We start from the raw sequence: 72,089 nt of genomic DNA on the forward strand, positions 1-72,089 counted from the left end.
TAGATAGGTGCTAAAAGTCCAAAAGATAAATAGATATTATTTTATTACAGCATTTAATATAGTATAGTTATTACATGTAAAACATTGAGATATATATGTGTGTGTGTGTGTGTGTGTGTGTGAACCCGTTACACATACACAAACACACACACATGTTAATGTTTGATAGACTGACCTAAACGAACAGAAATGCCCTCTAATGGAGGATGTAGGCTTACCATGTCTGGACTAAGTCTGGGCTGTTTCCATAGGGCACTCTTCAGTGCTGAGGTTTGACTTAGGAGGATGCAGTTTAGGGGTGGCAGGTGAGGATGGGTATGACAAAGGCAGAAGGAAGCAGTTTTTTAAGGAACCATTTACATTGTTTCTCTGTTAACTGTATCCCCAAATCACACTTACATTTTGTAAATTTTTCTAACTTCTGAATACTTTGTTTTCACTTTTTGGAGATAGAAAATAATGAGAAATTTCAAACTGAATTGGAAGAATGTGAACCTTTGACCAAAAGTTTCCATCAGTGCGTGAAAGTTTGCATATTTCTGTTTCTGCTACTTATAAATTATTTAGGCATAGAGAACATTAACTTCTTCACAGGAAAGTCAGATCATTTACTTCCTGTTTGGATCACTCATTCATTCATTCGTTCAGTGTTTAGAAAGCAAAAGAATTGCAGTCAGCACAGTTAATCAGTTTCCTTGTCAATCTATACTTGTGAGGAAAGTCAGTCAGTACGTTATTTTTCATCTTTTCTTAGTTTTGACTTTGTTTATTCAAAAAATCTTTCCAGAGCGCCTACTATTTGTTGCTTGGATAGAGAACAGAAAGAGGAATAAGCTAAACTCTTTGTATATAAGAGTTCATTATCTGTGAATGCAACTTCCTGGCTCACTTTGTATCATAATACTAGAAGAACACTATATGTTTCTTATAAATTTGGAAATCATCACTGTTTTTAATCGTTTACAATGTTACATGAGCAAAGCTGTGATATGTTGGTGAAAATCTGTATTAACATACATGCTGCTGCTGCTGCTGCTGCTAAGTCACTTCAGTCGACTTAGTGTTCGACTGAAGTGCGACCCCATAGACGGCAGCCCACCAGGCTCCCCTGTCCCTTGTTAAAACACAGATTGTCTACACCCAGAGTTTCTGCTTCAGTGTTCTGGGGTGAGATCTAAGACTGTGGTTCAAACAAGTTCCCAGATGCTGCTGGTGCTGCTGGTACCAGAAACACACTTTGATTTAAATCAGGGCCTCATAAACTAAAGGCATAAGCTAAATCTAGTCACCACTTGAGTTTATTTTTATAAATAAAGCTTTATTGAAACACAGCCACAACTACAGCAATTCTTGTGCTCCTCTGTCAGCGTTACATAACTGTGAGAGATTTGTGACCTGCGAAGTCCAAAATATTTACTATCTGACCTTTTACAGGAAAAAAACTGAAAATGCCGAACTCTGATTTAAAGGATCACTGTATTATTGTCTGGGATCCTAATTTGACACTATTCCTGTGATTTTTAGTTGAACGTTATCTTAATAAGCACAAATCCAAAGCAAGAATTATTTGCTTAAAGATTTTTTATGGTTCATCCTACAAACAGGTTCCAGAAAGTGTGGACTGAAGAGTAAAGTAGAAATTCCTTTCCACTCGCCTAGAGTGTGACTATGCCAGTAAGAAAAAGAGAAAAAACTGCAGTTAAAAGAGCAAATTAGTTTGGAGACTAGACCTAATTTTTATTCTAATTTTGGTTCCCATAGTGAATATGTGCATTTTATTTACTAACAAAATTTATTTTATTGTAAATTATGAAAGGAATATCATTTTAAATATAATTTTAAATGTCACTTTTTCCTTATTTTTTCAGAAAAATCAGTTTTTCAGTAGATCCTCCACTGGAACATAAATACAAATGTGAAAGCAATAAAATAACAAAAGATAAAAATGGCATTAATAGAATTGATCACTAAAAATTGAAAGAGATGTCAGACTGTCTCTCCAGTTCTCCCCAATGAACCTGATAGTAAATAGTATCAGAACTGTAAATAAGCCCAATATACGCATGCCTATTTGAAGTATGCCTGCATGCTTAGTCGCTTCAGTCATGCCTGATTCTTTGCGACCCTACAGACTGTAGACTGCCAGGGTCCTCAGTCCATTAGATTCTCTAGGCAAGAATACTGAAGTGGGTTGCCATTTCCTTCTCCAGGGGATCTTCACGACCCAGGGATCGAACCCATGTCTCTTATGTCTTGAAGCATAACTCTTATTATTTGAGATGAAAATAAGACTAGACCTTATTGCCCTGTTATGGGCTGAATGGTGTCACCTCAAAATTTATATGTTGCAGCCTTAACCTCAAATATAATTGCACTTAGATACAGGGTTTTTAAAGAGATTGAGGTTAAATTAGATCATAAAAGTAGGCTCCTAATCTGACACAGCTGGTGTCTTTACAAAAAGAGGAAGAGACACCAAAGATCTCTTTTTTTCTTTGAGCTGATGGACATAGAAGAGGCCATGTGAGGACACAGCGAGAAGACAGTTATCTATAAGCCAGTACGAAGGGTCTCACCAAAAACCAAGCTTGATGTACCTTAATCTTGGACTTCTCACCTTTAGAATTGTGTAAGAACAAATGTCTGTTCAAACCATCAGTCTGTAGTATTCTGTTATGTCATACTGAACAGACTAATACATGCCCCATCTCAAAAAGACCTCAGCAATAATTAAACATCATTGTTTTTATAAATATATTTGAACCATACATCTTGCAAAGGTATTTGAAAAGAAATTGCAAATATTGTCAAGGAAAGGTACTAGAATTTCTATATAAAAATTGAGAAAAACATAGATGAGAAACTTTAGGAGGAGTAGAAGAAATAAGAAACTAAGAAAATGACAAAGATATCCTTCTTTCCTTAAGTGATGGGAATTAACTAGAGGAGACAAGTATAAAGAATTAATTGTAATACAGTATATTAATATTCTGTTGTTGCCATAACAAGTTACAACAAACTTAGCAGCTTAAAACAAAATTTATTATCTCACAGTTTGAAAGGTCAGAAGTCCAGTGTGGAATTCACTAGACTAAAATCAAGACATTGGGAAGCTGCATTCCTTACTGGAGACTCTGGGAAAGAATTTGCTTCCAAACTGATTACAGTTGTTGAGAATATTCAGTTCTACATGGCCAGAGGACTGAAATTCTTTTCCTTGTTGACTAGCAATGGGGGCCATTCTCAGCTTCTAGAGACCGTATGAATGCCCTGTCTCACAGGGCATTCTTTACCGTGAATGCCCTTCACTGTAAAAGCCAGGTCAGCTCTTCTCACACTTCGATTCTCTCTGACCTTTCTGTTTCATCTCTCCTGGTTCTTCTTTTCCATTTTTTTTTTTCCTTTGGCTTTTAAAATCTCAGAAGTGATTATCTTTGGGCTCACTCTGTCTTAAAGTCAGCTGATTAGTAACCTTAATTGCATCTGCAGCATTGCTTCACAGCAGAACCTAGAATAGTGAATGAATAACCTGATGAGGGGAGTCTTGGGAGGGGACATCCTTAGAGACAGTGTCTGTGATCATGTCACCTGTAAGGCACACTTAGAGCTCTTAATACCAGTTTTTTTCTTTTGCCACCACTGCAACAATTAACTTCGGCACCATTACTCCTGTCATAGGAAGGTATTTAGAGAAAGCTCGTTTTTGCATCTCTCTTTCCTTTGCAGCCTCCTTGTCCTAGGACACAGGCAGAAGTCTTTGGGCATTTGGCCAGAGAGCAATCTAATATAAAAAATACTATGCAGAACCTTTCTTTCTGCTGACAGATTTTAAGCCTTGAAACAGTTTCACACACACCTACCTTTTCTCCCCTAAGAATGAATTCTTCTCCAGAAAGATACTTGGATTCTCATCGAAATAAACTCCTGTTCTTCCTACCTGTTAGGACCTATAGGTTTGCCCAGATATGCCCAAGTCTTAGGGTAAAGATAGATTAGGTTAAAACTGAAATTCTTGCTAGATCATGCTGCAAAAATGTACAGTGGAACCTCCATTTTCCTTAGGTTTGGGGTATAATTTGATCAGACTCCCCAGGTTCATGGTCTATGAGAATTCAAACCCTTCCCCATGGTTTTCACACACTCCCCTCCAGCATACTTCCTCATGATCCTGTTTCCTCTTTCTGTGCGTGTGTGCATGTGTGCGTGTGCATGTGTGTGTGTGTGTGTGTGTGCGTGTGTGTGTGTGCGTGTGCATGTGTGTGCGTGCGCGTGTGCATGGGTGTGTGTGCGTGTGCGTGCTCAGCCACATCTGACTCTTTGTGACCCCATGGACTATAGCCTGCCAGGCTCCTCTGTCCATGGGATTTTCCAGGCGAGAAAAGTGGGTTGCCATTTCCTACTCCAGGGCATCTTCCCAACTCAGGGATCCAACAGGCTACTCTTGATCCTCCTACATTGGCAGGCAGATTCTTTACCACTGCACCACCTGGGGAGCCGCCTTTTTCTATGTTTGCATAACTGTCAGTTAGGATTTGCTTTTAGCAGCAGTGTAACAGGAATGCAACAACAATGGCTTAATAGGTGGTTATTTTTCTCAGTCTGGCTTTACAGTGTTCTCATTGCCCTGGGCTCTTTCCGTCTTTCTGTTCCTCCATGCTCAGTGCAGGGCTGGACTCTTACCCTCCTGGTTGCAAGATGGCTGTTTTACCATCATTTCTCTGAACACACTTCAAGCAGGAAAAAGGAAAATGAGGAGTCAGAGAGTCACCTTCATAAGGAGACCCAAATTCCCAGCTGTCATCCAGCTACATTTCAGTGGTGAGAATTGTGTACCTGGACACATTCATCTGACAAAGAAAGAAAGAAAAAGAAGCTCTGTTAATTAATTAAGAAAAACGAGGGTAGGAGTTATTGGACAGGTATTAGCAGTGGCTGCCACAATGAGTGTGTCCTGTGTGCTAAGTTGCTTCAGTTGTATCCGACTCTGTGCGAACCCATGGAATGTAGCCCGCCAGGCTCCTCTGTATATGGGAATTCTCCAGGCAAGAATACCAGAGTGGGTTGCTATGCCCCCCTCTTGGGGATCTTCCTAGATTAGGGGTTTCTAGATTGTAAATGAGCAACACTACTCATCTAGTGTCACATGTAGGATCTTCAATCCTGACCCAGGGATCGAACTTGTATCTCTTATATCTCCTGCACTGACAGGCAGGTTTTTGTTTTGTTTTGTTTTGTTTTTACCACTAGTACCACTTGGGAAGCCCTTCTAAAGCAAACAGTCCTGCTACTCATCAATTCCTACCAAGGATCACTCCACAGCAAGTCTTTTCAGGAGTTTAAGGACTTTCCTGAAGAGCTGAGACTCTGGGAATGGTGCAGTTTCTCAAGTGTCTCGCAGGCTCCACCTGTTACTGCTTTTCGTTCCTCATTTCATATGAACTGGTCTGGCCATCAGTGCAGAGTTCCTAAGACACATATCTATGCCAGCCATTAATACAGTAATTTCCCACTCTGCTGCATACATGATGCTTTGATGGAAAAATACATATTGTAACAAGAAGAAAACTTTCATGCTCTACATTTATATTGTCAAAATAATTCTGTTTTCACCTTCACACAATTGCAATCTCCAGGAAGTCAATATCACAGCCCAGGTGGAGAGAAACTGCTGGGAGAAACCAGTGTTTCTAAACTGTTCTTCTGAACTTAAATAAATTGTTAAAATTCAGTAGGGTTGTAGCAGCATGATTGTACAGAGTCTGAAGCTATTTTATTAGGAGTTGGGAGACTGAGTCCTGCTTCTTTGCTGTGACTCTAAGAATGACTGCTGTAAGAGGCTGTAAGAGTCTTTTTTTTTTTTTTTGATCCCCGTGTTCCCATCTGTAAAATGGAGCTGGTCAGAATGATCTTTAAGGTCCCAAAGTATTCTGAATTGTCGGGGGAGCAAAAAGCTTGTAATCAGCCATTGTTTTAACAGAAAGGAGGAATATAAGAAAAGGAAGGTGGGAATGAAAGGAGAAAGTCACAGAGAAGAGGCAGGGAAGGGAGGAGAGCAAGGAGGGTGTGGAGAATGTCTAACCTGGTCAGGCAGACAGTCACAACCTAAGAGAAGGTAGAACCCAGGGAACACGTAATTACCGTGCTCCACTTTGGGCTGTGGCAAAGCGGTTAGTTCTGTCTTGTTTTGTAAAGCAGCGGTGAAAGGTCAGTTCCCTTGGGAGACTGGGAGACACTGGCTTTCATTCCTGCGACATGCTATGTGATGTTCCCTCAGCAGGAAGACACTAGTTTGTATCAAAGCACTCCTTTTTCCATCACCATGCCTGGCTTATTTCCAGCCACCCTTTCAAAGTTAACATAGGAAATATCTTTGCTTTTGACCTTTTTGCCCATTGCCCAAATTTAAACATATCTTGACTGATGTGTTGTTTCTATGCGCTCTTATACTTCCTGTGTGTTCTTCTATCGGATGTGTGTTTATATACAGGTGTAATTATTCATTTTTAAATTTTTTTAAAGAAAATCTTTAATTGGTAGTTTTTTAGAAAGGTTTTCATCTAGTACAAACATTTGCGGTCAGACAGAGCACTGAGAAAACCTAGGCAATACAAGTTGTTTTTCAAATTAACACGTAGTTGTTGTTATTTAACCACTAAGTCATATCTGACTCTTTGCAACCTCATGGACTGTAGCCCACCAGACTCCTCTGTCCGTGGGATTTCCCAGGCAAGAATTATTTATGCATTTTTGTAGAGCACTAAGTCAACAGGATTTATTGAGTAGATACTATGAAAGAAAGCACTATAATAGGTAATAGGGTCAAAGATGAGTAAGATAGTGATGCTTTCAAGGACTGAATAAGGGTATCAGGGGAAATCTCTTAAAAGGGAAAGATAAATGTTATAAAATACACACACAAATCCATGGGAGCAGAGAGGAGAGGTATCTAAATAAAACTGAAGGAATTGGAGATGGCTTTCCCGGAAAGACTCCTGCATTCAGACCTGAAGATGAAGAATTATCTAGCAAGAAAGAATGTACAAGCATATATGCCAAGCAGAGGGCACGGTGTAGGCAAAGGAAGAGAGAGTGGGGCTGTGAGAGATCAGTGTGGCTGCAGGAGAGGGCTGTCCTGGAGATGGTGAGCAAAGGATGTTCAGGACTGTCCTGGGTACCGAGTTCAAGTCCAAGCCTATGAAAGCCATGGAGAGGTTTGAAATAGGGGTTTTACATGATTATTCACACATGCCATTTTATCCATTTATACCCTCTGCTTGGCATGTGTGCTTGTACATCTGTTTTTGCTAGGTAATTCTTCGTCTTTAGGTCTGAACTTAGGAGTCTTACCTGGAAAGCCATTTCCCATTTCCTTCAGCTTTATTTATATACGTCTCCTCTCTGCTCCCGTGGATTTGTGTGCATACTTTATAACATTTATCGTTCCCTTTTAAGTGATTTCCCCTGGTACCCTTATTCAGTCCTTGAAAGCATCACTGTCTTACTCATCTTTGACCCTATTACCTATCACAGTGCTTTCTTCTGAACTGTTAATTAAAAAAAAATACTGAATTTTGAATGGTAACCAAGTATTTCTTCGGTTTTGCCTAGTAGACTATGGATTTTTTTGAGGGCAGGGGTGGTGTTTCATTGGCATCTCATCACTTAGCAAAGCTTTCACATAGTAGATAGGCATTTAATAGATATCTATTGGATGATGAATAAGTGAATGAAAAAAGTGAACAGGGGAAGTTGTACTGAAAGAAAAGTGAACTTGTTAAATGCATCCTGAGATGCTGTTAAATCACAAACTGAATAGAAAAGACTTCAGTCTCTCTAAAAGCTAGGCTAATGCCTCCTGACCCCGAGGCTGCAGTAACTTGAGACCCAGAGTTATTTTTCAGTGTCTTAAATTTTGAAAATAAAAATACCTTTACGTATGATAAGTTGATATTGTTAACAGATTTAGAGACAGATATGAATTGCTAAAAGGTATTTACTTCCTCATGCCAGTATAATATGTAAATAGTAAGTAAGTAGTATTTAACAGTAAGCTGTAATGTTAATGACCTGATTTTTAATGAAGAAAAAAAATCCTTGGCTAGGTCACACACATGTTTTGATATAAATTTTATGCCTACCTTTAATTTTACATTTAGATTTCTAGATTGTAAACCAGCAACACTACTCATCCAGTGCCACTTGTAGGATGGTGTCTAGGACTAAGTATTAATAGTAACCAGCTTTGATATTTATAGTTTCAACCATATTTCAGGAAGAGTAAACGCATACAAAATAGTAAGTGGAAAATTACCGTTGTCTTTCTTAAATAACCACATCAATGAGAAGCCTAGTTATTCAAGACCATGAATCTATAAGATCAAACCACATATTTGGTGTCATAGAATCTTAAAGTATAGCTAATTCTTCGAAAATAAATTTTTTCAAGGTAACTGGTCTTGCAAACTCACACCTATAAAATACAACAATTTTATATACGGGTTTAATCTTTATTGCAAGGACCTTCAAATGCTTTATGGACAGATTAATCCTCATAACCTCTGTTTGGGAGATAGCAAGTACTGTCTTCATCTTATAGAGTGAAAAATTGAGTTATCTAAAGTTCTTGGCTTGTATCCAGTAAGCAAACTGGAACGTAGAGGGGAAGAAAAAAAGCACCTTAAGTCGGCTGCCTCTTGGTTTAGAGCTTCAGTCACTGGAGGTTGGCAGCCATGGAGATGGTAAATTACTAAATTTATTTCCTAGTGAAATTCATTTTTGGCAGATGTTTCCTCATTGATAGACTTCAAAATGTATACTGCCTATGGAAGAAGCACATTTTCTCCTAAGATTTGCCCTAGTAGACTTTGAAAACGCTGTTGGTGAAAGAACAACTTTGTTGTTTTTTTAAGTTAAATAAGTCTATTATTTAACAAAGCTTATATTTTAAAAACCCACTTTTGCTGTTAAAAACTAATGTTTTTTAAGTTAAAAATTAACTACATTTGTTGAAATGTCCAATAAATTTATCATTCATTCATGTAAAACTACATGTATGATATATGTGTGATGTAAAGATAAATGTATGACATAACAAAATAATAAAACTAACGCCAGTGTACCCACAACCCAGTTTAAGGAACACACTACCAATATTTTTGAAGCTCTCTTTCTTCATCACTAGGAGTAACCACTGAACGATGTATTTGTCATTTCTTTGACTTCATTTATAGCCTTACCAGATATGAATATATTCTTTATACAAAAACAAAATATTGTTGAGTTCTGTTTTTAAGCTCTATATAAATGGAATTATATCATATATTCTTTTGTGACTTATTTCTTATATCATTTTAACTCTAGTATTCAATTCCATTCTGAATGTACCACAATTTATTATTCCATTCATGTGTCATTTGACTTTTCTGATTTATACACACACACACACACACACACACATATATATAAAACACTTTTTTTTTGCCCTTTCAGATTATGCTGCTGTGGAGATTCCTAGTGGCAATTCTTAGCTTGAGATCCTCTGAGAGCAGAACTTAATCTACAGTATACAGATTGTTTATTTGAAAAGTTATCTTAAGAAGCAAGAATAGAGATAAGTTTGTGAAGGATGATCATTAATTCTTACTTAAAGATTTGGTAGAGTGGGTGAATTGTGAACAGATCTCATTTGGAAGTCTCTGTCTTTTCACAATTCAGTTGTGATTGTGGATAGTAAGTGTGGGTCTTGGAGTTTATCCTCCTGTGCATTTGTTGAGATTCTTATAAATAATGTACTTATTTACAAGTATATTTTCTCCACCAAAGTGTGAGCTCTTAAGAGAAGGGATGTGGCCGTATCACTTATCTCTAGCATTTGCTGTCTAGAACATAGTAAGTATTTTGTTACATTTGAATCAATTAATATGAAGAAGGTTCATATCCCAATACTGTGTAGCCACAGCTAGACAGAGTAGATCCTCTAGGAGATTTTTATGCCATTTAAAGAAATGGATACTTTTTGTTATATGGAATTAATTTTAGAATAAACAAAAATATCATGAATTTCTTGATTTATTCTACAATAAATCTTATCCTGTAAGACAGCCTAGTGCGGTGGTCAGAGCACCAGCTTCTGAATGAGCCAGCCTGAGTTCAGATTGTTGCTCTGCCTCTTGTTACTTGTGTAGCTTTGGACCAGTGGTCACCTATAGGCTTATATTTCATCTTCTGTAAAATTAGAAGGGGTTGCTATGAGTATGAAATGACATACAAGTGGATAGAAAACAATTGGCATAGTCAATATAGCAAACACTCAATAAATTATATCATTAATAAAATGATTAGGATTCCACTATAGGAAAAACCAGGCTTTCCAGGTGGCCCAGATGGTTAAGAGTCCGCCTGCAATGCTAGAGACCTGGGTTCAATCCCTGGGTTCAATCCCTGGGTTGGGAAGATCCCCTGGAGGAGGGCATGGCAACCCACTCCAGTATTCTTGCTGGAGAATCCCTATGGACAGAGGGCCTGGTGGGTTACAGTCCATGGGGTCTCAAAAAGTTGGACACAATTGAGTGACTAAGCATAGCACAGCACATAGAGAAAACCATAGATGAATCTCATCAATATACATAGACATGAGATATTTTAAATAAAATGCCACTTCATATGATTTAGTAAGTAAAAATATTTTCTTATGACCAAATAAAATGTTCCCAGAACTAGAGAATGCCTCAACATATGGGATTCTAATAATAGAACAATTTTTTTTGCTTCTGATCTTTCCTCTATATTTGATACGCTGTTGGTAGAACTACCAGATTACTTCTCCTAAAACATAGTACTTATTTGTTTCATTAATCTGTAAGGATTTTTTTCCCAGTGGATTTGCATTATCTATAGAATGAAATGCTTAACTTGTATTCAAGCCCTAAATCTATCTAAAGTCTGGTCCTCATCATTTAAGTTTTTCTTCTGATATATCCCCTTGCTAACATTAGGCTAGAAATAAAGTGAGTCACCCTTCTCTTTCCAAATGTCTCATGCTTTTCTGTCTCTTTGCTTTTGTCCATGTCATACTGTGCGTGTGTGCATCTTAAGTCACTTCAGCCGTGTCTGACTCTTTGTGACCCTATGGACTGTAGCTCACCAGGCTCCTCTGTCCATGGAATTCTCCAGGCAAGAATACTGAAATGGCTTGTCTTGCCGTCCTTGGGGGGATCTTCCTGACACAGGAATCAAACCAGAAATTCCTGCGTTGGTGCCACCAGTTAAGTCCCTCATGCCATTAATACCATCCACCCCCAAAACTGTAACTCACACTCTTTCCCTTGGATCATTCTTCTGGATCTGTGAACAGTCCTATAACAATCATATATTTTGTGTGAATATTTCTTACTTTTGTAGTCATGAGTTGAATGCTATTGTTAAAGGACCTTAAATTTTTTTTTTTAAACTAGACTTCAGTCTTCTATAGGAGAAGAGTCTAGTTACTTTTGTGTAGACTCTATGTGTGATGCTTTTGGTTACTAAGGAAATATGTGTTGACTTTAAAACCTTCTTTCCAAATCACACTTTGTAAAAGTTCAGTCTTAGCTTGTAATCTTTTCCAATTATGGAGAAACCACTTCAAGTTGCTTTTCAGGAAACTTGATGTACTCCGATCAAATGCATCTGTTTGATGTTCTAACATCAATTTAAAAATTTAAACTGCACTTTGGTTCACAAGGTGAGTTTATCAGGGAACAGATATGTCTGTTTCACAGTGTGATGGTTGCCGTAGAAACAAATGAAAGGGGCTAAATTATTAATTTGGTGATTTTTAAGGTGAAAGAATGAAGACCTTTAGAGTGAGAATATTCTATATAATGTAAATATAGACCAGCACATCCACAAGGGAAAATTTGATTGGAGGAGAACAATTGTTGAGATTCATGATCTTTATCTTCTGACCCGTGGAGGCAGGCTGGAGAGAGGGGCCTGCAGATGAGGTTCTGTTTTTGGTATCAACTAACCGTTCTCCATGAGGAACTGTTTTTGCTTGTATTATGCAGGAGTGGGAAAGAAAAAGGAAATGGGAAAACATTGGCTATTGCTTTTGAGAAGGAAAAAACAAAACAACAAAACACCAGCACTTCTTTTGTAGCCAGAGTTCTCTATGTAACCTGATAACAGAGAGAGAATAGAAAAAACGGTCCTGTCCTTAGCAAGGGTAAAACAAGAATTCAGTAAAGCATCAATAATAGTCGAGGCTAAGTATAACGGATGGCTAGTGTTACCTCCTGTTTCTTTTAAAATTACTTCTTTAAAATATACTTCGCTCAGTAATGGCTACATTTCTCTGACATTATAAAGAATTATTGAACGTAGACATATATCACTTTCATCCTCTCTCAGTTACCTTATGTTTCAGAAATATGGATATTAGATCTTGAAGATTTTAGAAGCTACCCCTTATCTCATGGCATTATATTTGAAACAGAGGCAAAGTAGCTAAAAAGAAATAAACAGCTTCTTGAATATTGAATTCATGTGTCCATATTTATTAAGTCATAATGTCGATGCTGAGCAACCATGTCAGGAAATCTATCTTATATTTAACCAGAAGCCTTATATTTCAACTTTCATTTCTCAGTCTGTCTGTAAAGAATGTATCCTTTGTTGCAGTGGGATTTACCATGAAACTAGTCAAGTTTAGCTTCATGGTTTCTTACTTGCAGAGATCCCTTCTGAAGTCCTGGAAGGGATTCTAGCATCGTGTCACATGATTATATGTATTTTTTGTGAAATTTGAAAAAAGATATTTTAATTGTACTTAAACTGCTCTCACTTTATATTCATATGTACTCCCTGTCCTGCTTCCCTTTGGTGATAAATGGTGGTAGAATGGCCAGGGGCATTTTGGGGATTCAACTGAAGGGAGGTTGAGTGTTGGATACATTATTTTGAATGTAGGGAACATATTTTCTTCGTGGTTCATAGTCATGTCTAAATGTAGTTCAGTTGTTGCTCGTTACCCTTAAGAATTGTTTCTAAGACTATTCTTGCATGTTTCCCAGATGCCTTAACTAGTGCTGAGAAATAAAGATTTAGGACCAGATATTGTAAAATAATATGAGCCTTTTCCCTGGACCTACATGAGAGCTGAGGAAAATTAAGAATTGAAGTGTATGGAGCCAAATCTAATTTGTGGGAAATGCATCTATTTTTCAGGCATGTAAAATTATAAGCAAGGAATTGGTTCTCACCATCTAATCAAAATGGAAATTCTCCTCTATCAGGGATACTTGATAATGTTGCATATAAAATTATCCAACGTTGGAAAGACAGTCTCTTCAACAAAGTGCTGGTGCTGGGAAAACTGGACAGCTACATGTAAGAAAATGAAATTAGGCAATTCTTAAACACCATACACAAAAATAAGCTCAAAATGAGTTAAAAACCTAAACGTGAGACCAGACCCTATAAAACTTCTAGAGGAAAACATAGGCAGAACACTGTCAGACATAAATCGCAGCAATATCTGTTTAGACCCATCTCCCAGAATAATGGAAATAACAAAAATAAACAAATGGAACCGAGTTAAACTCAAAAGGTTTTGCACAGCAAAGGGAACAATAAATAAAACAAAAAGACAACCCACAGGTTGGGAGAAAATATTTGAAAATGATGTGACCCACAAGGGATTTGTCTCCAAAATTTACAAACAGCTCATGATGCTTAACGGCATCAAAACAAACAACCCAATCAACAAATGTTTAGAAGATCAAATAGACATTTCTCCAAAGAAAACATACAGAGGGCCAAGAGGCACATGAAAAGATGTTCAACATTGCTAATTAGTAGAGAAAGGCAAATCAAAACTACAATGAGATATCACTTCGCACCAGCCAGAGTGGCTTTCATAAAAAAATCCACAAATAATAAAAGGGTGTGGAGAGAAGGGACCCCTCCTACACTGTTAGTGGGAATTTAAATTGGTACAGCTACTATGGAGAACAATATGGAGGTTCCTTAAAAAGCAGACTCTGCAATCCCACTTCTGGGCATATATCCAGAGAAAACCATGCTCCGAAAGGATATATGCACCTCAATATTCATTGCAGCACTGTTTACAATAGCCAAGACATGGAAGCAGCAACCTAAGTGTCCATTGACAGAGGAATGGATAAAGAAGATGTGGTACATATATGCAATTGGGATTGAAAAGAATGAAATAATGCTATTTGCAGCAACATCGATGGACATAGAGATTGTTATACTGAGCGAAGTAAGTCAGACAGAAGGAGAAACAGTATATGACATCCCTTATATGTGGAATCTAAAAAGAAAGGATACAAATGAACTTACAAAACAGAAAGAGACTCACAGACTTAAAAAAATGAACTTATGGTTTCTGCAATAGGATGGGGGGAACGGGATACTTAGGGAGTTTGGACATGTGCACACTGCTATATTTATAATGGATAACAAACCAGGTCCTAATGTATAGCACAGGGAACTCTGCTCAATGTTATGTGGCAGCCTGGATGGGAGGGGAGTATGGATAGAATGGATACATGTATATGTATGGCTGAATCCTTTTGCTGTTCACCTTAAATTATCAAAATATTGTTAATTGGCTATATTCCAATACAAAATAAAAAGTAAAAAAAATAGAATTATCAATTTATCACCTATAATTTTCCTTTCTATTGGGAATTACATGGTGGAGAATTTATAGACTATCTATTTGTAGGGCACAAACTTGCAAGTACTAAAGGAAAAAGTGTGTGTCTGTGTGAAGTCACATGTTTTTATGCACCCTAACTTCAATGATAAAAAATTTTAACTGACAATTAACCACACTATAATTGTCCCTCTATTCTCTCTCTATAAAATGTTATCAGAATATTGTCATATGAAGAAACAAAATCTAGGGGATATAAAGATTTGCTGGACAGTCACTAAAAATGCTAGTTTTGAATTTCTATTGTTTGTCAGCTTTTTAAAATTATAATTTGTTGTGATTTCTTTTATCTTTCTGTAAAAATGTTCTAAGTACCTATTTTAAAAAAAATGCCCCAAATTAAATATGGTTAAAATCCATAAAATCTAGTTTTATTATGTAATGATAGTTAGAACTCCTAATCAATTTAGTTTAAAAAAGCTGACTCACTCAAATTTATTAAATGTTTAGAAACAGCAGAAAAATTCTTCGTGTGGTGCAAGTCACTCATTCCTTGTTTTTCTGAGAGCAAAAATCTGAGTTACTTTCATCTTTCTTTATGTATTGTATTTTGTACACTGTCCCTGGCCAATAGAATTTTCTGTGATGCTAGAAACACTCTATGCTGAATACTATTGCAACCACTAGCCATATGTGGTAATTAAGCATTTGAAATGTGTGGTTGGTGAGACCGAGCAATTGAAGTATTTATTCTATTTTAATTAACTTATATTCACATTGACATGGCCACACGTCTGGTAGCCCTCATATTGGACAACTCACCTGTCACTCTTAATCAACTTTGGGATTAACTCTATGTCTCATATGCATTTCTATCTAGTCACTGAGTATAGATTTTCAGGTCATTATGCAGTACAGTCCTAAGTCCTGACTAACGTAATATATTATTCAGAAAGTTGTGTTTCATTTTTGAGCAATTTCTCAAATATCCTCACATTCTGATGATGCTGTGGGCATTTTTATAGGCAGGTCCTTATTTATGATTATGTTTATTGCTGGCAGATGCTAGAAAGCATAAAACTTTTGTGGATATCCTCCTTTCAAACACACTTCTCAATATGGTGAAACAATCAATCAAAGAGTGTTTTATTTGGAGGAAAAGATGCATAGACTCCTATCAATAAAGCATTCTGCTCTTCTAAAAGTAATGATCATTAGAATGAGCCTGACAAGGGTTTGACATATTCAGCAACTGGAGATGTCCTACTCTATAGAATGAATTTAACAGCGATAGCCAGATTATGCTCTACAGTTGAGAGTGATACCCAAGGCCTGTCCCTGGAAGATGATTGTTTACGCCCAAGAGCAATTCCTGGAATGTAACAGGAAGCTGTGCATGACCACAGAGCTGAGCTGGATGTTTCTCCAGGCTTCCTGTTGGAGGGATGACTGTTTTTCATTCCCCTTCAGGAACACATGAAAATCACTCTGAAAACCATACAGAAGAAAATGCTTGTTTAAAACAAGTATGACTTTCTGCAGATATATGATTCTGTATAGAATAATCTATAAGATAACTATTCTGTAAGATAACTATTACAGCAAAAGAAGGTGGAAACCTAAATAAAACTTCAGAAAAATCAAGAGCAGTCTAGATATTAAGGGACAGGATACTGCAAAGTTACACTGAAGTTCAATATTAGTATTGAAATGATTTCTCAATCTTTAGGCCCACAAAAATTTACAAAGCCTACAAATTTGATTAAACATATTTTTCATTCTTATTTTCTTTGTATTTGATGATATCCTTATGTTTTTGTCCACCCTTTCCTTGTCACTGGATTAAAAGAAAACAGTGAATTTTCTATTGAGTATAGTACTCAGTGTGGATATAGTGCTTGATATAGGATTAAAACTAATATAAACCATGATCAGGATATTTTTTTATTTAGTTTATTGTGTCCTTAAGGCAAATGGATGATGGCATTTTTTTGTTTTGTTTTCTTTAGTTTTTATTTAGAATGAATCAGTGCTGGATGTACACAAATTCAGTTTGTTTAAAAACAAGAAGCCAGAAAAACACAAAATAGTAACAGCTTTTTTGGAGGCCTAGTTTTATTTATTCTTATATTTTTATTCTTAGACTCTTGAGGTATATACATTTGCTAATTTCTGTGGCAGAATTAGGGGTTTATGTAGAAATATAATCACTTTCATTAAACTGATATATCTAGGGGACTTCCCTGGTGGTCCAGTGGTTAAGGCACTTGTGTTTCCAGTGCAGGGGATACAGGTTCAATCCCTGGTCAGAGAACTAAGATCCTACATGCCACACGCACACTCAAAAAAAAAAAAATTGGTAAATCTATATGTGAAATCCTGGAGATGACAACAGTGTCCATCAACGGGTGAGTATATGAACAATCATGGTGTGTCCATACAATGAAACACCACACAAACTAAAGGAATACATAGCACAGTATGGACAAATCTCAGAATACTTCAGCCGAGTGAAAGAAACCAGGAAAAAAACACATGGACTATTTATATAAATCCATAAATGTATTTATTTGTAAATATAAATATACAAAGATTAGATACATTTCTTCAAATTACATTCTAGTGTATAGTGACAGAAAGCAGGTAGTTGCTGCCTGGGTCTGGAGTAGGGAGGTCTGTGGGAAGGGGTGTGTGAAGGAGGGATTACAAAAAGCCAACAGGAAACTTTGAGTGGTTGTGTATATGTTAATTATTTTGCTTGTAGTGATGGTTCACAAGTATACATACGTCAAAGCTTAACATCTTGTATGCTTGAAAAAACATCATTTATGTCAATTTTATCTCAATAGAGCTGTTTAAAATTCTTTTTAATTAAAATGGAGTGCTCTGATTTTTAACTAGGCTTCCCAGGTGGCTCAGTGGTAAAGAATCCGGCTGCCCATGCAAGAGACACAGGTTTGATGCCTGGTCTGGGAAAAATCCCCTGGAGAAGGAAATGGCAACCACTTCAATATTCTTGCCTGGAAAATCCCATGGGAAAAGGAGTCTGGTTGGCTCGCAAAAGGATCGGACATGACTTAGTGACTAAACAACAACAATTTTTGACTACTCAAAAATAAAGCCATATACCCAAATAATTTTCACAGTCCAGTAAAGGAGAGTAGGTGGGGTCCTAGTAAGTCCTGAATAAAATATGAGATACCTCAAAGAAGCAAGCAATCCATTCCCCAGTGAGTGATAATAGAAATTAAGGGAAAAAAGCAAATCAGAAAGTATCACTTCCGGTCTCTGTGAATAGACACATATGTTTGCTAAAACAAGATCCCTGTGAGTCTACTGGATGGACTGTCTCCACCGCTCTTTCATCCAGTGAGCTACAATTTCTTTTCTATGCTATACTAGATGTATTCTAAGTGCGTGTTATTTCTGTCTTGTTTTCTCTGGCCCACCTTCCACGATTCAATCAGATCCTCATTATTTCCTGTCTGCAAGTATTTTCTAGTAATCTCCCCACTTCCCATCTCCTTCCCTTCCAACCCATCTTCCATGCAACAACAGGGAGCTGTTACCTGTAGGGGCCAGGGAAAGAATCATCTCCCAAAAGCAGGAGAAAGAGATTGCTAGTGGTAGGAAGTCAGATCACAAGAGCTATGGCCTTTGGTAGAGAAACATGAAATGTCAGTGGTAAAGAATCCGCCTACCAATGCAGGAGACACGGGTTCAGTCCCTGGGTAGGTAAGATCCCCTGGTGAAGCACTGAACAGCAGCAGCTGAGAAATACAGTTGTTGCTGATCCACAGCCTGACGGGAAACAGATACTGACTTCATACCCTCTTCCCTTCAGTGCCTTGCCAATGATTTTTACTGGTCAAACTGAAAGTCAGGGAGCCCAGTGGATGTAGTCCATAATGGTTGGCCTATCAGGACACAGAGCAGTGTGAAGAAGGGGAAGAATAGATCTGGAAACACCAACAGCAACTATATTAGCACATCCTTCTAAAACATGAGATGGATCACACTGTTTCCTTAAGAAAATAGCATTGTCAGGGGCTATCTGTGTTTGGGGGTTGGAAGACCTTTGCCTCTACCTTCAAAATTGAAAAGTAATATTTTGCTCATGTATTTGCTGAATAAAAGATATTGTAATTTATTACATGTGATTGGCACGTCCCTAAGTACTTGACATATATTATCTCATTTGCATGCGTGTGTGCTAAGTCACTTCAGTCATGTCCGACTTCTTTGTGACCCTGTGAACCAGGCTTCTCTGTCCATGGGATTCTCCAGGCAAGAATACTGAGGTGGGTAGCCATTCCCTGCCCCAGGGAGTCTTCCCAACCCAGAGGTCAGAACCCACATCTGAGGCTCCTGCATTGCAGATAGATTCATTACCCCTGAGCCACTGGGAAAGCCTGTAATCTCATTTACTTCCCTCATTATCTCTGAGAAAGAGATGTTTCATTGTCTTAATAATATTGAAGCATATCAGTATTTACAATGCCATCACATTATATACGCATACTAAAAAATCTCATGTGAATTCCCTAATACTTGTAGGGAAGAAGATAGGAAGCAAAATGACAATTTAAATAATATGGATGAACCCACCTGCTCGGCCAGTTAACGTTAGTGAGAGTCTGGAGTTTACTTGGAGAAGGAAATGGCAACCCACTCAAGTACTCTTGCCTGGAAAATCCCATGGATGAGGGAGCCTGGTAGGCTATGGTCCATGGGGTCACGAAGAGTCGGACACGACTGAGGGACTTCACTTTTCACTTTCATGCATTGGGGAAGGAAATACTAACCCACTCCAGTGTTCTTGCCTGGAGGATCCCAGGGACGGGGGAGCCTGGTGGGCTGCCGTCTATGGGGTCGCACAGAGTTGGACACAACTGAAGCGACTTAGCAGCAGCAGCAGCAGAGTTTACTTATTTTGTAAACATACACATACACCAGCTTAAACATACACCAGCTCATTTATTGGGTACTTAATGAAAGAATTTGGGGAATACTCAATGCAAAGATATAGAGGAAAACAATAGAGTGGGAAAGACTAGAGTTCTGTTCGAGAAACTTAGAGATACCAAGGGAACATTTCATTGGACACAATAAAGGACAGAAACAGTATGGACCTAACAGAAGCAGAAGATATTAAGAAGAGGTGGCAAGAATACACAGAAGAACTATACAAAAAAAATTTTAATGACCTATATAACCACGATGGTGTGATCACTTACCTAGACCAGACATCCTGGACTGTGAAGTCAAGTGGTCCTGACCTTAGGAAGCAGCACTACAAACAAAGCTAGTGGAGGTGATGGAATTACAGCTGAGTTATTTCAAGTCCTAAAAGATGATGCTGTTAAAGTACTGCATTCAGTATGCCAGCAGATTTGGAAAACTCAGCAGTGGCCACAGAACTGGAAAAGGTCAGTTTTCATTCCAATCCCAAAGAAAGGCAATGCCAAAAAATGTTAAAAATATCCCACAATTGCACTCATCTCGCATGTTAGCAAAGTAATGCTCAAAATTCTCCAAGCTAGGCTTCAACAGTACATGAACCGTGAACTTTCAGATGTTCAGGCTAGATTTAGAAGAGGCACAGGAACCAGAGATCAAATTGCAAACATCTGCTGGATCATAGAAAAAGCAAGAGAGTTCCAGAAAAACATTTATTTCTGCTGTATTGACTATGCCAAAGACTTTGACTGTGTGAATCACAATAAACTGTGGAAAATTCTTAAAGATATCCTTTACCTGCGGCCTGAGAAATCTGTGTGCAGGTCAAGAAGCAACAGTTAGAACTGGCCATGGAACAACAGACTGGTTCCAAATTGAGAAAGGAGTATGTCAAGGCTGTATATTGTCACCCTGCTAATTTAACGTATAAGCAGAGCATGTCATGCAAAATGCTGGCCTGGATGAAGAACAAGCTGGAATCAAGATTGCCGGGAGAAATATCATAACCTCAGATATGCAGATGACACCACCTTTATGGCAGAAAGTGAAGAGGAACTAAAGAACCTCTTGATGAAAGTGAAAGAGGAGAGTGAAAAAGCTGGCTTAAAACTCAATATTCAAAAAACAAAGATTGTGGCATCTGATCCCATCACTTCATGGCAAATAGATGGGGAAACAATGGAAACAGTGACAGACTTTATTTTCTTGGGCTCTAAAATCACTGCAGATGGTGACTGCTGCCATGAAATTAAAAGATGCTTGCTCCTTGGAAAAAAAGCTATGACCAACCTAAGCAGCATATTAAAAAGCAGAGACATTACTTTATCAACAAAGGTTCGTCTAATCAAAGCTATGGTTTTCCCAGTAGTCATGTATGGATGTGAGAGTTGGATCATAAAGAAAGCTGAGTGCCAAAGTACTGATGCTTTTGAACTGTGGTGTTGGAGAAGACTCTTGAGAGTTCCTTGGATTGCAAGGAGATCAAACCAATCAATCCTAAAGGAAATCGGTCCTGAATATCCATTGGAAGGACTGATGCTGAAGCTGAAGCTCCAATACTTTGGCTACCTGATGCGAATAACTGACTCTTTAGAAAAGACCCTGATGCTGGGCAAGATTGAAGGCAGGAGGAGAAGGAGACAACAGAGGATGAGATGGTTGGATGGCATCACTGGCTAGATGGACATGAATTTGAATAAGCTCTGGGAGTTGGTGATGGACAGGGAAGCCTGGCGTGCTGCAGTCCACTGGGTTGCAAAGAGTCAGACACGACTGAGCGACTCAACTGAAGTGAATGAAAAGAACAAAGCACAAAGAAAGCTGGTGATTATTTCTTATAAAGAGATGATATGTTGTTTTCCAAGGGGGCCCAATTCTCAAAGGGTTTTCAAAGGTAAATTTTGTGTACCTTATTTTCATCTCCTGACTGACTTTAAAACCTAACCCTTAGATAAAATTAAACCCTGGATTGAGACTTGAGAATTAAACCCTGAATTAAAACATAGCCAGCTTATAAAATGTCTGTCTGATTATAAACACTTTGCTCTTAAGCATTATCGTGTCATATATAGTCTTAAAAAAAGATAAACATCGCCAGTTCTTTCTCTCTGCAAAATTGAAAGCTTGAGATTATTTTTCTTTTTCTCAATTTACTGTTACTTAATATTTTGGGGTGCCTGAAACTTGAAAGGCAACAGACATTTTGTATATGCTACCATTGTCTTTTATTAGCCTGTTTTTTTTGTGAAAGGGTCTGCTTATAAAGTAGGATTCATATTTTAGTGTGTAAAAAATGTCATATTTTCTATTGGATATAAAAAGTGTATTTCCATACCTTATAAAATATATGTTAGAAAAATTTTTAAATGTTTTTGAGACTTGAAGCAATTGTTTTCTCTTACTATTAGAGTTCTTTGTGTAAATATTGTGCATTGAATATTTAACGTTCATAATCTAACATTGTTGGAGATCCAAATACATCCATTTTTAGAGCAGAAGTTAATTTTTTTTTAAAGAAAAAAATTATTATTTATTTGGCTACTTTGCTTCTTAGTGCCATGTGCAGGCTCAGTAGTTGTGGGTGTGGACTTAATTGTACCATGTCCCCTGTATTAAAAGGCAGATTCTTAACCACTGGACCACCAGGGAAGTCCCCAAAGAATCTTTTAATGAATAATATATACTGGTTGAAGCAATCATATATTTTTCTTTGAGTCCACACTTTTGCTTTAAAATGTCTAACTCCCAGTGTGCATTCATTTACATCTTTGTTACACATTTGCAGGCTTTATTTTAATATTAACTTGAAGTGAAGTGAAATGAAGTGAAAGTCGCTCAGTCATGTCCGACTCTTTGCGACCCCATGGACTATACAGTCCGTGGAATTCTTCAGGCCAGAATACTGGAATGGGTAGCCTTTCCCTTCTCCAGGGAATCTTCCCAACCCAGGGATCGAACCCAGGTCTCCCGCATTGCAGGCGAATTCTTTACCAGCTGAGCCACCAGGGAAGCCCAATATTAACTTGGAAGTGCATTTTTCTTACTTGTATTTTGAGGTTACCTAAAATGTACCTGCAAACAACAGACATTCAGTAAATGTCTGGTGAATAAAATGAATGAATGTCCTCAATGTCAGCTGCCAAGATTTATTCAGAATTTTCATTAATTCTGTTTATAATTGACCTACAAAAATTAAACTTTTTATCAAGAGGTAATGTGTGTGTGCGTGCTCAGTTGCTTAGTCATATGCAACTCTTTGCGATTTCATGGACGTGGGCCACCAGGCTCTTCCTTCCGTGGAATTTCCCAGGCAAGAATACTGGAATGGGTTGCCATTTCCTCCTCCAGGAGATCCTCCCTACCCAGGGATCAAACCCTCGTCTCCTGTGTCTCCTGCATTGCAGATGGATTCTTTACCCACTGAACCCAATGGGAAGTCGAGTTCACAATAACCCAGGTTACTGGAATACCTTCTCCTCACCCAAAGCTAACCGTGGAGTAATGCTCTGGAACATAAAACCCAGGGCGCTTGAAACAAAATACAAGCTCCTGCAATGATTAACCAAAGCACTGCAAGACCTCAAGGGCTGCCTCGCTTACCTTCTTATACATATTCGAGTTCCCAGTGAAGCTTGTCTTCAGAAACAGGGTCTGTTTGTGATTCTTGAAATTCAGATAAATTCTAGAAGAGGATGATGATAATAATGACCATTTTAATTTCAATTATTTGTCTGTTAATTTAATTAATTGAACAAGTGGGTAGCTCTTGAGGGAAAAGCTCTTTATTATGCAGCTAGGGAGGTTTTATAAGAAACACTGAATTCTTTTTTTTTTTTTTTTTTTTTTTAGAAAAAGCCTTTATTTATTTAGATTTTTGGATTTAAATGTAAAACTATTTTGAGTCAACTTCTTAACTTATTTCATACTGCTACATGGGACCGATTTTAGCAAAATAAACAGAAGGCAAATTAATCATAAAGTCCAACAAAATCGATGGCTTTAGTTCTGATTTTGCTAGTTAATTCTTATTGTTAATTATTCTCCAGAACTGAACACCACAATTCAGTGTGTATATACCCACATATTAGTTAGAGGAATACCAAATAATGATTGTGAAGTTTTTCCTACACAGATAGTAAGGTAATTAGATAATGACCCACATAGTTGACAAAAGCCCCCTTTTTCTTTAAGGGCACATTTGCTGTTTGAGTTGCCTCTATTCTTCATTCACTAATTCCTAGCCTAGTGAATATTTTTTTAAATCAAGTTACTTTCTTAATTAACTATATAAGAGTCCACTCTCACAAAATATAATAACCTACAGTATTAAAAAGGATTACAGCCTAAAATTATGGAACAGAAAATTAAAAATAACTTAAGTATATTATTTTTGCAAGTTGTTAATAACCTGTTTGTGTAAACTATTGACAATGAAAAAAATCCCATTGTTTAACAGATTTTTAAAATATTTTGTCTTTTCTGTCCTTTTTCTCCTTTACTACATAAACTGTTTAAAAAATAAAACTTGTTTGTCATGTTAAAATAGCTGTTGATTTAAATTTTTTTTTTTTGTCCTGACTGTCAGAATATCCAGTGGAAATAGTGGCTGGTATGTTAGAGTGTGAATAATGCAGTAATCTGTAACTGTCTGCCCTTTCAGTCCAGGATGAGAGTCATTGATTAGAAATAGAATTCATGATTTTGAGTTCAGACAAACTGCTTCCAAAATCTCTGCAAAAAGAATTTTTTTTAGTGATCCAAAAAGTCTTCTGAATTTCTTTGAGAGTAGTATCTAGCAAGCAAAGTCCTAAAATTGATCACAAATTATCTCATATTTATTTAGATCCATTCCCAACTACAATCACTTTTTTGGAGGTTACCTTAAAAAAAAAAAAAAAAAAGCATGCCCTGCATCTCCATTAACAGCTACTCATCTCAATCTCATCATCTTTTTCCCACTCTGGACTTTTTAATTTTTCTCAAATGAACAAACTCTATTCCCTTAGTCAACCTGCCTTGAAATTTTTCCTTTATGCCTTTTTTCTCCATCTTCTCCAAATCCAGTAATAAGAAGCTGAAAATTATTTCTTCTTGTCATTGATACCTCATTTTAATTCCCACTGTCATTATCTTGGTCCCAGAACTCATTACTTCACAGTGAGACTGTTTTAATAATTTCTTAGCTGATCTTTCTTGATCATATTTCTGGCCTCTTCAATATTTTTTATATACCACTGCTTTCTTTATGCAGTTTATCTTTGATGCTCAAAATCCTTCAAGACTTCCCCTTCACCAACAAAATAAATTTAAAATTCCCTTGTCTATGATCTCAGACCCTTCACTTCTGACTCCAATCTATTTATCTAACCTCATGTACTCATTTGGGCTTCTCTGGTGACTCAGATGGTAAAGAATCTCCCTACAATGCAGGAGACTCAGGTTCCATCCCTGGATTGGGAAGATCCCCTGGAGAAGGGAATGGCTACCCACCCCCATATTCTTGCCTGGAGAATTCCATGGACAGAGAAGCCTGGAGAGCCACAGTCCATGGGATCACAGAGAGTCAGTCACGACTGAGTGAATAACATGGATTCATTCAACAGACATTTTTGAGAGTTACTCTGTGCCAAGGACTGTGCTTAGGAGGTTGACACATAAAGATGAACAAGGCGTATCAGGACTTCCCTGCCAGTCCAGTGGTTAAGACTGCTTGCTTCCACTCTAGGATTGTGGCTTTGATCCCTGGTCAGAGAACTGAGGTTTCGTATACCGCGAAATGTGGCTTAAGTAAACAAACTTAAAAAAAAAAAGGACAAATAAGGTATGGTTCTTGGTCTTCACAAGCGCACAGCGCTTCTCAGTAAGAAGACATTAGTAACGCTTTTCATGGCCTCCTCCACAATTCCAAGAGGTATATTCTCATCTAGTGACATTTTATTTCCTCCATGAAAACTTCTTTAACCATCCCAGTCCATTTTGGTTTCTTTCTCCTCTGTGCCATCAGATTTGTCTGATGACGCCATCAGGAAAGTCTGTGCCGTAAGATTTGTTTATGATAATGTAGAGGACTTGCTGTTCCCTCTACCTCAGGTTTATTGAGAGATAATTGACATGTAACATTACGTAAATCTAAGGTGTACAATGTGATGATTTGACACGTGTATATATTGCAAAATGATTTAGTAAGGTCGCTAATAATAAGGTTAGTTAAGACATCCATCTCCTCACATAATTATGCTTTTTCTTATATGTGTGGCGAGAATATTTAAGATCTACTTTCTTAGAAACTTTCAAGTAAATAATATATTGTTAACTACAGTCACCATTCTGAATAACAGATGCCCAGACCGTATTCATCTGATAACTAGAAGTCTGTACCCTTGACATCTTCCCTTTTCCTCCAGCCCCCAGCCCTGGCAATCACCATTCTACTCTGTTTCTATGAATTTGGCTTTTTTTCTGTTGATTCCAAATGCAAGTGAGATCATGCAGCATTTGTCTTTCTCTGTCTGACTTAATTCACTTAGCTTAATGCTCTCAAGGTCCTTCCGTGTTGTTGCAAATGGTAGGATTTCATTTCTCTCATGTCTGAATAGTATTCCATTGTATGTATAGCCACATTTTCTTCATCCATTCATCCGCTGAGGTTGTTTCCGTATCTTGGCTACTGGGAATAGTGCTGCAGGAAACGGGGGTACAGATAGATCTTTAAGATAATTCCCTTCAGATGTACACCCTGTGCAGACTGTTGGCCATTTGTGTATCTCCTCTGGAAAAAAAACGTCTGTTCAGGTTCTCTGTCCATTTTTTGGTTAGATTATTTGTTTTATTGCTATTGATTGTATGAGTTCTGCATATGTTTTGAATATCAACCCTTAATCTGATATATATACTTTGCAAATATTTTTCCATCCCTGTGTCGGGAAGATCTCCTACAGGAGGAAATGGCAACCTACTCCAGTATTCTTGCCTGGGAAATCCCATGGACAGAGGAGCCTGGCAGGCTATGGCCCATAGCGTTGCAAGGAGTCATACACGATTGAGCGACTGAGCACGGAAGCACGTGTGGCATGCAGGATCTTAATTCCCCAACCAGGACTGAACACATACCCCGGCCGTGAAAGTGCCAAGTCCTAATCACTGAACTTCCAGGGAATTCCCTAGATGACTTGTTCTTAACCAGGGCTGTTTCACTCCACACAGAGCAGTTAGCAATGTCTGGAGACGATGTCCATTTATAGTAGTCATGACTAAGACAGTGCTGCTGGCATCTAATGGGTAGAAGCTAGGAATGCTAAGCATTTGAAAAATGCATTGGACAGCCCCCCACAACAAATCGTTATCTAGTCCCAAATGTCAATATTGAGAAGCCCTGATCTGGGAGATTGTTAATCTATGAACACAAGCCTATTTCTGATTGTGCTATAAGCTTATTGAAGTAGAAGCCATTTACCTCTCTATTTCCTTTCCTTTCTTTAAAAGACATAGTATGTTGGATTGAATGATGGTTCCCCCAAAGATATATCAAATGTCTGGAATGTGTGCATGTTTCCCTATTTGGAAAAAAAGGGGATCTCTGCAGATGGAGTTAAAAGTCTTGAGATGAGGGGACCACCCTGGATTGTTGAAATGAGCCCTAAATCCAATGAGAAGTGTCCTTAAAATAGACCCGCAGGAGAAACGCACAGAGAGAAGACACACAGACAGAAGAGGAGGCGGAAGTGTAAATCCCGAAGCAGAGACTGGAGAGATTGGAGTGTTGAGGCCACAGCAAGACGCACAAAGGAGAAGGTGATGGGAAGATGAAGGCAAAAGTTGTCGTGATGTTGCCACAAGCCAAGGAATCCAGGGAGTACTGACAGCTCCCCAAAGCTTAGAGGCAAGGAAGGTTGCTTCCCTAGAGCTCCAGAGGGAGCACAGCTTCCCTACACCTTGATTTCAAACTTCTGGCCTTTAAAATTGTGATAGAATTCATTTCTGTTATTTTAAGCCATAGTTGGAAAAGACCCTGATTCTGGGAAAGATTGAGGGCAGGAGGAGAAAGGGGCGACAGAGAATGGATGAGATGGATGGCATCACCAACTCAATGGACATGAGTTTATGCAAATTCTGGGAAATAATGAAGGACAAGGGAAGCCTGGCATGCTGCATCCGTGGAGTCACAAAGAGTGGGATGCAGCTGAGCGACTGAACAACAACAAGCCATCAAATGTGTGGTAATTTGCTATAGCAGCCTCAGGCAATTTATACATATAGTAAGTACAATGCCTGACCCATAGTAAGTACTTAATACAATTTCATATTTATGGTAGAACTGTCTTGCTTCCTTGAAGAAATGCAATTATATTTTCTTACAGAAAAAAGAAAGAAAGTGAAGTCACTCAGTCATGTCCGACTCTTTGAGACCCCCTGGACTGTAGCCTACCAGGCTCCTCCCTCCATCCATGGGATTTTCCAGGCAAGAGTACTGGAGTGGGTTGCCATTTCCTTCTCCAGGGGATCTTCTTGACCCAGGGATTGAACCCGGGTCTCCCGCATTTTATGCAGTCGCTTTACTGTCTGAGCCACCAGGGAGACATCTAATCAAATGCATATTCTTAGAGCCGCATGTAACTTTCCTCAGTGCTACAGAGTGTCATTAAACTAGACACATTAGACATATTGGCACATGAATGGGCTATCACCCAGAGAGGCCACTCAATGCAATTAACAGATGTCAGTGTACCAGCTAAAAATTTGTTCGTGTGTGCATGCTAAGTCACTTTGGTTCTGTCTTACTCTGTGACCCTATGGACTGTAGCCTGCCAGGCTCCTCTGTCCATGGAATTGTCCAGGCAAAAATGCTGGAGTGGGTTGCCATGCCCTCCTCTAGGGCATCTTCCTGACCCAGGGATCAAATCTGCATCTCTTATTGGCAGGCAGATTCTTTACCACTAGCACCATTTGAGAAGCCCTCGTTTGTGTATATGCTCATTAATTTATTTCAAATTGTACACCCTATAGATGTACCCTACTGAACTTATCAGCTATAAAATGTAATGTTGTTTATTAATAGAAGCTAGCTGTGGTTATTGTAGCTTGTAGCAACATCAGCTTTAATCTCTAGATGGCACTATGTTATAAGGAATCAGCCTAAGATCTGCTATTGCAATTTTCATATAACTGTTTCTAGAAATGAAGAATGTCTTCCTACTAAAATCTTCCAAGAAATTTTATATAACACTATGAAAGTTCTATTTTACTAAATGTGGCTAAGCTTATGATTTTCATATTACTCTATGATAAAGAAAGATAATAGAGGAATTGAGTTCTAAAGCATGCTAGCCAAAAGAATCTATCAGAAAAGGTTCTTTTCATTAAAGTTTTTTGATTATTCTGCATACATTTTGTTGGAAAATGTACAAACAAAAACGGAGATAGCTCTGTTTTCTCATGTGAGAACATTCACATAGCCTGGGACTTTATCTTTGATTTTTGTAGATGAGGATTAACAACCTAGTCTTCATTTTAGCTTAAAATATAAATAAGATGACATATATGTATTCTTTTTCCTCATTGAAATTCCACCTTCAGTCTCAGAAGGGATGAGATAAACCACTGGTATCATCTTTTCCTTAATTCTTTTTTTACATTCACGACTTTAATTTTTGAAGAATATTTTTTGCCTTGAGTCTCCAGTGACTTCTAGGAATTAAAGAATTTCTATATTCCTGAAGTCTTTAGTAATTAGATCTTGCTCTGCTTGCATAGGTGGTAAACTCATTCAGTCAATCAAATAATCTCTTATCTTTGTCTTCTCTAATTTCAAAGCATCTTGAACCACTCTTAAGGTTCCTTTTTCATTTATTGTTCTGTATTTTAATTATTTGCATGCACATATTATTTTCTTTGCACGCCTACAGGGAAGGTATCCTGACTTATTTACCTTTATGCAGATGATATGTGCTTAGTTCCTGTCTTTTAAATTAAATGGGTGTGATCTGATTCAAAGAAAAAAATAGCACATTTGTTATTGCCACTTGTGGCTACGTGGATGGACCTAGACATTATCATCCTAAATGAAGTAAGCCAGATAGAGAAAGACAAATATCATTTAATATCACTAATAGGTGGAATCTAAAAAAAATGATACAAATTAAATTACTTTCAAAACAGAAATATTCTCATAGAAAATGAACGGATATTTACCAAAGGGGAGGGGGAGGGATAAATTAGAAGTTTAGGATTACCAGATACAAATATATATATTGGTAGATACATTTGTATCAGATATATAGTATATATATACTATATATAAAGTAGATGAACAAGAAGGCACTACTGTATAGCACATATCATATCAGAGAGCTATATTTAAAATCATATTTGTATATGAATCACTTTGCTGTACCCCAGAAACTAATACATTGTAAAATCAATTACATTTCAATAAAAAAAATGGCTTATTTGTAAATTGCTTATTTTTCTGAACATTAAAAAAAACTCTAGATGTCTTTGATTTGAAGTACAAAATGAGGTTACCAAGTAAAAACAGATTTTCTAGATCAGATAAATGAAGTGAGGATTAAATTTGTTATTGAGTAAAATTTAGGGGTATTCCAAACCAATTTATTTGAATTTTTCATTTCCCACATGCAAATAGTAAACAAATCTATCACCAGCCTTACCAACTCCAACCCTTAGTTTTTACTCTTTCTTCAGATCTCAACTTATCTCCCAAATCTTACAAGCATAGTTATTTGATTTTTAGAGAGAAGTTACTCTTTTATGTTCCTAGACCACTCTGCCCTTCCTATATTATAGCTGATACCTTGGATTTTCACTGTTCATTTGTCTATGTCTTTTATCATTCTTTAAATTTCAAAGGGGCAAGAACCACGTATACCTAATAGACCCTTACATACCCAGTGCCCAGCACAGAGCCTGTTGTATCATGACCACTGTGCTCACCATGTGAACAAGAACTGGAAAACTGATTTAAGGATGAAAGGGAAACCTTTACATCATTAACTTTACAAATGTTAGATACATGTTAATATGTCAAGAACTATGCTAAACCCAGTAGATAAAACAGTAAGTGTAGTAGATAAATCCTCCTGCCTTCATGGAGCTGCATTTTCATGGCTTGAAGACAGGCAAGTCAGTAAATAAATATATAAGCACACAAGCACGTAAACAAGTGAATACAAAATAAAAGAGTTAAAAATAGCTATGGCTATTAATAAATAAATACTGATATATAACATATAAAATGAGGCAGGCGAATGCATTAAAGAATGTTTGAGGTGGTTCGAGGAAGGCTTTTCTGAGGAGATACAATGAGGTGAAGTGAGGGAGGTATCTGTGTGTATTTATGGCAGAACATGTTTCTCAGAGGACAGTTAATGAAAAGCGCATGAAGCAGAAACTGGCTTGGCACTTTCCAGGAACACGGAGACTGGTGTGAATGAACTAGAGAAACAAGATGTGGTTGGAGATGTAACTGAAGAGGAAACCTGGGGTCAGATAATAAAGGATCTTGTAAAACCCAACAAGGTCTTCGGATTTCATTGAGAGGAGATATCTTTGGGCGGGGATGGTGGGGCTGAGGAGGGTAGAAAGATGTGGTCAGATTTGGTTTCTGGCTGAGTTAGAGTTCTCAGACTTTGCTGAGGGAATAGACTTTGCTGTGGGGTATGAGGGGAAGGGGGACATCCGTGGTGGCTCAGTGGTGAAGGATTCACCTGCCAACACAGAAGATGTGGGTTCACTCCCTGAGTTGGGAAGATTCCCAGGAGAAGGCAATGGCAACTCATTCCAGTATTCTTGCCTGGGAAATCCCATGGACAGTGGAACCTGGTGGGCTACAGTCCATGGGGTCGTAAGAGTTGGACACGACTTAGCAACTAAACAACAATGAGGGAAAGGGAGGCATAAAGGAAGACTGCAGGGCTTTTAGTCAGAGCATCTGGAAGAATAGAGCTGATATTCAGTGAGACAGATTAAGAAATGGAAGTTAAAAAACAGACGTGGGGATAGAAAGGTGTTTGCTTTTAAGGCAGGAGGAAGAGCAGCTCATGTTTCCCCTAGTGATAGAACAATTAAAGATGCAGGAAAGTGAGGGGACAATTCCAGGAGTGTTCCTTGACTTGAAACAGGCAAGTCAGGTGATAAGGGTTGTAACCCTACACAAGTGAAGCAGTTGTCTTAGATAGTTCATCTCTTGTGCAAGATTTAAGGGGCTTCTCTTGTAGCTCAGTTGGCAAAGAATCTGCCTGTAGTGCAGGAGACCTGCGTTCAGTCCCTGGGTTGTTAAGATCCCCTGGAGAAGGAAATGGCAACCCACTCCAGTATCCTTGCCTGGAAAATCTCACGGACAGAGGAGCCTGGTGGGCTGCAGTCCATGGGGTTGCAAAGAGTTGGGCACAACTGAGCGACTAACACTTACTTACTTTTTTTTGTTTTGTTCCTATGAAATCAGAAGTGAGGTTATCAGTGGAGAGGATAAATGTTAGAGGTTGGAAAAGTTATAGATGGTAGATTTTTAATATGAGATGAATAATGTATCATATATGATATTGCTCCAAATGGCTAAAAAGACTCAATAATGCTACAGTCTTTGTGATGTGGTTACATTTCAAATCCATATTTTTATTTATTTATTTTCATTATTTTGACTGTACTAAGTCTTTGTTGTGGCACTCAGGGTTCCTCTGTCTGTGGCACACAGGCTTCTTTTGCTGTGGCACATGGTCTCTAGACCACACAGGCTCAGTCGATTCAGCAGGTTTAGTTGTCCCGTAACAGGTAGATCTTAGTTCCCAGACCAGGGATGGAACCAGTGTCTCCTGCATTGGATGACCACTGGTCTACCAGGGAAGTCCCTCAAGTCTATATTTTTAAACTAATAGAATCCAATGGAACAACCAATAGTTTACCAAGAACTATCATGGTTCTATATTTAACTTCAGTAGAAACCAGATGATTTAAATATAATACTAAAAGTGAAAGTGAAAGTCACTCAGTTGTGTCCAACTCTTGGCAACCCCATGGACTATACAGTCGTTAGAATTCTCCAGGCCAGAATGCTGGAGTGGGTAACCTTTTGCTTCTCCAGAGGATCTTCCCAACTCAGGGATCAAACCCAGGTCTCCTGCATTGCAGGTGGATTCTTTACCAGCTGAGCCACAAGGGAAGCCCAAGAATACTGGAGTGGGTAGCCTATACGTTCTCTAGTAGATCTTTCCAACCCAGGAATTTAACCTGGGTCTCCTGCATTGCAGGTGGATTCTTCATCCACTAAGCTATCAGGCAAGCCCACTCACAAAGTCATTAGAAACTGCAGGTATTTTGAATAGCATAGGAATATGGTAGGCTGAATTTGGGTCTGCCTCTTTTTCCCACCTGTGCTCCTTTGACTGAGCTGCTTCAGTTACCCAGATGTCACATGCTACTAAAGTAATGCTTAAAATTCTCCAAGCCAGGCTTCAGCAATACGTGAACCGTGAAATTCCAGATGTTCAAGTTGGTTTTAGAAAAGGCAGAGGAACTAGAGATCAAATTGCTAACATCTGCTGGATCATCGAGAAAGCAAGAGAGTTCCAGAAAAACATCTATTTCTGCTTTATTGACTATGCCAAAGCCTTTGACTGTGTGGATCATAATAGACTTTGGAAAATTCTGAAAAAGATGGGAATACCAGACCACCTGACCTGCCTCTTGAGAAACCTATATGCAGGTCAGGAAGCAACAGTTAGAACTGGACATGGAGCAACAGACTGGTTCCAAATAGGAAAAGGAGTATGTCAAGGCTGTATATTGTCACCCTGCTTATTTAACTTCTATGCAGAGTGCATCATGAGAAATTCTGGGCTGGAGGAAGCACAAGCTGGAATCAAGATTGCTGGGAGAAATATCAATAACCTCAGATATGCAGATGACACCACCCTTATGGAAAAAGTGAAGAGGAATTAAAGGGCCTCTTGATGAAAGTGAAAGAGGAGAGTGAAAAAGTTGGCTTAAAGCTCAACATTCAGAAAAATAAGATCATGGCATCCAGTCCCATCACTTCATGGCAAATAGATGGGGAAACAGGGGAAACAGTGGCTGACTTTATTTTTCTGGGCTCCAAAATCACTGCAGATGGTGATTTCAGCCATGAAATTAAAAGATGCTTACTTCTTAGAAGCAAAGTTATGACCAACCTAGACAGCATATTAAAAAGCAGAGACTTTACTTTGTCAACAAATGTCTGTCTAGTCAAGGCTATGGTTTTTCCAGTGGTCATGTATGGATCTGAGAGTTGGACCATAAAGAAAGCTGAGCACGGAAGAATTGGTGCTTTTGAACTGTGGTGTTGGAGAAGACTCTTGAGAGTCCCTTGGACTGCAAGGAGATTCAACCAGTCCATTTTAAAGGAGATCAGTCCTGGGTGTTCATTGGAAGGACTGATGTTGAAGCTGAAACTCCAATATTTTGGCCACTTGATGAGAAGAGCTGACTCATTTGAAAAGACCCTGATGCTGGGAAAGACTGAGGGGAGGAGGAAAAGGGGTCAGCAGAGGATGAGATGGTTGGATGGCATCACCAACTCAATGGACATAGGTTTGGGTGGACTCCGGGAGCTGGTGATGGACAGGGAGGCCTGGCGTGCTGCGGTTCATGGGGTTGCAGAGTCGGACACAACTGAGTGGCTGAAACTGAACTGAACTAGAGATCAGAAGCAAAGTCAGAGGAGTTGAAAGTGGGAGAGAGATTGGATGGGCTCTAGTGGTAAAAACCCGCCTGCCAATGCAGGAGACACAAAAGATTGGGATTCAGTCCCTGAGTGGGGAAGATCTCCTGGAGGAGGGCATGGCAACACACTCCAGTTTTCTTGTCTGGAGGATCCCATGAACAGAGAAGCCTGGCAGGCTATAGTCCATGGGGTCGCAAAGAGTCGGATATGACTGAGCAACTGAGCATGCACAGGTAAACTAATATCATTTTCCTGGTACAGCCTTTTCAGTCAGATTGTAATAACTTGAGAATGGAGAATTGATATAAGAAAAAAAGACTTAAAACAGCAAGTGGTATGGGAAGCTGAACTACTCTGGAAGAAGGCCAGGTGTGATTAACACAGGAAAGTGTGTTAGTTGCTCAGTCATATCTGACTCTTTGCCACCCCATGGACTGTAGCTCACCAGGCTCCTCTGTCCATGGGATTTCCCTGGCAAGAATACTGAAGTGGGTTGCCATTCCCTTCTCCAGGGGATCTTGGCAACCCAGGGATCAAACCAGGGTCTTCCCATATTGCAGGCAGATTCTTTACCATCTGATCCACCAAGGAAGCCCTAATCAACACAGAAGGAAGCCCTCAAATGAGCTGGGATATCTAGGAGTGGATATTGAAGGGTCCTTAGCAAGTTCAAGCTCTAGGATTCCTTGTGGTAGAAATTAAGGATGAAACTAAGCAGCAATTCCTGAAGTGGGCTGGAGGTATTTAGGGTGGACAGGACCCAAGCAAAGTTGTATTTGATTTTTCTCACATTGATTTTGCCCTTAATATAGATTTATTTTAATTAGACTCTAATATCTGACACCTCAGTTCAAAATAATGACATTATTTTCGAGTCAGTGCTTCTTACAGGTTATCAAGTCTGGCTGATTCTGTCTTCTAAGTTTCCCCTATATTTCTGTTTCTTTTGCTAGCCCCTTATTCCAGAGCTCCATTCTCTGGTGACTGTTTTCTACTACAAACCTTTACTCGGCCATCTGCAAGGCTGTTTCTGTGTTTCTTTGGGAAAGACACACCCTGCCCAAACCTTTCTTTCCTCATGTTGTCCCGCGCTCCTAACTTCTCAGAATTCTATCTTGCCAAGACCTTTGGTTTTTCGGCTTCCTTCACTTTATGCAGGAGGAAACTGAAGCCAGAGTCTTTACTCAATGTCAGAGCTATTAGGGGGCGAGATAACCTAGACACTATCTCCTGATCTAGTTCAGTGCTTTTTCCATGACACTTTTCAACTTCTCAGAATGGCTTCAGGGCTTTTCACCTGTTATTTCCAACCTCACTTCTCCCCTCTTAATCTCTTTAGTTCTCACCGTGAATCAGCCACTCCAGACAGCCTGTTTCCCAACTGCCCTTGGAATATGTAACTCACCATATTCCACCTAGTCGATGCCCCCTCTTTTCTTCTTTGCTTTTCATAGTTAGGGTGTTTGTGCTTGCTGGTCACTTGAACTTACACAAATTTCTCCTTTCTGAATTCCGTCAGCATCCACTGTGTATATCACTCACTAACACATGAAGTTCACAAGCCACCTTATTTAGGGGTTGATGATTCTGAACAACTGGATAACTGTCTTCACTTTCAAAGAAGATTCTACATTCCTGGATGATGCCTATAGTTTCTCTTTCATTTGTAGCCTGCTTCATGTACAGCATAAATAAATAATATGTTGAATTAAATTAGTCTTAGTGTTCTTCTGCACCCTTTACATTCTAAATCAACTAATATCTGTTGAGGGCTATTAGCTATTAGGCAGGGGGCTGGCAGCAAGGTGTGGTAGGCTAAACTTCTGTCTCAAATGAGCTCACATTCTTTAATCATTTTTTAAATTATAGTTGATATACAGTGCTGTGTTAATTTCTGCTATACATCAAAGTGACTCTGTTATACATACATACATATATATTCTTCTTTTATATTCTTTTCCATTATGGCTTATCACAGGGTATTGAATGTAGTTCTCTGTGCTCTAGAGTAGGACCTTGTTGTTTGTCTATTCTATATATAAAAGCTTACATCTGCTAACTCCAGCCTCCCACCATCCCTCCCCCCAAACCCTCTTCCTTGGCAACCATCAGTCTGGTCTTTATGAAATGAGCTCACATTCTGGGGAATTGGGGCACGTGAATTGCTCTGAGATATTATGATAAACACATCGTATAGTAAGTTTGGAGGTTTCACTATTCCTATTACGAATCCATTGATTACAGGAGGTAGGGTCTCATGGTTGGTTTTGATCATGGTGTGGCTTTTCTCAGATGAGGCTATTGGATAATGCAGGTATTTTACCATGATACATGTTAAACTGGTGCCATGCATTAGCCAGTTCACTGTACTCAGTTAACTAGAAAATACTACGGTAAAGCCACATTTTAAAGGGCTTGCTACAGCATGGATCTAATTATTCTGAGTAAATAACCTATCCACTTAGATGCCCTATTGTATTTTCATTTGAAAGATGCTCTGGTCCAGAGCCAGTTAATTAAAAATCTATTTTCAAAATTCCAAACACATATGCCTTTACCTTATTGTGAGCGATGTAAAGTTTAGAATATTGGCCCTTCAGAAACATGCTGTAATTTAATTATAATAAATTCTGTTTATGATGATAAATTATAATAAATTATGTTGCTTTGACAATGGCTGCAAATGAAAGCAAATCTTTCCTGCACAATACTTTCTAAAAAGGCAAAAAAAAAAAAAAAAAAGAGAGAAAGACTGCAGAGTCCAGTTGACAAATTGCAATCACTCTGAACTAGGGTACTTTAGTACATCATTCAGTATCACTGAAATGTAAAGGCGCTTTGTTAGGATTTAAAAATCAAGGCCTTGGATTTCTACCCAGTTGCAATAACACAGTGTAGCATTGTTAGCTCTGATTCAAGTGCAACTGATCAAAAGGTTATTGAATATTCCTTGTCTCTCAGCCAACCCTGAATGTCTTCTCCCTGACTGGAATATTTGGATCCTGTTGTTCATGAATGCTTATCTTACATTCCATTCACTATCATTATCTACCTTTCTCAGTAATTAGCTAATTACATTTCAAGATAATTAGTTTAATGAAAGTGTGGGAAGTATGCAGTAAGACTAAGTGATATTGTCATGACCTCTACATGTTGATTAAGTGAAAAATAAGCAACACCAAAAAAAAAAAAAAAGAAGGAAGATTTACAACATTATGTATGTTCAAAACATACTGTGTGTTTTACTGAATTATTTCAAATTAGTGCTAGCCTCCTTGGGCTACCATTGCTCCTTGGGGGTATGTTGGGTGTCACAAATGTGAATAATTCAAGCCACTGGGGCAGCTTTTTGGCCCTTACAGATATAATGCTTGCTGCTGCTTGTCCTGTTTATGGATTTCTCAAGTACAAATAGAAAAATATAGATATGTTTAGATTAGTAAAGCAACTATTTAAATAGAGGGACTAGAGCCATACTTGTAGTATATGTCCATTTTAAGACCATACAAATACATTAAACCTAAATGCTTATATATTATCTGATGCTTTATTTCTTTCAACATAGAGATGTATGTATGTACATATGTGTGCCTTCATTGACCATAGCACTCTTTTAATTTCTGTATAAGAGAAAAAACTATGTTGGAGATTCTATCTATAAAGAGATTGCATGTGTGTGTGCTAAGTCGCTTCAGTCATGTCTCACTCTTTGCAATCCTATGGTCCATAGCCCTCCAGGCTCCTCTGTTCATGAGATTCTTCAGGCAAGAATACTGGAGTGGACTGCCCTGCCCTGCTCCAGGGGATCTTTCTGACCCAGCAACCGAACCCACATCTTTTGCATTTATTGCATTGACAGGTGGGTTCCTTACCACTAGCACCACTGCAAAGCCCATAAAGATGTTATTATGCCCTTAATGGCAGTCACAAGCATGTACCTCTCAGGTTCTCCAACTACACAGAGCATCATTGACCGAGGACTATTGCTCATTTGCACTGAGTCCATGCTTCCTAGAGGCTGCTCCCAGCCAAGGAGCAGAGAGGCTGAGCCTCTGAGTGAGAGACCTAGTCTTGCTGAGATTCTGAGGCAGGTCTGTTCCTGGGAGACATGGGACTCCTGGACCAGCTCTACCTTTGGCTTATAACCTTCTCTTGAGTATTTCTGAACCTTCCTTTGACAGCACAGCCATCTAGGATGATTTCACCCGAACTTTCTTCCCATTTTCCTTGGGGATCAGCTTTTGGATGGTTCTCCCAGCCTTCTCCAGTTTTCTCCCTGTTCTCTCTCTCGGGCATTTCTCCCAATAAAATATCTTTGCACATTTAATCTAGTCTTGACATCTTATTCTTGGAGGACACAGCCTGGTAACTAAATCAGATACTTGGGAAAAATTAAAAGCTATGTTTTCAAGCAGTACAAAATAAGAGGCAACAAGCAGTACAGTTGAAAAGGTCACAGAAATGACAAAATACTTGATTCAGGTAGGTAAAGGCAAGCTGAGTTGGAAATGAGGTTGCATAATATATTTGAATGCAGTGAGCATTCTAATTGAGTGGAGTACAGAAGAATTGAAGATGGGTTTGAAAGATTTATTGAAATCCAATTATAGAGGACCTCAAATACCTTACTGAAGGATTTGGCTTGTCTTTTTTTTTTCTGTATTCCTTCTCCTGAAAATATGACAGCAGATGGACTTCAAAGGTTTGAGGATGCTGGGTACCAGTTGATGTTTCTCTTTCCGGCTCTTAGAACAGAGGCATGGAGTTCAGTAGCCCAAGTCCAAGAGGGAAGCTATGAAGAGGAACCCTAAACCACCTGGGGTTTGGGATTCTGACACCCTGGTAGTTTCCTGCTGGAGAGCTTGAGTATTGCACACATACGGGCAACAAAGACTGTTTTTTAAGCTTAAGTCTTAGTTCTGTATCAAGAACAGGCTAATTGGCTTCTATCTCTTCCTCCGTCTAAAAATCGGGTTACCCTTGGCAGTGTGTGAATCAGAGTTGAAGAGTTTTGTTTGGCACCCCAACACAGGCTTTGTTTGGCAACGAGGCAACAATTGTGCTTAAGGGAAATGAGAAATTTAACACCAAAATCAAAATATATGACTGCTTTTGAATAATCGGTTTACTTGGCTGGATTTTCGTTCCTGTATGACTACAAAGCTGGAGTTGAGTAGCAACTGCTCCATTTGGAGAGGACAGGGCTTCTTCAGCGTGCCGCGACACCCACTCCAGCCCAGAGTGCAGCATCTGCTCCAGGCTGTTCATCTGCAGTCCTGTCTAGTGTTTGTAGCCTTTTGAGTGTGTGACCCCACCCACGTTTCAGCCTCACTTTCTAGATCTTGTCACACTAGTGTTGAAAAGCTCTATCGTCTCAGCCACATGGGCAGCATGTTTTTGCTTTTGGACAATAGTTTTGTGCATATGAATGAAAACAGCTGAAATGCATTGAATCTCAGACAACTTTGCTCTGAGATCCTTCTTACCTGACCAAGACCTAGAAAGTGTTCAACTGAGCACCAAGAAGATTAAGTTGACAATAGAGGGAACTGGGTGTTCATGCAGTTGACATTGAGACCAATGTTTGCAGACGTTTGCTTTGAAGAGTAAGCCAGGTCCTGTCCTCCTCTGTAGATGATGAGGAAGATCAGGGCTTATTTGAGGATGTATGTAATAGAAAGTACTGTGCAATATATCATCATGATTTTTAAAAAATTATCGTGTGAGTTCCAGGTATACAACAAAGTGATTCAGTTATATGCATATATATTTTTTCTTTTTCAGATTTTTTTTTCGTTATAGCTTATTGCAAGATATTGAATATAGTCCCCTGTTCTATATAGTAAATCCTTGTTGCTTATCTATTTAATGTTTAGCAGCTTGTATCTGTTAATCCCATATTCCCAATTTATCCCTCCCCTCCTCTTTCTTTTGGTAACCATAAGTTCGCTTTCTATGTTTGTGGGTCTGTTTCTGTTTCGTACATAGATGCATTTGTATTATATTTTAGATTCAGCTTATAAGTGATGTCCTATAGTACTTGTTTTTCTCTCTCTGACTTATTTCACTAAGCATAATGTTCTCTAGGTTCATCCATGTTGCTACAAATGGCAATATTTCATTCTTTTTGTGGTTGAGTAATATTCCATTTTATATATGCATTACATCTTCTTAAGCCAATCATCCATTGATGGGCACTTAGGTTGTTTCTTGACTATGGTTATCACCATGTTATATGAGGTTTTGTCTTGGTTATATGAGTACGTGCATAATCTTCCTTCAAAAATCCAAAAGCACTCATCAAAAAGCCACAGGAGCCACCTCCTCTGCATCCCAGACCACAAGGCTTATATTTTATTTCCTTGGTTATTGGCCCTATGCTACAGCCCCATAGATTAGAAATCAGAAAACCTTTTCCATAAAGTGCTGGATAATAAATATTTCAAATCTATAAATTTGATTTTGTGGGCCAGATGATCTTTGTCAAAGCTGTTCACCTTTGGTATGGGAGTGCAAAAGCAGCCATAGGCATTATGTCAACAAAGAGGGATGCTGCTGCTGCAATGATTTTATCTATAAAAACAAGTGGTGGGTAGGATGTGACCAAGTGTAACTTGCTGACCCTGCCAAATAAGAAAAGGATGCACTTGTCAACAGCCTTCAAAGCTGCAGCTAAATTCTCTAAGAATTTAAGGAAGTGTCAGAACTCCAACCACCACTCTCCATATTCCAGATTTTCTCATTCTCTGTTTAAATTTCAAGCTACTCCATATTTCTATAATCAGTTTTTTTTTCCTTCAACTCTCTCACTGAACTCTCCATCAATTTTGTCCTTCCTGAGTCGCCATAATTTTTGGTCTTAAGCTCTTGACTATCCCTGGAGCATGCTGGCTCTACAGCCTGCGCAAGTGATAGGAACACCCAAAACATGGCCTCTTATTTCACTAACATGTTCATGTCCTCAAGACTCAGCATCACTTAAGCTTCCCACTATTTTTGCTATTCTCATCACCTCCTCTGACATTTCTATGCCCATTATTTCCAAATCTTCTTTCCTGACAAGAATTTCAACTTGCGTGTCCTCCTGCATAACTAATATCCATTCAGGGACCCAACAGAGAGCTCAAACCTAATATTGCCCACACTCAGTTCTTTATTTCTGTCCTTAAACTTGTTTCTTCTTTGCCGTCCATCCTTAGAAAATGACCCCACTTATCCTCTGTTGCTCCATCCCAAGGTTGTACTCTTCTTTACTTATTCCCCACATTCAAGCCATTAAAACAGATTGCAGCTCTCCCCCTTGCATTATTAGACTTTGGACTATTGCACCTTCATTTTTTCCCTGGATCCCTGAAGTAACTACCAACAATTACCAGTCATCTCCTGACTCTCACTGTTTGTAGTCTATACATATTCATAGTAGCCATAGTCGTCTTTGAAAACAAAGCAGATTTCCCTTCCTCCTTAGAGCGGGCTCCTTCTCTTTCTTCTGTTAAACTCTAGCTAGAGCGGACTGTCACTTGGGTTCATTTTTAGCATTTTCTCCTGGTTCACTCACCACAGTGTGGTGACCTTCTTTCCACTCAAGCTCATTCCTATCTTAGTGCACTTGCACTTGCTCTGTCATCTTTTTGGATGGTTCTTTCCCTTCATTATCAAAACCGTTATGTTTTGATAATGGATGTTTCTTGTCATAGAGATTCCAGCTTACATGTTGTCTCCCCAGACACCCTGACTAACCAATATGAAACAGTCACCCTGTCACTCTGTATCACATCACCATATTATAGTTCTCTCCATAGTACTTACCCCTATCATGGCTGCTTTGTTGATCTGTCCTTTTTTGTGGCTCATCTGGTAGAATGGAAGGAGCAAGAACTGTTTGCTTGCTCAGTGACCTTGGCTTTCTGATCAGCTGATTGTTTTGCATACTCCCTTTTCCCCAGCCTTTTCTAGTTTCCCCTCCGTGGTTTTGGTGGTAAATTACCTTGACTATCATTTCAGCAATGCTCCTGCCAATGGTTCTGGTGTCTGTTCTTTTCATCACACCATCCTGGCAAGTCATCATCCCTGGATGAATCCAACTTCTATGCCATTATTCTGCTTGATAAGACTTGCTGGAGAAAATTACATCACTGAGAAGATTGGTACCATTAAAAACTTACAGTCATCACCTCACCCGGGCTGTCAGTACTTCCTGGTAACTTTTGTATATTTCCCAATCAGACTCATGCTCCCGTGTGCCACATAATTATTTCAACTCTCAACCCCCTCACTCATGGCAAATGAGCTCACTCATGACTCAACAGAAAAAATGTTTTAAGTCCCGGGAGAGACGCTTCCTCAGCTTTCCACCCCCAAACCTACAAACCCTTCTTCCTTCCCTCCCTCCTGCCACACTGTCAGAGTGTTCCTTTATTGGATAAGGCCGTGTCCTCTCTTGTCACATTGGAGACTGTCCTTTCCCCCTTACCAGGATCTGGTGCTGTTCAGTTATTTTCAACTCTATACCTGATGCTTCTCTCTCCTTCCCAGGTCTCCCTCACTCATTGCTCTTTCCAAGTGGAATTTCTTTCAGTTCTGAGCATCCATCCATCTTTTCATGCTCACTCTATTTTCCTCCGTCTTTGGGGATTTTCAGCATCTCCCTCTGTCTGCAATAGTCTTCCCTGCTCCCACCACATCATCTGGTTTATCTGTGTTCCTATCAAAGTTCAACTTAGATGTCAGCTCTTCCAAGTGCCCTTTTCTTTCTGAAGACTATATTAGGGCTTCTATCACATTTTGTCTTTCTTCTTTCTTTGTACCTTGATAGTTACAATATATTACTTGATATTTTCCTTGATCCACTGAAAGCTTTAGGAGGGAGCGGTAACAACAAGTATCTTGTGAACCACCTTATGCATCAAGTCGCTTCAGTCATGTACAGCTTTTTGCAGTCCTGTGGACCATAGCCCATCAGGCTCCTCTGTCCATGGAATTCTCCAGGCAAGAATACTGGAGTGGGTTGCCATGCCCTCCTCCAGGGGATCTTCCCACCCCAGGGATCGAACCCATGTCACATGTCTCCTGCATTGATAGGTGAGTTGTTTACCACTAGCGCCACTTGGGATGCCCCGAACCACCTTGCATTTGTAGCTAATACAGTGCCTGACACAGCAGTGACATTCACTCATGGATATTTGTTAAATGAATGAATGAATGTGTAAATGAGTAGAAGGAGAAAGAAGTCAAGGAAGAGAAGTAGGGGTAGAGGAGGAAGAAGGAAGAAGAAAGGACCACCAAGAAGGTGTGGTGAAGAAAAGCACACCTTAAGCCTGGAGAGGCTTTGGCAAATGTGTTCATTTCACACCTCCTTTCACTAGGTTGCCTCATGACTTCCAATAAATGGGAGTCCCCTTTCCACCAGGAAGATGCGCTACCGTACTCACTGCATTATCCATAATGCTTGGGTAACCAGCACTCTGACGAAGCCCATCAAAGATGGGACGAGTCCAGTGGAGTGGATGCGTCTCACATTTCATTTCCTAGTATAGTTGTCACCCGGCGACGCTGCTACTGATCCCACCTCCTTGAGGGCTGGGTCTGGGCAGGAGGAGGAGAGATTGTTGCATTCCTCCTACTGGTCATAATATACCCCTTACAATGAAGTTTTGGTTTGGGTTGGAAAGATTAGAGTTTGAGGGTTGTAGTCTAGGACAGCAGTTAAGAAGATACTACAGTGGATGAACAAAGTGATAGGATCTAAATTACAGTGGTGAGAACTCTGACTTTATATTATTAGATCATGGGTATACTATTGAATGTTAACATACAGCTTAAAAACAACTAGAGACAGAGGACTGATTCAAACAGGTGTGTTCTTATGTGTTTCCACAGAGTGATAGGCCGAGAAATTGGTTACATATATATATATATTTTGAAAAGCTGATTTGAAGACATCAAATTGGGTGTATGTGTGTGTGCTCAGTTGTGTCTGACTTTGTGGCCCCATGGACTGTAGCCCGCCAGGCTCCTCTGTCCATGGAACTTCCCAGGCAAGAATACTGAAGTGTGTTGCCATTTCCCTCTCCAGGGGATCTTCCTGACCCAGGGATCGAACTCAAGTCTCTTTACTACAGTGGATCTTTACCACCGTGCCACCTGGGAAGCCCCCAAGTTGGATTAGTGTGTAACAATTACATTGATTTAAACAAAAGGGAGCATATTAAAAATATCAGTTTACTAGTTTAATTAGTAACTTGAGGTTTAAGAAAAAAAGAGAAGAGAAATTCTTGAATCCTTATTAAGAATTCAGTTATAGAAACCTCTTGGATAAATGCTATATGAATCTGATTTTCCTTTTATAATCTTTACTGTGTCATATAAAGAGTAGCAGATGACATAAACAGATGGACTTGTCTTATCTGCTACAGCTTAAAGCCTTCTCTAGCATTTTTTTGGGCCATATTCATAAACATAGGATATGGTAGAACTAACTTGCATCTGCTTAACAATCTTTTGGAACTTCTGTTAAAGTTTATTTTAGTAACTTATGATATGGCAAGGCTTTTTAAAATTATGGACAATATTATATCCACTTCAGAAATAAGGTCTGAAGTGTATTTCAATACTTCCAAGTAACTTCAAGTTTGAAAAAAGAAAACATGACTTTACTTGAGTTTTCTTATTGGTGAGCATTCTTAAGGGAATGATTTTTCAATGATGATTTCAATTCATGAAGGAAATGGGAGAAAGACATGGAAAGAATCTTTTTCTATGTAATAATATCTGTAGATTTTTACATTTTCAAAGCGTTTTAGGACCGCCAATTTCATTCTTTCCCTATGTTTTGCTATTTTGATAAGTAGGAGGTTTTTCAACTGAACCAAAAAGAAAGCTGCTCTGTCTTCACTAACTTTATGAACTCTGAGAAAAGGAATTACCCATGTCCACTCTACTTGCCAAGATCTAGCCTGATGATAGTCAACAAACCCTCGAATATTGTACCCGCATCAATAAACTGACAGGAAATGTCACATAGGGTCTCAAGGAATTTTTAAATAATTAACCTTAATTAAAATAACAGGCTTGTATTTAAAAGTTATTGTTTGGGTTGTTAAATAAAATATTTCAAACGTCATGAAATTCACATCCAGTCCAATTTTTACAGAAAAAATATTTTCATAGGCATTTAATAAATTGATACAACTGTGCAAACAGCAGGAAGAAACATGGTTTCTGAGATAATAGTCATAACTTTCAAATTCTAGTTATTTGTTGACTACTTCATGGTTTTAGAATACATTTAATAACTTTTTAAAAAAGTTTTAAAGAGCTAAATTTAAAAGCTGGAAACTGTAAGCCTCAAAAAAACTTCAGGTCAGGTAGTTATAACATTAGTGCAGTTATATATGGAAAAATACACATTCACTTTTCAAGCAACTGTATGTAAAAGACTATCTTTTAAGTAGGAGTCATTGAGTAAGGACATCTTGCTAAGTTATGTCCTGAACATAGAGCTTGAAAAATGTGCCTGTTCACCATTCCCATAATCCACGGTTGCAGATGTTTAGAACTGGATCTGAGAGAAAAAGTACAAGTTGATGAGCCAAACATAAAAATACAGTTTAAAAGATTAAAAAGTGGGGGTTTCTTAACCAAGAATAGAAAAGAAAGGTTGAGACATAAAAATCATACATTCACGTGTATTAAATGTTTTTGGTTTCTGGGAGCCGAGGGTAGAAAACAGCCTTGATACTCATGGGCATCTCCTCTTATGTTCCACACCAATGTATTTACTTTCAGCTCTTAATGATGGGGCTGAAACCCTGGAATTCAGTAGTGTCATCAGATTAACACTGTTACCCAGGGAATCCGTTAATGTCGAGTTCTGTTTCTCTGCAGCAAAACCTCCTCGTTCTGAATTCCTTCGAAGCACCTTTCCTCTTTGCAGGGTACTTGGTTTTGAAATATTCAGTTCAGAATGGAAAAAGATAAAAACTTTGACATTCTCCATTTTGTTCAGGCCAAAGAGAAATAAACATGAATGTTTCTCAAGCCTGTGATAGGTGACCTTTGTTGTCTTGACAGGAAAATGAAAAACCACCCATTTTTATATTTGGCTTAATAAGATACGTGAGGTAGCAATGTTCAATAGCCAAAACTGACTGGTGATTTTCTTTCTAGATGACCCATTAAAATTGGCTGAAGATAATGAATTCATCCATCACTTATGACTAAGTGTACTGTCCCCTGCATGCACTCAGGATAATAGCGTTTTAGAATGAAGGGTATTAAAATCAGCAGATAAATCTGGCATTACTGGGGAAAGTCATTTCATGATGATCATTCAGAGGTCATCATTATGCACATTCATACCAGTTTCCAAACTGGTGGAGGCCCAAAATTGGAGAAGAAGAGGGCAGGAAAGAAGCAATTTCTTTCAGATGACATTAGTATTTTTTAGCTACTAGGTTGCCCAACCTTTTGCAGGGAAAAAAAATAAAAGAGAAAGAGAGATAGCAATTGAAATGTTTCCAACTTCCAGTTCTCTAGACTTTTTTTTGCTTTCACAAAGTTGAAACTTTATATATCATATTAATATTAAGCAACATGAATGAATAATCTTCACACAGAATAAGACTGAAGTCTCCTGAAGAACAAGGGGGTTTACACAGTTCCAGGAAAATCTGTCTAGAGTAAGGGCTTCCGCATCTTAATTCCATTTACTGCTGGTATCAACTTTGCACAAGTTATTTAACCATTCTCTGCCTTGGTATCCTCAAGGGGATAATGGTTACTGGTGAGCTTGAAGTGAAAATTAAGTATTTGTATACATGAAATGGGGCTTCCCAGATAGTGCTAGTTGTAAAGAACCTGCCTGCCAATGCAGGCAGACTTTACACACCCAGGTTCGATCCCTGGGTTGGGAGGATCCCCTGGAGGAGGGCAGAACAACCCACTTCAGTATCCTTGCCTGAAGAATCCCATGGACAGAGGAACCTGTGGGCTACAGTCCATAGGTCACAAAGAGTCAGACATGATGGAAGTGACTTGGCATGCACGCACGCACACATATACATTAAATATTTGTCAGTGTCTGACACATACTTAGTCCTCAACAGAGGTTACTCATTATTATTATTATTACTATTTTTCTGGTTTTGACTAGAAAGGTGAAAAAAATAAAAGGTGCTGAGCAGATGTATTTTATGTGATAACTTGTCTTGCTTTTCATTGTTTCTCAACTAATTGCTATAGAATACTCTTCAAGCCAGCTTGCATTTTTCTCTCGGCAGGTTTTGTAGCCCTCTTGATCAGAAACTACCCTTGTTTAATCCAGTTAACACATACACTTTCTAAAGCTTGATGTCTTCAAAGTATAATATTGGACTTAGTATGTAGTCGGGACAGGGGAAGGGGAGGGGCAAGTCTGGAATCATCAGAAACCTCTGGAATATGAATGGTCTGCTTTGTGGTTCTGAGGCTTCCCAAGTGGCAGTAGTGGTAAAGAAACCACCTGCCAATGCAGTAGATGTAAGAGGCAAGGGTTCGATCCCTGGGTCTGGAAGATCCCCAGGAGGAGAGCATGGCAACCCACTGCAGTATTTTTGCCTGGAGAATCCCATGGACAGAGGAATGTGGTGGGCTATAGTCCATAGGGTCACAAACAGCTGGACATGACTGAAGCGACTTAGCACACAGTACAGGATGGAAGATCATAAAAAGACAGGATTCTGAGTGTCACTTACCTGAAACTTTCTGTCTACTGTTCATTATGAATGACGCTTGATATGGTAAAGGACCAGGGTGAAGGGGAATGGATGTGGGAGAAGATATTATAGCTAGTTTATAACACAGGAAATTCCTCCCTGTGAAGTAGATTCTGGTTAGGACATCTGGTTGCAACTTTGGTTAAAGAATACCATGGAAATCAGGCAAAGTGACTCCTGTGGAGCCTGAGAAACATCCCAAAGTCCCTAAGAGATGTCAGATTCCCCTGATATGCCTTCTCTTTACCCTAGGACCCTTTAGGAGAGTCCTCTTTCCTATGCGTGTATGGAATATATTCAATTTTCTTATCATTATCCCTGGAGAAGGAAATGGCAACCCACTCCAGTGTTCTTGCCTGGAGAATCCCAGGGACGGGAGAGCCTGGTCGGCTGCCGTCTATGGGGTCGCACAGAGTCGGACACGACTGAAGTGACTTGGCATCACTGGATTTAGAAACCATAACTGAGCACTGTGTACATGGGAGATACACTGATTGACAGTTTTGCTTACTTGCAGCCCATCTTTATCAAGAAACCTTTATTTAATGCTAACTGACTCTGTGGTTAGAACCTGGGATGACTAGTACAAGTAAGGCATAATCTTTGTCCTCAGGGATCTCACAGCCAATGCGGAGGAAGACCCTATGATATCCTCACTCTGGCCATTTGAGCATAAACATTGCTCCAGAAACAGAGGAGGAAGAAGCCAGTTACCCAGATAATCCTTGCTGCTGACCATTTTTTTTTTCTTTTTAGCCTTCATTCATTTAAATAAAGCTCATTTAAAGAGACAGATGGTCTCAAAAATGAAAATATCCCAAGACTGTTTCTCAAGTTAACATATCTTGATAGAATTGAATAAAAAATGGAGCTTCCGTAGGCTTTACTGTTTCTTACATTGTAGCACCGAAGGAGGTGCTCCTCATTCAGCAAGGACTTCGTCCTTCCAGGCATTCTTGGTCTCCATGTTTGCATTTTGATTCTATTAATATTTATGGACAGCCACAGGGTTCTCTGCACAATCACCAGTTTTATAAATTTTGTTGAATTTCATTGTTAGAAAAGCAACATTGGAGCATCCCACAGGGATAAATATTTATCAGTGGAATTATATATCAGAAGAAATCATTTAAATTCATTACTGATCGTGCCCCTGAGCTATTATGTTGTTGTATAAACTAAGAATAAGCCCCCAATGCTGTCACTTGGGTTTAGTATTCAAAACAATTAATGCACTTATATAAATTCCGTATTTCACAAGAAAGATGATTATTCCTTATCATGGTAAATTGAAATGTAAAAGACAGGGAAAACATGTTGTTAAGTCTCCTGACCTGATAGCTAATTTAATTACATGCTGCAAGCTTTATAGGTCATTTCTACAAATTATATCAGAGAAGGCGATGGCACTCCACTTCATATACGTTTGAAGTATTTTTAAAAATCATGAGATTTTGATTGCACTCTAAAACACAGAGGTCTAATAGAAATTTGACGTCCTTTAAGTACATATCCCTGTTTCTTCTAGATACACTAGACCTATGTCTCCTTCTTGCTCTCTTACGATCACCTCCCCCGCCTCCCCACACCATCCTTGGAATGGGTTTCGTGCCCCCAACTTAAAAATTCATTCTCAATTGTGTGAATCATCTCTTTTTTTGGTAATAAGATCCACATAACATAACATTCACTACTTTAGCCATTTCAAACTGTACAATTCAGTGACATTAGTTCTAGAACTTGTTCACCACCCTGAGAAGAAACCTCATATCCATGAAGCAGTCACTCTTCACTCCCTGCCAGACCCTGGCAACCTCGAATACACTTTTGTGTCTATGTATTGATAGCTTCTGGATTGTGTAGATAATTCTGACGAGCAGTACTATCCAAGACACAAGCACTCTAGGTCAACTTAGAGGTCTGACCTTATTCTTACTTTGGGAAACTCAAAATTTCGGGTTACCCAGGTGGCACTAGTGGTAAAGAACCCACCTGCCCATGCAGGAGAACTGAGAGACATGTGTGAGTTCTTTCTGTTAAAAATAGTTACATTGAGACCAACGAAGATTTGAGAGATCTTGTATGCCCTATCTCACTAAATTCTTGGATTTTTCTCGTTCTCATCACTGCTGACTTTCTGAAAAGTTTTTCAGAAAAAAAGCTTAACTGTATTTTTCTCCTTTATTTAATAGAGTCCTAAGAGGTTTACCCTGACTTGGTAAAATAAATTATTGTATTTTTAATAAAACATTCATCACACTGATAAAAAAATATTTGGAGTGGGGTGATATATTATGTTTCTCAGCAAGTTATGGTGGCTCAGATTGTAAAGAATCTGCCTGCAGTGTGGGAGACCTGGGTTTGATCCCTGGGTTGGGAAGATCCCCTGGAGGAGGACATGGCAACCCACTCGGATATTCTTGCCTGGAGAATCTCATGGACAGAGGAGCCTGGTGGGCTACAATCTATGGGGTCACAAAGAGTCAGACACGACTGAGTGACTAAGCACAGCACAAGAGACACGGGTTCCATCTCTGGGTCAGAAAGATCCCCTGGAGGAGGACCTGGCCATCCATTCCACTACTCTTGCCTGGAGAATCCCATGGACAGAGGAACCTTGTGGTCTACAGCCCATGCACGCACGACTGAAGCAACTTAGCATAGCACAACACTCAAAATTTCACCTCTTTTCATATTTGGCATATATGTCCCAATACTTATCTATAAGATACTAATGGCCTAAATTTTAGTCCTGTTTTGCCTTCTTAAAAACGTTTTGTTATATTGGACATTAAACTTGTTAGGAAGGTCATCTGTAGCTATGGCTGGATGAGTGTGAAGAGCATGGGACTGTACAATGAGCAATTCATTCAGTGGAAGAGAGCTACTACTCGGGGTTTACTTTACACAGTGATCTTGAAGTCAGCCAGTGTTTACTGATTAGTTTCTAAGTGCAGAGTGCTAAGAGTGTATGCAGGTAATGTTTTAACAGATTATGCAGCTATATTCACACAACGCAATTCCTCCAGGAGTTTGGGCAAAAGTAGTGTCTCTTTGGGCTTCTCCACCAAAGAGGAGGCCAAATGACTTATTGGATTCCTTGGTTACTGGCCCACACTTGGATATTCTCCTTGTTCCTTTAAATCAGCTACTTGGTACAGAGGCATCCTTTGAGTAGGGCCTGAATCAACAGTTATCTCTGGAAGCTATTCAAAAAGCTTTGACTGATGTCAGTCTATGTAAATAACAGTTTTCCCTATTGGAGTCTCTGGGTAAGGGAGGCAGCCTCCATTTGGAGGCTTTTTTTTTTTTAATTAATTAATTTTTTATTGAGGGATAATTGCTTTACAGAATTTTTCTGTCAAACCTCAACATGAATTAGCCATGGGTATACATATATCCCCTCCCTTTTGAAACTCCCTCCCTTCTCCCTTCCCACCCCACCCCTCTAGGTTGATACAGAGCAATTGAGGCTATTTGATAGACTTCTATGCTCCAAACCATCCACCACCTTCCAGTATTTTGAGCATTGGAATGGCCACCTCAAATATTAACTCAAGAACAACTGTCTTCCCTCACCATCTCCTGATCCACACACCTTAGTAAAAAAGTTTGATCATAGAATGCACCATCTTTGGAAAGGGATTATCTCTTCTCAACTGCTTCCTGGGTTATGATGAAAAGAAAAGTGTCATATAAGAGAATTAGACTCGTTTGGCAAATTCTAGATTCTGTCCTGACCATCCTGAGTGTGATGCTTCTTTCTTCTCTCCAATGGCATCCCCACTCTCCTCTGGTTTATACACACTTTGGGTGGCAGCCTAGCCTAGGAGAATCAAGCTTTTCTTGCTTCAGTCACATGGATTTTCTTGGGTTGACATGGTTAAAGGTCACATGGCTAGTGACCACATGGCCGAATACAGTAATCACTGAGTTTCCCCAAATAGCTCATATGACCAAAAAAGGGAACTTAATAGGTCTCTCAACAATTTATAAAAATGCAGTTGTCCCTCTTCTGCCTAATATTTTTTGGTCACATTGCACAGCATGCAGGATCTTAGTTCCCTGACCAGGGATCTAACTTGTGTCCTCTGCAGTGGAAACTTGAAATCTTAACCACTGGACCTCCAAGGAAGATCTTGCCTGATTCTTCTTGATGAAAGATCTGGATGTAGGGAGTGGATGATTAGAAAAAAATTGGAGTTACAGCTACTGAAATAGGACACACTCCTTTTTCTTGGGCAGGTGCTGCAGTAAAAGGAGAGCAGCAGCCTTGGGAGGGAACATGATAGACCTTGAAATGTACAGAGGAACAAGGGACAGTATTGATCTCTGTTTTTCAGAATCAGTCCTAGAGCTTTCCTCACCCAGGAAAACATTATGGTGTGTTTCTCCCCAACTGTTGTGAATACTTTAAAATAAACTATTGCTGACTCTTTCATCTCTTGCTGCTAATACATGAAAGAAAGGAAAGAAAGAAAGTGAAGTTGCTCAGTCGTGTCCGACTCTTTGCGACCCCGTGTGGACTGTAGCCTACCAGGCTCCTCCGTCCATGGGATGAGTACTCCGTCCAAGGCAAGAGTACTGGAGTGGGTTCCCATTTCCTTCTCCAGGGGATCTTCCCGACCCAAGGATCGATCCCAGGTCCCCTGCATTGCAGGCAGATGCTTTACCCTCTGAGCCACCAGGGTAGACCTCTAATACATGACTGGTTATAATTTGATCTCTATTCCCTAAAGGCTTACCTGGGATTCTGTTAGAAGCACCAAAGATAACCCAAGACCCTGAACCTGCCATGCAAAATACCTGTCAGTACCTTGTGATGTCCTTTCAAGCCCCATTCCTATAACCGTTACGGTGACGTGGAGAAACAGGCAGGTTGGACATATAGCCCTCAGGCAGCTCCATGGACTGAATGTTGGTGTCTGATCAAAATTCATGTGTTGAAGCTCTACTTCGTAATGTGATGGTATTTGTAGATGGGGCTGTGAGAAGGTAATTAGGTCATGAGAGTGGCAACCTCATGAATGGGATTAGTGCCTTTATAAGAATCTATACATCATGTGAGAATACAGCAAAGAGACTGCTGTATACAAATTCTCAAGAGGAATCCTGATCTCAGGTGATCCTGATCCTAGAACTATGAGAAATATATTTACTTCAAGTTGCCCGGTATGTGGTATTTTATTAAAGCAGTCTGAGCAGACTAAGATAGACAGTCTCTCCAAAAGTAATAGATTGAATTATTTGAATTGAACGGTGAGCACTGAGGCTCACCAGTCACCAGAGAGGTCATGTTGGAAGCACTGTTGCCTCGTGTTCCCTGATAGATGTAGACCCCATTTGGAGACACCAGTAATTGATTTGGTCCCAGTCTCTGTGGATTAGATTAATTACTGTGGCTGACAAGATGGTGGGCTTGAGAAAATTCCCCAGAAGACAAGACAGTACAGAAATGAGAAATCAGTGTTGGGAGACAATTCACCGTAGAATTTTTTCTCTTTCTACACATCTTGTGACTGGAAGGACTAACTACTTTTGGTCAGGACTATCTCTTAAAGGATGTTCTTATCGCAAGCAACCTTGAAAGGTGAAGATATTGTCTCTCTCTGGAGCAATGGGCAGTTCTTCTTCCTGTTTTAAAAGATTTGGGACCTCAGTGTTGCTTCTGTTTGCAAGGCAATCCTCTTGGTGTACAGCTCTCACCTGTTCCTCTTTTCATTATCTTATGAGAGTTGAGGTTTAGGAGCCAGCATAAGAAAATTGAAACCCTGACTACTGCTCTTTCTGTGAGTAATAAACAGCTTTGTCTCTGATCCAGGAGTGTTTTGGGTTTTTTGCCAGCATTCAAGAAACTGGCAAGATCTTAACTTGCAAGAAGGGTAAAAATTTCAGAGTCTTCACAGTTCTTGACAAGCCTAGCCTGGAACTGGGTCTAAACTGTGATGTGGATGGAGAAGTTGTTTGTGAAAACATAAATTTCAAGGACTGAAGCCAGAACCACCAGCCAGAACTGCTAATGGAAGTGAAGATCATGCCAGTATGCTCTGAGGAATCAGAGGCGTGAATTTGAGGTTCTGTGATAGGTTTTGCTTAGAACGTATGGATTTTGGGTGGGCTAATGAAGTGACTTTCTAATTTAGCTAAATTGATTGAATAATCTGAACCCATAGGAGTTATTTCTTAACTGCACATTAAATTTTTCTCGATTATAGAAACAAAGCAAGGCTATCTGCTCATCCTGAGATAACTTAGGCAAGTAACTGGAGCACAGTTCTCATAATAAGAACCAAGAAAGAAGTTCAGTTTTGCAAACTGGTTTACAATTTCAAAAGTGAAGAAAGGTTGAGATCAGGTCCCCCATTGTCAAAAAGGGATCACCATTGTACGAGTCAATTGATTGGGGAAATAATACTGAAAGTCAGTGAGAGTAATGAGACACTGGGTCTCAGTCTGGGTGATTAAACAAGTTATTCAGGGTAAAAATGAGGGGGGCGTTAGGGTCAAAGCAAAGGCAATATTTCGTGGTGAATAGTTAATAGCAAGGGTGACTTAAAACTAAAGCCCACCTTCGGTAGATGCCAGACAACTTCCACATATCCTGTCCAGCTCCTGCTGGAAGGATGTGTGGCTAAATCCGAAGATGTGGTGACTTAGAGCTGGAGGTGAGGTGTATTCTGCAGTCAATGGTCTGTGGAGTCACCAGTGAAGTCAGGACAAAGGGAAGGGAGGCAGGGAGCTATGGTGCCTGGAGTTTACTGTCTGTGAGAATGATGTACCCTAAGAAGCTAAGGGAGCTGGAAATGGGAAACTGTGCTCCTGGAACCAGGAATGATCTCCTAAAGGGGGATCAACATGGTGTCCTCAGTGTGCTTACTTTGACTTTATAATTTTTTTTTTGCTAGAGCTTCCAGCAGGCTTAGTTAGGAAACTCATCTCCATATGCAAAGGACAGACACTTATTGTTATTATTGTTACCATTATTCCATGAATATTTATGGTTATGTCATAGTAAAATATATCTTTGAATCAGAAACTAATGAAACTCTCTCATGTTATTACCTTACTTATTGTGTTGAAAGTGACATAAATTAGTTTTATTTCCATTTAGCTCTGATGAATAAATTTGCATGCTTTGTTTTAGTAGAAATACTACTTTTAGTCTTTTCCATCCAAAGATGGGAGAAAAGATCATGTTGGAAGAATGGATTTAACTAAGTATATAGCTTTATTTTCAAAGTCTACAATATGCATTTGCTTTATCAAAATATGAATAGGTAGAAAACATGGTTGTAACTTCCTAAAGCACACTAACCTGGGGTAGGGAGATGAAGATAAAATGTGGGTAGCATTCATAGTGTGGTCCCTCAGCTCAAAGCTTCAATTTTGGATTGTGTACTTTATTATTCCTCTTATTTTGGAGGTTGGTGGGGGAAACACTTTATAGAGAAAAGTGTAACAAATACTGCATCAGTTTGTCAGTGCCAAAGAACTGATGCCTTCGAATTGTGGTGCTGGAGAAGACTCTTGAGAGTCCCTTGGACTGCAGGAAGATAAAATCAGTCAATTCTAAAGGAAACCAACCTTGAATATTCATTGGAAGGACTGATGCTGAAGCTGAAGCTCCAATACTTTGGCTATCTGATGTGAAGAGCTGACTCATTGGAAAAGACCTTGATGCTGGGAAAGATTGAAGGCAGGAGGAAGAGGGGACAACAGAGGATGAGATGGTTGGATGGCATCATCAACTTAAAGGACATGAGTTTGAGCAAGCTCTGGGAGATGGTGAGGGACAGGGAAGTCTAGTGTGCTTCAGTCCATGAGATCACAGAGTCAGACAAGACTTAGCAACTGAACAACAGCAATATTGAATCAAACTCAAACTGGGAATTGACTAGAAAAGAGCAGGGATCAGGAGTTCTGTCACCAGAATAAAAGCCAAACTGGGTCTTGGTTCCTCCCACTTTCATGTCTCCATGATTCACACCTTATACGTGCAATGTACATCCAACGAAGATACAGCTCGAATGCAATGCAATAATCTCCAAATGAGGTATCATCCCTTAAAATTTTCAAATAAAATGACTCAGTCATTGCAATAATGACTTCCTTTCCTTCTTTGGGATTCTCCTATCATATTAATAGTAGTGCCAAGACCCAAAACTCTGCAAAAAGAGTCAGTCTGTATGACTGCTACTAATGAGGAGGCGGGCGGGGGAAACAAAAAAACAGGAAAACTGGCTCAGTCATCCAAGATCAAGGCTAAAGAGTTTTTTATTTTTTTCTAATTTAGATATCTGCCATATTTGAGAAATCTCTCACATTGCGGTACATCAAAGGCAGCATGAGCGTCTGGAAAAGGGTGATCAAGCAGTACCAGGAGCTGAATTTCTGGCCACCAGCCTGGTGCCAATTGGGATAGTGATGCTTGAATGTACACAGCGTCTCATCAAGTTAGGAAAGGACCACAGGTTTGATGTTGAGCTTTCTCTCTTTGGATGTTGAGCATCATTTTCTCTTTAATAACACAATATGAAGTTTAAATATACCTTCAGGTAATGCTTCGGAGAAGGCTATGGCACCCCACTCCAGTACTCCTGCCTGGAAAATCCCATGGATGGAGGAGCCTGGTAGCTGCAGTCCATGGGGTCGCTAAGAGTCAGATACGACTGAGCAACTTCACTTTCACGTTTCAGTTTCATGCATTGGAGAAGGAAATGGCAACCCACTCCAGTGTTCTTGCCTGGAAAATCCCAAGGACAGGGGAGCCTGGTGGGCTGCTGTCTATGGGTACGCATAGAGTCGGACACAATTGAAGTGACTTAGCAGCAGCAGCAGCAGCAGGTAATGCTTAGCATAAAAGAATAACAGTCTGAAGACTGCCATGGTCCCTGAGGGAAAATAGGGAAATTATTCTCACAATAAGAGGGACATTTTTTGTCTGATATCTCTTACTGCCTTATTTGTTGGCATTGACTTGTTTGTATTCCTTAAGTAATTCTTAGCTAGCATCTTAATGAAGATCATCAGAAGAAGGAGTGTGATCATTAAAGGGAGAAGAGAAAGCTTTCGATACAAACTTGGTCTGCTTCTCAGTTTTGCCTAAGGTTGGATCAGCTCCAAGGATTGGAGAGGGTCTTGGTTCCTTCCCGCCCCCAGTTCTCCACCAGTCACATATCTTGCACTCTTTGTGCTCCCAACAAGAATACACAGCAGTCACAGGGCTATTCTGCCCAAGTCTCCTATGGAGCTTATTTTTATTATGCCAAGAACTTTCTGCTCTCTATGAAGGTAATTCATTTGGTGAACACTTTGTCTATTCCTTCTAAATTCTTACCATCAAGTGAAAACCTGCTTTGAAAACTACAGAAAGTCTATGCAGAGAACAGGACTGAGATAAGAACAGACACAGTAGCCATCTGTTGATTTGGCTATCCTAATGCAAATTGGAAAAGCTTCCTTTTTTCTTTTTAAAAAAGATTTGTTTAATTTTGAAATTATATAAATGCATAAAGTGGTTAACAAGCCCAAGATTAAACTAATAATTTCTATCCTTAAATTTATAGAGTGATGTGGTTGACTTTAACTCATCTTCTAGTATATACAAGTCCAAACAAATGCTTTCCTTGTTTCTTTCTGCCATGCCATGTGGCATCTTATTTCCCCGACCAGGGATCCAACCTGTGCCCTCTGCAGTGGAAGTGCAGTCTTAACCACTGGACCACCAGGGAAGTTCCCCAAATAAATATTTTCAAAATTAGAATACATAATAGGAAGCTTTATTCTTATTCAAGTGATAGTATCATTTTCTGAAACTTTTAAGATGTATGCTTTTTCAGTTGTCTTCAGAAATGAATTAAGACTAGACCAGAATTGACCTTCACTATGTAGCATATTTTCTTGCCTTTTTTTCAACTTTTAATCAGAGTTGGAGCCACATATCTCCTGGCTGTTTTCAAAATTCAAATCTGTTACCAACACAGACACAGTTTGTCATCTCTGCACTTTTCAAGTTATTTTCTTTTAGTTTTTGGTATGACCTTAGGGTATAGTGGCAGCAATGGGAAAATGTCAAAAGTCTTCAATGAAAACAAGGATTGTAAAAAGACAACACTCATTTAGGTTTTTGGAATGTGGCAGGTTTGTTTGTAAAAAGTCACTTTGCTGATTGTCCAACCCCATATATTTATCTGTTTTCAAAGCCAGTGAGATTGATGGATATTAACTTTGGATGTTAGAAGAACCCCATGACTTTTTGTTTGTTTGCTTGTTTATTGTGAGTTTATCACTTGCAATGAACCATCTCCTTCCCCTCCTATAAAGACGCCCATGCTAGGAGCTTGGCAGAAAGGCAGTCAGCAGTTGTTAAGAGTCTTAACCGAAAGAAATAGACTCATATTCCTCTTCTAACATCTCTGCAGCTATTTTGAAAATGGATTTCTAGGTTATTTTTGTAAGTGGATGGTGTACAACTGTCACATTGGTTAAGGATTTGGAATCTACGGTAAGCTCTCAAGAATTTGAAAACAAAATCAGAAGTGGGTCCTTATAATGAAATTGTTACTAATAGTCAATATATAATGGAAGATAGCCAACTGAAGAAAGAACACACTGACATAAAAAGAATGCTATTAAATTAACCCATTTAAGTGGGCATTTGTAAATATATTAATAATGCAAATTATGTTGTTGTTATATTAATATTCAAACCCTAGCAAGCTGATCACAGTGGTTGAATGCAGAAGGTCCCAATGCCAGTCCTGGATGAGCTGTGTCAGTATGATCTGTGGAATTTTAAAATTGCTATTTAAAATGTTTAATGTAGTCCCTGCATGCAGGCATGCTAAGTCACTTCAGTCCTGTCCAACTCTGTGCAACCCCATGGACTGTATGTAGCCCATCAGGTTTCTCTGTCCATGGGATTCTCCAGACAAGAATACTGGAAAGGGTTGCCATTTTCCTTCTTCAGGGGATCTTCTCCACCAAGGGATCTAACCTGCATCTCTTGCATTGGCAGGCAGGTTCTTTACCACTAGTGCCACCTGGGAAGCCCCAGTGTATTCCCTATAACAATTGAATCAAAATTTCAGAGACCCTCCTCCAGGATGGGGAACACATGTATACCTGTGGTGGATTCATTTTGATATTTGGCAAAACTAATACAATTTTGTAAAGTTTAAAAATAAAATTAAATTAAAAAAAATTTCAGAGACCAAAAAAATCTTTAAATTTAAAAAATATTCCAGATCATTCTGATGCAGTTAGGCTACAGACTACTTTTGAGACTTCCTGGTGCAAAATAGGGTATCCTTAACAATCGTCTCAGAAAAACTACAGAACAGAATAGACTTTAGAGAACAGAGATGAACAACACACAATCCTGGCTTTATGGAGCTCTGTGTAAGGAACAGGGTTGTGGTTGGGGGTTACCAACAATGAGTGCTCTTCAGGCACCAAAGAGAGAGGAACCTGAACAATTCTGGAGAATCCAGAATGAACTTTGACAATTGATGTTTGAACTAAGTATTATAAGATGTTGGGCTTCCCAGATGGCTCGGTGGTAAAGAATCTGCCATGTAGGAGATGCAGGAGCCGTGGGTTCAGTCCCTGGGTTGAAAAGATACCCTGGTGGAGGGAAAGACAACCCGCTCTAGTATTCTTGCCTGGAGAATCCCACGGACAGAGAAGCCTGGTGGGCCCCAGTTGGTGGGGTCACAGAGTCAGACACAACTGAACGACTGAGCATGCATGTGCCAACGATTATAGGATGTTAGACTCATTAGGTGAATGGAAGAAACAGGGGAGACACTTGGGGTGCAGACTCTCCTGTCTGAGAAAGCATGGAGTTAGCGACCTGCCAGTAATTCCTGGGATGAAGGAAAGAGGAGAAAGCTGGGAACACTGAGGAGGCAGGGGCCAGATCTGAAGAGCATCAGATGTCATACTAAGGAGCTTTCATGTCATTCTGCATGAAGTACGTGCCATTGAATGATTTCATAGAGAGAAAGGACGAGGTCAGTTCAACATTTGCACCCGCCTGAGGGCAGTGTGAGGAGTAATCTGGAGCTGAGTGAGGTGAGAGCTGGAGCAATCAGGAGACTATCACAGTAGCCCTGGTGAGAAAAGAGGGACTGTGGCACCATGAAAGGAGAGGAGGAAACATCCTGATCCAGTAGTGAGCAATCTTGAAGGATGTAACAACTACTTCTGCCAGAGCATACCAGTAACCCAGGGGAGTAAGGGCGTGACCTTTGAGGCTGTAGTGACTGAGCTCTGAGATCCCACCATTTCTTTGAACTGTTAGAATCTTTAAAATACATGCTTATTTTGCATTCCACATACTTACATGCTTATTTTGCATTTCACATACTTCATGCATTTCTTTTCATAAAATGTGATGTGTTACATTACTGATTATGATGAAGATGACAGAAAGAGAAGGGTACTCCAGGAAGATTCATTATGTTTATTCTGCACCTTCATATATTACCTGTGTAATGTTACTGTCCACACATGCTCAGTCGCTGTCGTGTTCGACTCCTTGTGACCCCAGGGACTATAGCCCACCATGGATGTCCTCATCTTCTACTTGAAAATCACGGAATGGGACAAGCATTAAAAAGAAAATTTGGGTGTGAGAACTGGGGGGATGGAAGCATAGGACGATATCCAAGTTTCTGACCTGGGTCTTTGTTTAGATGACAATGTCACTGGTCCCTACTAGGTGGCCAGGGGCATGCAAAGAGTTCTCTTTCTTTAGGAGAAAGGGGAGCAAGGCGGAACAGTTTTTTTCTGGAGTGGTGAGGGAATGATGGGTTCCATTTTGGTGTGGTGATTTTGTGCTGTTTTGTAGGAGTGAAAGTGGAGATAAACAGGTAGATTCATGGCTCTGGGTGCTGGAGAGACTTGACCCAGAGATGCAGGGCATTAATTGAAGCATCATTATGCTTTGTTATCATCTTTACTGCTACTGCTGCTGCTACTGCTGCTAAGTCGCTTCAGTCGTGTCCGACCCTGTGCAACCCCATAGACAGCAGCCCACCAGGCTCCCCCGTCCCTGGGATTCTCCAGGCAAGAACACTGGAGTGGATTGCCATTTCCTTCTCCAATGTGTGAAAGTGAAAGATGAAAGTGAAGTCACTCAGTCATGTCCGACTCTTAGCGACCCCATGGACTGCAGCCCACCAGGCTCCTCTGTCCATGGGATTTTCCAGGCAAGAGTACTGGAGTGGGGTGCCATTGCCTTCTCCGTTACTGATACTAGAGATGGATTTAATGTTTGCCTGCTGAGTGTGTGTTTTAACCTCACCAGCTTCCCAACTTAATACTTGAAAAATTAAACAGTTCTGCTTTGAGACACTAGGGGTCAGAGGAGGTGACTACAGGGTTAATTGGAAGGGAAAACATTCAATCTCCTTGGTGAAGTCAAGCAATTCTCGAGGAAGCAATCGTCTGCTTTGGTCTTGCCATATTCAGTAAAAGATAGGAAATGCAAAATACAAGTGATGATGATGAAAAGTACAACAAATGGTGATGACAGGAAACAAATGATAAGAGGACTCAAAAGAAAACACAGATCAAAAGCAGTAAGAGAAATAGGTGAAATAAGTAAAAGAAAGTGAAAATGAAGTAAAGGTAGATTGAAACAGAAACAAAAACAATTAAAATTCATCAAATTTTTTATATATAAAAGATAAAACAGACTGAACTAATATGAGCTATACATTTTAATCAGAAAATTTTTGTGACTTTTTTATTCTAAAGAAACTTATTTTCAAAGGAAACACTTGAAAAACAGAAATAAGCAAAAAAGAAAATTAAGGCATTCATAATTTCATCTTTCAGGAGATAAACATTGTTAACATTTTGGTTTTTTCTATGTATGCCTCCCACCCACGTGTTATAGGATGCATACATACAGTTCTATAGTATATATATGCATGTTTAGAACAAATGTATACATGGTGAAATATATCAGCCAAACAGTATATATTACAGATATTCATATATGCATTAAATAGAAACCATTTTAAATTCTAGCAGATAGAGGATAAAATTAAATTAAAAGTAATATAAAATAAGTAAAATAAGTTTGAATTCAACGCTAACGCCCTAAGGAGGTTAGGATCCCTTGAAATAGTCCCTGAACCTCCCTCCTTGGAGTTATATTTCCCTGTAGGGGATCTTTAGCAGATGGCCTTTGAGCTGAAAGCAGGAGGGCAAAGGGCATGCCCTTTGCCCTCTCACTGGGTCCCAGTATTCTCTTCTGCAGCTGTTGGAGATGCTTATCAGCCTTCAAAGGCCGCCTGGAGGGAATCCCTGCTGGGTGCCTACTGGCACGTAGAAATCCCCTTTCTTTGGAGAGTCTCTCTCCCTCCAGAAGCCTATCTAACCAACCTGTGTTTAGCCCAGGACAGTATGTAAAACCCTTTTAAATGCACCATCTCATCTGATCTTCACAACAATCCTGTGAGGCAGGTATTATTTTCTTAACCTTTTTTTTTTTTTTTTTTTTGTTTAAAGGCGATTAGGTCACTTTGCTTAAGAACACAAATAGCTAATAAGAGGTGCAGCCAAGGTGCAAACCTACATCTCTGACTCCAAATCCTGTGATTTTTGCTCTTCATTTACAGAGCCCTCTGCTTCTGAGTAAATGGATAAAATTGTGATTCTGGGTTTTTAAGACTGAAAGCTATGCCTGCACCAGTGAGGCCTCTACCTTGGGATTTTGAGTCTCCTTGGAATGTTACTTAAAAGACCTATGTGGCTGTCTTCTCAGGTGGCTCGGTGATAAAGAATGAGCCTGCTGATGTAGGAGACACGAGTTTGATCCCTGGGTCAGGAAGATCTCCTGGAGGAGGAAATGGTAACCCACTCCAGTATTCCTGCTTGGAGAATTCCATGGACAGAGGAGCCTGGCAGGCCACAGTCCATTGGGTCACAAAGAGTCAAGACATGACTGAGTGACTGAGCCCAGCACCACACTGGTGGATCTCAGTCAAGGCACAATAAATATTTGTTGGAAAATAAGCAGATATACTTTGAGAGTCTTTGCAAAGTTTATCAGAGTCCATCTTTCTTAGACATTTGATTTAGAGATATTTATCTCTTTTAGATCTCAAAATCATGATCTTATGATTTTAATTAATGGGACAATATATTTTTAGAAAGGTTTTCCCAGTGCAAACAGCAGCTTACCAACTTAAACTGAAATGAAGTAAGCTATCAAGATAAGGATACAAATGTTGACATGGAAAGAGAAAATGCCAGGTACTGGGCATCAAAAGGCATGTGAGTAACAGAAGAATAAACATACAAACATGAGAATGGGGAAATCTCTTTTATAATTATGCCCAGGGCTTCCCCCATCTCCACCTGGTATTTGGGGACTTTCTTTATGTAATGATTAAGTGGAGTTACTTAGCTTACTAAAGATCTATCAGACTCTTTCATTTGGTCTCTTGCCTTCTGCTGACCATCTGTCAGCTACCCTTTCCCTTGGTATATTAATATATATAGAAATGAGGCATCCAACCAAAGGAGTTTAAATGCAGACACCAAAGCCTCTAGCATAGTGTCATTTATTTCTTGATTATTTTTATTTTGGCTGTGCTCTGGGTCTTTGTTGAGGTGTACCAGCTGCTCTAGTTGTGGAGTGTGGTCCCAGGAGTTGTGAGCCTCAGGCTTAGTTGTCCTGTGGCATGTGGGATCTTACTTACCCAACCAGGGATCAAACCCAGGTCCTTTACATGGGAGGGGGGATTCTTCACCCCTAGACCACAGACAGTGGCAAAATCCCAGACAGTGTCTTTTAAATCTGAGAAGCAGCTGAGTCCCTTCTTTACACAAGCATTCGTGTGGAAGCCCAATAAACAAAAACAGAGCTGGTGCCATGGGAGTCGGGGCAGGAGAGAAGTTGTCTTCCCCTCAGGCTCTTGTATCCTTTGTGGCAACCTCTGTTGAGGGGTCTAACTCCTAGGATTTGAAGCAGGTTGAATCCTCCGGTTTTATTCTCTTTCATATGATAAAACATTGAGAAGGAAGGCATTCTGTGTGTCTCACTTGGCTTTGATAAAAAGCAGAGCTTGAGGCGGTAGGGATTTGGGTGGTACATAAACTCCATGCCATAAAACTGGGAAGTGGTAAAACCAACCTGTGTCTAGTAACATTTCTCTCTATATTTTTCTTAGGAAGTGTTCATTGTGAACATAATTTCACGAGAGAATAAATGTTCTGTCATTTTCAGAATTTAAAGAATGGGATTTTAAAAATGCTGAAAATTGCATTGTATCTCTTTGATTTGTGGTTTAGCTCTACCATCCATCATAATGTTGGGAGATAGAAGGAGACTCTTGATCATCAATCTAGCCTCCCATTCTTGTCAATGTTTGTGTCCTTAGACAAACATAATCTGTTTTCATTATTTATTTTTCTGAAAAGGTTTGAATATATCAAAATATATTCAATACTGAGATGCTTTTATTTTATGCACATACTTTGTGCATAAATAAAATTTATGCACAAAGTATAAATTTTATTCTACATACTTTGTAGAATTGCATGATTTTGGTTAAAGTTTAGCCAATCAGAAATGGAGAAAACAAATTATACATATATACATATATTACAAGATAACCCCTGAGGCTGTTTGCTTTCTACTGAACTGGAGAATATTGGATTCTTTTGTACTTTCATAAATCACACTGTGAGATATTTATGAAGCTTTTGTGAAAATTATGTAATTTCTAAAGTGCTCTTTCTATTAAGAATACAGTTTTTTTTTTTTCCATTGAGTAATGTTTCATACTCAGCATTCCTCTGCCTATGTGTAATAACTAGAAATCTTGCAAGGTGTTTTAATCAAACTTGAGCCTTGCATTGCTTTCTGTTTGTCATTTGTAAATAGTTTTTCGATTTACCCTCATATATTTTGCAGGTTAGCTCTATACCCAATCATGTCCTTCATTCACATTATGGTGTTTCCCCAATCTTGACCTTTTAGGTACACAAGTTTTCCAAAACTTGACATCAGTGAAACATCTCAACATATTCATAGATACACAGTCACCATCCCAACCTGCATCCTAGAGAAACTTGGGAGGTGCTGACCTCATTCTTTCCCCATCATGATCTCATTGGAAATCAGAAGTATCCTTAAATTATTTTTATCCCAAACTGTATTAAAAGACATTTATATGCACAAGAGAAGGTGGAAGTGGAGGTATACAATATAAAATGTCAAGTTTTTGAGTTTTTAAACAACATTATGAGAGGAATTTGTTTAGAGAGATTGTGGGTTGGAACACTACAGATGAGAGCATGGATTTAGAAGCAAACACTTCCTGTGGACCAGGCAACTTCTTTGAAGAAACTTATCCTCTAAAGAATATACAGAGTTTTAAACTGATCACATAAGAAAGAGTTTCCGTGTTTCTATATACATGGCGACAAGATTAGTTTTACCATGAATTTTTATTCTCCGGTATATTCCTTTGGCATTAGAGAGCCTGAGTGATCTTTTGGTGAAGACTACATTGAAGGAGTCTAGTTTCCACTTCTTTTTATTTTTTAAAAATCATTTGGCCACACCACAATGCATAAGGGGTCTAAATTCCCTGACCATGGATCAAACCTCCTTGCATTGGAGGAGTGGAGTCTTAACCACTGGACCACCAGGGAAGTCCCAAGGAGTCTTGTTAAAATAAGTTTAAAAATGGATATGAAAGTTTACAAAAAAAAAAAAAAGGAACAAAAATTATGTGTTTATTCCATGGGAAGGCATTAATCAAGCTTGCCATTCCTTTCCAAGTACAGATAAGTACGACATTAGCACACACATTCTGAGATGCTTGGACATTTGAAATACCAGGCTTCTTAAGGTTTTTAAAGTTCTGGCTTCTCAGAGCAAGATTAAAGAGAAGAACTGATTCAACACCATTGAAAAAACGAATAGATTCAAACTTGAACTCCAAAGTTCTATTTTCAATGGAGAAGGTCTTACTGCTAAAGTTTGGTTCTGTTCACAAGCTGGACATACTATCAAGCCCACTTCTTTTGTAACCTCTTATAACTGAACATGTGTAGATAATCATGTGTAACCCTTTATAATGCTTCTGTTTTGCATGCAATCAGATGGCTATGGGTTTTTGTACAAGAATTTCCGTTTGAGGCTAACCTTTATGTCTGGTGTCATATATAGTTCCTCTTTAGATATTTATTGCAATTACTTATGATTCTTTAATGAGAAGTTTTGCAGAGCAGTAACTGCCATTTCTTGCTTTGTCCCAACTATACTTTTTTTTTTTAAACAGACTTTACTTTTTAGAACAGTTTCCAGTTCACAGCAAATTGGAGTTGAAAGTACAAAGAGTTTCCATAGACACTGGTCCCCACAAATGCAGAGTTTCCCCCACTATCAATATCCTGCCCCTGAGTGGTATTGGCTTATTGCAGCTGATAAACCTACATGGACCCGCTGTCATCACTCTAAGTCTACAGTCTACATTAGGGTTCACTTTCGGTGTTGTACATTCTATGGGTTTGACAAATGTAGAATGACGTTAATTTACCATTAAAATATCGTATAATACTGCTCTGTAATTCCTCTGTGCACCACCTAGTCAGGCTTCCCTTTTCCAAAGTCCCTTAGAACCACTGGTCGTTTTATTGTCTCCAGAGTTTTGCCTTTCCCCAAACACCATATACTCAGAATCATACAGTATGTACCCTTTTCAGAGCAACTATATGCTTTAAAACAGAAAATATTTATTTGCAAGCCATGGGATTCATTTTTGGATTGATGATTATTTTTTAATTTTAGAAAAATTGTAGAGATTGTAAAAAAACAAACAAACAAACAAACTAAAAACAAAAAACCCTATACTTTTCAAGAACTGTTGAAGATTGTATTTTTGCACAGTGACTGCATCCACTTTCAGGGGCCATTTTCAGAACCCGGAAGAGATGATTTTTTTGTCTTAACTCTTTGCATATGGCGTTTGCCTACCTCCTGTTTCTATATTCCTGGATAAGACACCTGAGGAAAAAAGAGAAATAAAACTAAAATACTTCTATTTTCATCAATTTTTCTGTCCAGAGAGGAAATCCTGCATTATACCAGGGGCATAACTCACATAAATCCTGCTTTACTGGAATTTAGAACACTTGAAAATTTCAAAATGGGTTGCTTTGGGCTGAATTTTTAATTTCTTATTTTAGGCAAGCCTTTCTGTTCTTCCAGCTTAAATCTTGAATAGTTTGCAGCCAAGACTACTCTGGTCGTTGTAAAATAAGGTGACAGGCAGGTCTCGCTTTTTGTCAGAAGTAACTATTACAGACCTTGTTAGGGTGTGGTAAATCTCTCCCTTCCTATATGGATGGTATTTAAGGCTGCACATAACCTTAAAATCTCATAATAAGAAAACCATTTTCCTTTGAGCCACCAACCAAGGTTCCATGTCACAATTTGTGAACATCATTACATCGAAAAACTGCTAAGAAGAGTCCTAGAGAATCATGGCAAAAAATAGTTATATGTGTGAGTTTTGCTAGCTGTCAATTCCCAAGTGTTAAGTCCAGAAGCCTCAGGCAAGGCAGTGAAAATATTTAAAGAGGGGTGAGATCCTGAAGCAACAAGAGCATTCGTTTCAACATCATTGTTTAGAGTCAAATTCGGCTCTACTTTAACACTAAAAGTGCCTTGCACTTTGTTCCAAGTATTTATAATGCTCATATTTTAAAATTTTGATTGAAGTGTGTTGTGTGTGCTTCTTTCTATCAATGGGATGTCATTTGGTTTTGAGAATAATTGTAAGTGTGTGTGGAATGAGGAAGTCACAGGACCAAGGGACATTATTACCTGAAGAGGAAGTGGTTTAGGAAACTTGTCAATCACAGTCATGACTAAGGAACCACTTTGGTCACCACTTCCGATCCTTACCAGCCGTTATCTGGAGGAGGGCAGATGGTGGCACCCAAGCTAGATACCACACTGATGAAAACTGCTTGGGGTTGGGGATGAGGGAGATGGATCAAAGATACATGTCTACGTAGTGTGTTTAGTTTTTAAAAATCAAGTTTAAAATTACTTGTAAAATACCACAGTGATCAGTCTACCCTGAAATGTAGGTATTTTTCAATAGGAAAAAAAAAAAAAAAAGCTTTATAGAGTTCACATAAAAAATCAATAATGTTAAACTATCTTAAAAAGAAAAATAGATCTTTAAAATAAGTCACCTAGAGTAATATGATAAATAGGTACATTGAATTATAAAATTTAACAGAAGGAATAGATAGAACATTAAACACACAAAAAAATGTCTAGATAAATAACAGTTTACCAGAGTATGGTCAGAGGTTTAGGCATGTGGAGGTGTAGTCTACCATAGCTCAACTTGCAAATTGATTTCTAACATATGTTGAGTGTTCTCAAATATTTCAAGTACAGAAAATGTAAAAAATGATTAATGTAATTAACAGTGCTGAATATTACATGTAAGAGTTAAGAGAATAAATCCTAGGAATTCTCATCACAAGGAGAATTTTAATTTCTTTTTCTTTTCTATCTATATGTGATGATGGATGTTCACTAAAGTTACTGATAATGATTTCATGACGTATGCAAGTCAAATAGTTATGCTGGACTCCTTAAACTTATACAGTGCTGCATGCCAATTATATCTCAATGAAACTGGAAGAGAAAAAAATCAAAGTATAGGATATCTTCATAAGGATCATTACTTGCTACAGGTCCTGGCACTGGTCGTGCTTCTTTCTTTTAACTACAGCAGGGAGAAAATATGTTATCTTAACAGCTAGCTTCAGAATTCCTTGTTGGAATGTTTATGCAACTTTTACTGAGGCAGGTAAGACCCTGAGGGTCTGAGTATTGACAGGGGTAAAAATAAAGAAGGAATTGTTTGACTTCTGTGAGTCAGATGCAGAAAGAGAAGGAACAGAAGTGAGGATGGTGGTGGTGAAATAGGAAATCAAAAAATTAGAAAGGTTAGAAGCTGTGGTGGGATAGAATCACTTCGAGCGGAAAACTGCTTCAATATTCACAGACCTCCAGTGACATTTCTGCTATGATAAACACCTTTGACTGTGTTGCTGCTTTTGAGAAAGGGACTAGTAGAGAAACCTTCATTTCACATTTAAGATGACACCAAGACCAATATATAAAAAGAGCCATAAGACAGAGAGAATGCTAAGCTAGTAGATCTTAAAAGTTCTTATCACAAGAAAAAAAAAATTAACTGTGTATGTGATCAATGTTAACTAAACTTACTGTAGTAATTATTTCACAACGTATATAAATATGGAGTCAAACACAAGATAGAGAATATGGAAACAATTCAACTGGAGTTATAAAATCATATCAGAAGAGTTTGTGAGAATTTAAGACACACCCTTACCTGCTCCATTACTAGAAATTTGGATATTATAGTAGAAGATTTTGAATTTCCCCAATTTACAGAATGGGAGTTTGAATAGATCTCATTGAGATTTTTAAGGGGCTGGGAGACTAGATTACATTGTAGTTACATAATAAAGTGTGATCTCTTTCATCATTGTGTGTAAAAAGAAGAGGTATCTTTGTTCATGTTTTTATTGAATTTTCTTTTTCATATTGATATGTAGAAGTGTTTTATATATTATGGATATAGATACTAATCCTTGGTCAGTTATATATGCAGCAAATATTTTTCTATTTTTTGGTTCTTTACTGCTTACAGTAACTTTTGATGAACGGAAGTGTGAAAATTTAATGAGGTTCAATTTATCAATATTTTTCTTTATAGTTTGAAGTCTTAGAGTTTTAAGAAATCCTCAGTCTAAAATCATAAAGATATGTTCCCATACTATTTTCAAAAATAACAAATTTTAGCTTTTAGTCTACCTAAAATTGATTTCTGTATATGATGTTAAGTATGGATGCAATTTTGTTTTATCTTACTGGTGATAGAGGTGATAATAAAGTTTATCTTTGCTTTATCTTAAAGAGAATACATTCAACATTTCACCATTATATGTGATGTTTGTTTTGATCTTTTTTGTAGACGTGTTTTTTTCAGGTTAAGGAAATTCCTCTTTCTGTTTTCTTGTTTGTCAGTTTATATTTCTTATGAAAGACACTGGATTTTATCATATGCTGTTTTTGAATTAATTGAGTTGATAACATGATTTTCCTTATTTAATTCTGTCAGTGAAATGAATAATGTTTATTTTTCTTCATTAATAATTTTTTATTATTAACTCGATCCTACATTTCTGGAATAATTCCATCTGGGTCAGGAGATGGACTGCCTGTATTCAAATTGCCTACTTTTAAGACAGAAGAACCTCAGGCAAGTAAATCAATGTTGCTGTCTTCGCTTTCTCACCTTGCAAGTAGAGAGAATTTTTTACCTCATAAGTTTCTTATGAGGGCTCAATGAGTTAGTATATGTAAAATGTTTTAAGTATTTTTCCTATCCATAGTCACCATTCAGTGAGCATTAGGTACTATTATTTTTCTTTTTGTCTCTTTAGAGGGATTTTTATCCCAAGATAAGAGTGGGAACACAGATCTAGGAAAGGCATGTAACTCACCCAGACTTTAAATACAATGTTATGACTGAAAGTCTACACTTCTCCCCCGGAAATCTTGGCTGTGCATCCAATGATTTTTTTACCCAATTCTGTCTCAATTTCTATTTTTCTGCCATGTTCAGAGATATGAGCTTGTAAAGTGACAACTATTCTTTTTCTTCATGTATTTGCTTGCTTGGTATCTGTGACTTTATTTAATGCCATCGTTTAAAAAACAAGTTTCTGTCATTTAATAATTTAGTGTTTAAGTTGGTTTATGAAATAAAAGTCTTCATGCCGTGAGAGTAACTGTCGTACTGTTTCAGGTGAGCATTATGGTACGTGAGTACTTGTCAGAAAACAAACACATCTTTGGCTGCCTTTCAGTTCTTACTGTAGCCTGAAGGTACTTGTGAAGATGACAATTTTTAGCTGTTTTTTTGTATTTGTTTGTAGTTCTGAACAAAGGAATGTATTTATCCTGGATTTAAAGGCCCAGTCTCTTTCTATTCTTTTAAAAAATCTTTGTGTTTTTTGATGTGACAAAAGTTAAAAAAAAAAATTAAATATATCACTGTAGTGGATGAAGAAAAATAATAGAAAGTGATATACTATAAACTTATCTAGTTTCTTAATCTGTAGATCTTTGGGGAATACAGTATATATTTGGAATACAGTTGGTAATTCATAATGTTTTTGTCAATATAAATAATATTGCTGCTGTGCTGTGCTCAGTATGTCTGACTCTGACTCCATGGACTGTAGCCCACCAAGCTCCTCTGTCCATGGAATTTTCCCAGTAAGAGTGGGTTGCCATTTCCTCCTCCAGGGGTCTTCCCAACCTAAGAATCAAACCCATGTCTCTTGCATCTCCTGCATTTTCAGGCAGACTCTTTACCACTGAGACACCTGGGAAGTACCATAACTAATATTATTTCTCTATTTTTTAAAAAATATATTCAACTGCATTTACTGATATTGTTAATGCTATTTATCAGGCACTCCAAGTATCTTTTAAAGATATATAGAATGTTGAAAATACTTATTATATGTAAACTGGAAATATTTTATAAGGTTCATGAGAGTTTCCCAATTTTTTGGTTTGGAAAAAAATTTAGTTCTGCCTAATCATATTTTTAAAGTGAAACTTATAGTGGGGACAGAAAGTAACATAGTTGATTAGGTCAGAACCCATCAACAGAGAAAGACTTTCCAAGTGTTCATTGAGAAAATAAACTTCATAAAATGACACAAATAAAACTTCAACATTTTCAAAAAATAAGAAATGTTTTAAACACAATAAAGCTAAAAATTTACAGCAAAGTTTTAAAAATTTTAAAAAATAGTTTAAAATGCATGTGTAAAAATATCTCTCCTAGGTTTTATGCAGAGTGAAAATTAGAAAGACAAAATAATTTATTTAGAAAAT

At 38.7% G+C, this 72,089-nt stretch overlaps 1 long non-coding RNA gene across 1 annotated transcript; it reads right to left on the reverse strand.

Moving 5' to 3' along the window:
- Nucleotides 1-13,241: 13,241 nt before the first annotated feature.
- On the reverse strand, nucleotides 13,242-42,236 carry LOC112578423. Its single transcript, XR_003102673.2, has 3 exons — nucleotides 42,147-42,236; nucleotides 23,222-23,303; nucleotides 13,242-13,362 (listed from the first exon to the last, which is right to left on the reverse strand). It is a non-coding gene; the product is annotated as an uncharacterized LOC112578423 (long non-coding RNA).
- Nucleotides 42,237-72,089: the final 29,853 nt, after the last annotated feature.

Source organism: Bubalus bubalis, chromosome 13, assembly GCF_019923935.1.
Source record: "Bubalus bubalis isolate 160015118507 breed Murrah chromosome 13, NDDB_SH_1, whole genome shotgun sequence".
In the NCBI taxonomy this organism is placed as follows: Eukaryota; Metazoa; Chordata; class Mammalia; order Artiodactyla; family Bovidae; genus Bubalus; species Bubalus bubalis.